Consider the following 72,089-nt stretch of genomic DNA (forward strand, 5'->3'; position numbering starts at 1 on the left):
ATAAGATTAGTAAAAAAATAACATCAAACAAGCTCTTAATAAACTCACTAATGTTCATTTTACAGCTGCTCCTTCAAATAATAAATAATTGAGAAATGGTAAATTCTTTCCAATTAATGTACTAGAGATGAACTAAGAATATTATGTTTCTGCTTATACCAATAAATAAAAACCAAAAGTGTGGAAAAGTATTAAATCTATTTGAAATATCCAAAACCTAAAAGCTGGTCAAAAGAAAAGGGAACTTACTGAAATGTTTTTGTATTCGAATAATTCAGGAAATTGATTATCCGACTGTCCAATTTCATTAGAGCACAAGCACAATATATGTGTAATCCCCAAATGCTGCAGAGTGTAAACAGACCTTGCAGCCAATGCCCCACCAATAAAGAGGTGACTTAAAATTTGTGATGGCTTCTCTGTATTGGCAGCATCAGAGATCAATGGTATCCTCTCAAGAATGTGCTCAAGTCTTACCTATACGTCACAAGAAAAAAGGGGAAGACATTGGAACCAAATAGAAGCACAAATCAAAAGAAGTGCCACAGATGCAAAAGGAAATTACCTTTAATTCATAGGCGTCAACAATGCTGCAATGATCATTACCCTCAAAGAAACCACTATTGAAATTGTTCTCGTGGCATAACTTTATTACTTCATTTCTTAGCAGTTCACTCCACTGTTCTAAATCTTTATTTAGTTCTGAATCAACCTAAGAATTAGGACAGATATCAACATTTTGGTCAGAATAGACCAAACTCATTGGAGAAGTTGACTATATATATATAGCCAACCCAATTAAAAAGGAAAAGCTGAGTTGAGTATCAGATGTTGGATGTTCTGGTATACCATTTTTACATATTGATCATCAGAAAGATCTAATTATTTTTACCAAAAATTGCAATGATCTATAAAATTATTTGTTTCATGATCTAAAAATCCAGAAAAAAATATCTCCGTACCAAATGAATAAAAAAATTACATCATAATTTGGAACATGATCTAGGAATATGAAACAACAAAAAAATAATATAATTTGGATCATGATCTAAAAAAAAATCTTTATACCAACAGACAAAAAAACTTTCAATTTTAAATTTTGACGATTTTTAATGGGTTTTGTGATGATAAAATACAAGTTTCCAAATAGGTGCATTGTGCAGCTAAACTCAGTTCTTGTGCTTCTAACTGGTACGAACTAATAGTGTTAATAAAAAGTCCTAAATAGTGTTCAATATATTGTATTGGCAGGGAATATTGCACAAATATAAATACTTCAAACTTAAATGGAAAAATCCATTAACAAACAAACCTTAGCATATCTGCATATGTCACGAAGTTTGGACGGCAATCGCATGCTATGAAGGGGCTCCCCACTTGCTTTGCTACTCTTGACATGCCAACTATCACGGGAGCTTGTAAATGTAGAGTCCATGTTCTCTTTCAATCCTGATAATGATGACCTAACAGCTGGTTTGTGATCATTCAAATCATAAGGGTTATCACTGTTACTTTGTTCCATAATACATGGAGTTGGTGGAGAAGAGCCAGATGGATCTGCATTTGATGGCAATTCAGAAACCACCAAATCCTCTTTGTCAAAGTCCATTGATGATACCCTGTCTGAGATATTCATAAATGTTCGTAACAAGCTATCCAGCTTTTGATGAAGTGTAAGCAAGAACATATGAAAGCCTTGCATGTCCCTTAAAGCTGCACGGAACCCATTTCGAAATGCATGAACAGCTGAAGCCATGTCCATCCTCTGAGAGTCACTAATTACATCATCATTCAGCGGAGATCCTAATCGTCCTCCTGTTATCTCATGTAACATTCCCGAAGAATAATCAGGACAATTGATCAGAAGTTCCACCAGCTTCGGATAATTTGTTTGGTCACTTGCCCGTTTACTAGCAGGTGGCCTTCTGGGAACGCCCGAGTCTATAGCCACAACATGAAACCCAATAAAGGTTGATTCAATGGAATTTTGACTTCTTACACTTCTGCAGGATCTTGGTGATTCATTAATATCAGAGAGGTCCGATATATTTGAGACTGAATCTGTGTCAGGGAAGCTTAATTTTCTTTCTACCGAAGTAGCTCTTCTCTCCTTATGTAGAGCTCGAATCACCTTTGGCCTGTAACGTTTAATAGCTGAATCAAAGGATTCCTCTAACATGTCAAAATCTGTTGATAACATTTTGTCAGTTAACAATAAATTTGCCGAGTTCCCACGCCACCCTAACTGACGACAAGGAAATCTATCTTCATTCCTGATGACCAAGTCTAACACTAAAATTCTTCCCAGTGCTGCAGCTGTATTCTGCGCTGCTTCCCGTGAATTGAATGCATTTGAACTATCCATAAGAATGGATCCATGTACATAACTGTTGAACAAAATGAAGCTTCCATTGTGAGATGACAACTAATACATGAAACCACACATAGGTAACTTAGAAATGCTGAAAGAAATTTTAATACCTTTACTTTACCATTATCAGAAAAGAAAAAGGAAAAAAGTTGTTACTATGGAACTTTGAATGGAAGGCATCTTAGACAAATGGAAAAAACATCTGAACATATGAGCTGAAAAGATAACAAAATCTAGAAACTAAAGGACCATATCTGTTTCCCAATTGCATTCAATCATAATCTTACAATGCTTGGAAATCCACTTACAGCTGGTTTGAACCAGAATTGTGTTTTGTAATTTGAACAAATTATGTATTGTTTCAATGCTTATCTAGTAAAGAAACTAGACATTCTCAAAATTTAGTTCAATTAGAACCTGTAAACATAATTTCACAATTCACTTAGTCCAGTTGGAAATAAACTTGGAACTCTGAACCAGGAATTGTGTATTCCAATTGTTGGTTAGGAAATCAGACTCTCAATAATGACATAAAAGACACCAACTACTAGCACTCCATAGTTAATGACTCAAAAATAGGATCATACATGTGTAAAGAACGGGTATGGATACTGGTACTCACCCCCTGCATAATTCCAATTCCCAAGTGTTGTTTGAGAAATTATGAGAGAATGGCTTGTTGTTGTTTCGTTTCTTAAAATTTTCTTTTTCTTTACTTAATAGATTTTTTTTCAGTCATATATGTTAAGTTTATTGTGAGGACTCAAAACTAGTGGTAGAGCGCAAAATTCACAAGGTGATGAGTTCGAGTCTTCACACCAGGACCATTTTTAGGTATCTTCTTTTTTTGCTTCGGTGTATTGGTAAATGACCATGTTTTTAATTAGTAAAAAAATTAACTCAAAGACATGGAAGAATTGATGTCAATCCATGTACATACTTCATCAGCAGAAGACATCGGCTCAGCTCTAAAGCTTCAAGAAGTTCTGAGCATGTCAGCTCACCAACTTCATCTCCTTCTAGGAGTGCTTGACTTTTTGTTTTCTCTGCAGCTTCTTTTATATGCTGCCACTCCGAACTAGAATTGTGAATGACTCTGGCCTGACACATATCATCATATTAAATTTGATGGTCAATTATACCTCAAAAGTTTAGGAATAAATGTAAAGCAAGAGTTGGGTTAATAGAGTACAACTTGTGGAGTTCGGATACCCAACCACTTTGCAAATTCATAACCCAAACGTTCTGATTGTGTGGACATCCTTGAAGATGAGAATTTTATAACAGCAGCTGCTTCTTTTGGGGAACCATTGTCATTTGCAGGTTGATTGAATAGAGCAAAAAAGACAACTCCACCAGAATTTACAGTCACCTGTTGTAACTCAAGATGATACCAAGAAGAGGTATGTTAGTATTTGATATTTTAATTACGAAAAGTATGTTAAAATTCATGGAACTTCACAAAATGATAAGATTATTCTCATGCAATAGTTTATTTATTGATGAAATTATGTTTCACTCTTTGAGTATTTTATTTAACCAAATACAAAATATGGTAAAAACATGGTGAGTATGGAGGTTGTTTGACAATTTATTGACTGAATATTAGTTTTTATTATGTATGGCCATATAATGGACACGGCAAGATGAAGAATTTTCCACTTTTGGGTAGAAAGATACTTTTAACCATTGGCCATGTTCTAGGAGGTTATATGATACATTTGGCTTTTCATTCAAGAGTCAAGAATGAGTAAAAAGGGAACTACTTTGATCTACTTCTTATTTTGTCCAGAAATGTTGCTTGTTAGGCTGGAAATATGGTAGAACATATCTTCCTAAAAGTGAACCAACCAAAAATAGAATGTTATATGTTGAAATTGATTACTAGTCCCCAACCTATATGGAGGCTGCTTTAACAAGTTCCTTAGCTAACCAACGACTTGTTTACTGTAGTCAGATCGTCGAACTTGAAGGGAGTATGAACCCTATGACAGCGATTGTTTGTTTCGGGAAGGTCTCCCATTCACCTGAGCTTTAATACAGTTGTGTGTGCCAGCACGAACCGACAGGGCCCATTCTGCGACTTAAAACGGGATGGATACAGTACCTTCCCCAACAATCATTTTTCTTGAATCACGGAAGGATCAAGCTCTTTGTCTCCGACCGAAACAAGCCACCCCAGCAAAACCCCTTTGGAATCATATCCCTTGCGCAAGCATAGTTGCTACTTGTGAACAATGGACGGGGTTAGCTCTAGGTTGAGCTACGGAGGTCTACTAATAGAAGACTATGTGGAGGTAAGAGACCTTTGTGGACTATCACTTGCACACGATCTCCAACACAGACGACATGGAAAGGGTGGCCAGAAGGACTTAGCGTTTTCTACAGCCACAGCGTCTCATTCCAAAAGATAACCCAGCTCCTGAAATGACACAATCCTCATGGGTACTTATCTTGGGGTTACCGGTCCATCTCTGAAAGTCTGAGGCAATCACTAACCCAAAACCCTAAACCAAATCAAACTTGTAATGGGCAAGAATCAAAGGCCCCGGCCAAAAGGTCCCAGCTCGCATCAAGATCGAGACACGGCCCCATCTACGACTTGTCGGAGTCAGAACCGACACTTTCGATTAAGGACAGACAACCGGTGGTGGCAAGCTCCAGCGGGACAACCGGAGAAGAGTACGGTCCAGTAGCCGATCATTCCGGCTTTAGTTCATGTGCATATACTGCAAACCCGTACACCTCCTACTTCCCAATCGACAACCCACATACTCACACCCCTCACTCCATTCACCCACTAGCTTTATTTCAGTCCCCCTCGTTTCTTTCCTTTCCCGCAAGCCCATTACCTCAAACCCACCCCAGCCATCACAATCCTTCCCCCACAAGGGCCACACCAGTACTTACAAGTTCCCATTCACAACCGGTCCCTCTTTTACCCAATCCCTACTCAAACACAACTGGCCGTCCCCATTCTCCCGTCCTCACAAAGATTTGAACTATTGGGCTTATTTAGATAATAAGACATCTTCTTTAGGCACCGGAAAAGACACAACATGACAGTAGCCGGCGATAGAGATGAATATAGATTATCTCAAACGTGAGAGAGAGAGAGAGAGAGAGAGAGAGAGATTGATGACAGACCAATTGTGTGTTTATTATGATTTTGTACATAGGCTGCCTACAAATCAAACCAAATCAAATTATCACAATTCTATATATTAATCACCAATCAATTTCTCTCCAAATTGTTTGTAACAGTAACATACCATTCTCAGATTGACTGATCTTATGGAGGTATATTCTTCCCTTTTTCCATATTATATGTTGGAGGGTACAAGCTAAAACTTGATTTATCAGTGGTGTCAACTGTATACAGAATTGAATATCCTTAAAGAATTGCACAGTAGGATAAACAAATTGGTCAGCAATTCCATCATGTACAACTTCTTGCTAAAAATTCTAACCCTTGAAGATTAAAGAAACGTTTCATGCTTCTAAGTTAATGTATTTCATCTGCAATGAATAAAATGTAACCCAGCCTGAAAACTAGCTTAAGACTGAGGACAATGAGCACAAACTTGGTCACAATTAGTCTGACAAAATGACAGTTTAAGAAGTGACATAATTTGTTTTCAGAAGGAGCTTGTGCGGATCTATCGTACCTCTAACGCTTTAATCATTTCATCTTCTGACTGATCGCTGCTGGTACAATGTGCAATATGGTGAAGGGATGATAGACTGTTCCATGGAAACGAATTTGGCTCAACCACCAACATAGAAGCTTTACCAAGTCTATCCCACAAGCTGATTTCCGTAGCTTGCTTAGAAGGCGGACAATCTCTTATATCATTATTTATGTCTACCACACTACACAACAACAACAAACACTTACAAAATTGAGTTTGGAATCCAAAGTAACACAAAAATGCATCATAATAAAAAGGATAACCGGGTATTAGAATCTAGCATATTCAATCTAGCACAAAATCTGATCAGAATTGAGAATGGGGAAATGGGGGGTAAGAAGAATTAACCTTAATGGCATAGTATCATGGGATGTTTGGGGAAATCCCATGGGATGTTTTCCAGTGCGTTTACGAACTGTTTCTAACCATCGGGTGAACCGATAAGCATGGTTAGCTGCAATATCTCCTAACATGAACAGTGCCTGCATCGATCGATCGATCAATCGATCAATGTCGCAATATATAATCTTAAAATGTGGAAAGTCTCTCTAATTACTCCTTCACTCACTTAAGGGATTTCTGTCAACTTACCCGGGAAGTCAATGCGAGGGGCGATGGCGGCTCAGGTTCCCCTGTTCGTTGATCACGTGGGTCTATTTCTCCTTCCTCCTGCATAAATAACTCGTGATTAAACAAACGAAATGAAGATCAATCATTACAAGGATATCGTAAAGAGGACGATCAGCAAAGCCCTAAAATTGGTAATCCTGATCATCAAATGTAGAAAGATAGATAGAGAATGTGTACATGGAAATGGACGGTTGTTGCAGGGTTAGACATTGATCTTGTTAATTTGAATCCTTTTTCAGTCTCTCCAACATTATTGCCTTGTCCTCTATCTATCTTTTTAAACTTTGGGAAAGCAATTTTCAAACACCTCACAAACTTTCCTTTTTTATATTTTTTTTATTATTAATAATCTAATTAATCGATGAACTTCTGAATATTTCTTCAAAGACATTCGGTGAAATCGTTGATATTTTTTAGAATCTATGAGTTTGTTAACATTAAATTGTATGTTAAGGTTGGTTCGTTGCTGAACATTTTTTGTTTATGTTTTTTTTATTATTGTTCTTACATGATTAATCTTGTCTGTGTTTTGTGTGTTTGATGACTAGATGAATATTCGTATTTTTTTATTTATTTTATTGTCATTTATATCATATTAGATCTTTAAAAAAGATAAATAAAAAAATATATTTTAATATTTTTATTAATAAATTAAATAATTTAACGATAAAAATAATAATAATAATAATGTAATAGATATAAATTTGAAAAAGTAAAAATAACTAAGATCAAACAGCTCTTGAAAGTTTGTATTGATATTTTTAGTATAGAAAATCTAAATTAATATTATATAAAATAAATTATAATAATTAAATTTGAATAGTATCTTAAAAAAGTAATAATTTTAAAATAGACTTGTTCTCATCATGCTAGGCACGTTGTAAAAAAGCATACAAATTAAACATTTCCCGCCTTTTCTGGCACTTGGTGGGGTTACCAACTAGCTCAGGACTTTCAATTTCAATGGACCCAGTTCATATTCATATACAGGGCTATTTTAGTATTTTTCCTAAAACAATTATCTAGTTTTTTTTTAATAGGAAATGTTGTTAAAATTAAATAATAAATATCTCTTAAGAATTCAATCGATTCTTCAATAAGTAGAGGTAGAAAATGGATATATTTTAGGAATTTTCAGCTATAGAAAATGTATTTAAGACGGATGCATTTTATGCGATGATAAATTAAGTTGGATTATTTTCTAACTATGTGTGCAATTCATACTTTATAATTTATTTATAGTTTTATGTTTTTTTTATTGTATTTTGGTTTTGATCCATAAAATGTAGACAAGTGTTTGATAAATTTTGTTTAGTTATATAAATTTTCTTATTAAGGATTAAAATCATAAATTGATTAAAGGGACGTATATTGTATTAGTTTGATGTATAAGAACTACAAAATTTATAAGAATGGAATGCTTGTTTTTTTTTACTGATCAACCCCATAAATCAATTTGAACTGAATTTATCTCCGACATGTTGATAAAAAAAACCTAATGTGGAAATGATTTCTTTTAATTTTAGTGTTTTGCTTATAAACTATTAAACTATCGGTGTTCATTTAACTAAGTAGACAAAAAAGGAAAGAGACACAAACTTTAGCGTGAAAAATCATTCAACAAGAGTAAAAATTACGGGACCCTTAGACCGTTTAAACCATCGACTATAATATCGTTTATAATGGGTAATACATAGTTTTTACAAAACAAGGTTTACAATCTGAAAAATTACCTAAGTCTTTAAGAACTATCTAAAAAGAGAAGTGAAAGTAGTTGATGAAAAATGAGTTTTTCTTTCTAACGTCTGTCTTCGTCTTGCTCAATCTCTGTTTTGTTTTCCTCAAACTTCTGTGTTGTGACTGAAAACCCATGATGTCTATTATATAGTATAAAATACTATCTTATTAGTCCAAGCTCAATGGCCTGACACCCCAACAAACTCCCCCTCCGACTCATATGGTAGACTCAAACATGCCCACTCTTCGTCGACAAGCTTCAAGCTTTTCACTCGACAAAATCTTCGTCAACATGTTTGATCCATTTTTATTGGTGTGCACTTTTGCCAAGTGCAATTGCTTTGTTTCAAATCCAGTGGTATCGCACATCAATATGCTTCAATTTGGAATGAAATGACGAGTTCTTGGAGAGGTGGATAGCGCTCTGGCTATCGCTAAACACAACAAATTTCTCTTGGTTATAACTCAACTCTTCGAGAAATTTCTTCATCCATAAAGTTTCTTTGCAACCCTTAGTGATTGCAACGTACTAAGCTTCTGTGGTGGACAACGCAACACATATTTACAGCTTTGATTACCATGAAAAAGCTCCCCATGCAAACAAGGGTGAATCAAGAATTTTTTTCCTTGTGATGTAAAAATTATATGTATTACACTATTACGGGTAATAAGTGAATATATTAATCGAACCATTTCACGAATATCTTTACTAAAATAAAATAAATATACAAAATCTAAAAAGTAATGAGATCACTCGGATTATAAAGCAAATTTATTAAAAAAAATTAGTTCAAGAAAAATTAGCTTAAGAAAACGTGTGAAGTTAAATTAATTAGGTTTTAAATAAGTGAAGACTAACTATATAAAAAAAATAAAAAAAATATGAAAGTCTAATTTAGTGGATTCCAGTCTAGTTTGGTGAGAATATAGAGGGAAAAAAATAAAAATAAGAATAAAATCACAAAATCGTTGCCAAAAATATATTATCAAATGAGTAGACACTCGAGAAAATGATTATATAATATTAATGTCTATAAATCGTTTTGGAATAATAAATAATATATCAATTTATTTATTTAAATAACCGAACCAAATCAATATAACTGTTTTAACTTGTTTAGAATATTAATTTATATTTTTTATAAAAAAAAATTATAGTTTAAAATTAAGAAATATAAAAGACTATTTTAACCTTATATTTATATAAATTATTATTTTAATCTTTATTTTATAAATAAGTTATATTATTAATAATATTAAAATTAATAAAAAATAGTATATAATTATCATATAAATGTAATTTTAAAATAAATTACACTATTATATAATTCCTTATTCTTTAACTTATATAATTATATAAATAAATTTTATTTATATATAAATTATTATAAATATTTTATATTAAAAAATATTATTTATATAAATAAAATATTAATAATAATTATTTTAATAAAATTATATTTGACATTAGAATCAATAATTATTAATGAGATATAAGTTTAATTTTTAATAATAATATTTATATAATTAATTATTATTACTGTGTATTTTAAAATATAAAAAAAAAAATATTAATTTTTTCTATAAAATTATGTGTAGTACAGGGTAAGGACAAATACTTATTTCTTTAATATATATATTAATTTTAAAACATTTACTCTGGGTACTCCACCCGTTATATAATAGACTTCCTAGAATCAACATCCTTCTCATATCTAAATATATATACCCAACTAGCATAAGATCAATATCGCCAAAACACAAATACACTCTAGAAATACCTCTCAAATATCTTAATATCCATTTCACAGCTTCTGAATGCTCTTTACCAAAATTTAAAAGAAACCGACTAACTACTCTAACAAAATAAACAATATCAGGCCGAGTGCAAATCATAGCGTACATTAAACTACCGACAAGAGACGAATAGGGAACTTTGCTCATTTCTTCTTCCTCCTTATCACTCTTAGGACATTGTTCAGAAGTGAGCTTAAAATGACTTGCAAGTGGAGAACAAACCGTCTTGGCCTTACTCATATTGAATATTTCAACAACTTTCTTGATGTAGTCTTTTTGAGATAACCAAAGTTTCCCATTTTTTCTATCACGAGAAATATTCATGCCGAGTATCTTCTTCGCTGGTCCCAAATCTTTCATCGTAAAATATTCTCAACTCTCTTCAACATATCAATCTTGGTAGTATCATGATCGATGATTAACATGTCGTCAACATATAAAAGAAGAATAATTAAGTCATATTTTGAATATCTTTTGACAAACACGTAGTGATCTGACGATGTCTTATTGTACCCATGACTCATCATAAAAAAGTCAAATTTCTTGTACCATTGCCTTGGAGCTTGTTTGAGACCATACAAGTGTAGGTTAATTAGATGTTCGCGGCGGAATAATTTATAGATCTAATCTAAACATCTAATCATATGATCATGAATAATTGATAGAAACATGATATATATTTTATAGAAATATACCATTGATGCGTGAACCGGATCAGATCTGGTAGTAATGAATAATTGAGAGCCCCACGTGTTGCTCCTCTACTTGGTCCACACGAGCCCGACTAGATCTCTTTACTTTCGACTGCTAGGACGAAAAAGACAAAGGGATAGCAATCGAATTGCTAAATTAAAAGATGATTTCTTCCTCTTAGAGTTCTCACCGTAATATAACAAAAGCCGTTTTAAAAGAGAAACAATTCTCTCTCTCTTCGCATCCGTTTTCTTGCAAATAAGTGAATCCTTTTGTATTAAATAAAATTTCATAATTAACCATTAATTATATATTATTTTATTTCACAAATAAATAATATTTCTTATTATTAATAATATCTAATATGTATTAATTATATATTATTTTATTTCACAATCTTAACTCCATAATTAACCATTAATTATATATTATTTTATTTCACAAATAAATAATATTTCTTATTATTAATAATATCTAATATGTATTAGTTATATATTATTTTATTTCACAAATAAATAATATTTCTTATTATTAATAATATCTAATATGTATTAATTATATATTATTTTATTTCACAAATAAATAATATTTCTTATTATTAATAATATCTAATATGTATTAATAATTAACCATCTTTCTCGTTTATCTAGTCGGTCAACTCTAAGTGTGAGACCTCATAGGACTCGATTATAATAGTTATAGGTTTAACCCCATTAATTGTAGTTGGCTTCTAGCAAAGCACTACGACTCCTAAAATAATCGGATTAAATTATATCTGTTAATTTGTCCTATCCAAGTTTAGTCATTGCACATTAAATTAAAGGACACAATTCCTTCAATCTCCCACTTGTCCTTAAACAAGTGTGCAATATAAGATACATTTGTCTCTTAATGTCTTATTTGATGATATGGTAACATTCATACCTTTCTATCAAATATGTTTCTTAAACTCTGAGTTTGAACTGTCAATTAAACGGATGATTCATATTAATCTATCCGAGCATGGCCATGCATTTTCAGTTCTCGCTCTTCAAGTGGCCGAGACACCATTCCTTTTCAATGTATCACAATATACATGAAGTAGGAGGACTTCTCCATTCTTGTATGACTATGGCTCCCACTCAATTTTTAGCAATCACAACTACTGCCTTTATAACTCCCTTTTACGGAAAGCGTTTAACAGTGTCAAAGAAATACCAATCATCAAGTGAGGCCACAACATACTCATGTCTGAGGAATCTACTAAACATGGTTTAACTTAAAACTCTACAATCTCTTTTGGAGAGTCTTAAGGTGGGTCAATCTTACATGTATCATCCATACACATATATGTAATTGACTAGACATCTCCATATCCTTATAGCCCATGAAACCTGACGCTATCAGTCAGCTTACAATATAGTAACTTATAAAATCATCTATGTCCATTTGATGATTTCAAACTATAGACTTTTAACAATTCAAAACTTCATTTCACTTAATGGGGTTTCATTCACCAGAACACTTAAGGTGATCCCATTTGTTAATAATGAATTATTTGGACATATTATTCAATATCGATAAAAACAATATAAATAAGGATGAAATATCATATATCATAAAATCATCAAGTCAAATATAAAACTGGTGTCTAACACTCATAAATACATAATGTAATACAGAAGCAAACTCAAAGCCATTCTCCAATGTGCTTGAGACCCTTAGCCCTAGTGTGACTCTCATGCTTGGGCCTAGGCATAGGTTTGGTTAATGGATCTGCAATGCTGTCATCAGTATGCACCTTACACATCCTAATATCACCCATAGTGATGATGTGTCGAATAAGGTGATACTTTCTCATAACGTGTCTGGATTTGGAGCTCGAACTCGGTTCCTTTGCCTGAGTTATGGCACCAATGTTGTCACAATAGATGTCGATAGGCATTGAAATGCTAGGAACAACACTGAGTTCATCTAGGAACTTCCTCATCCAAACGGCCTCCTTTGCTGCTTCACTAGCAGCAATGTACTCAGCCTCTGTTGTAGAATCTGCTATAGTACCTTGCTTGGAGCTATTCCAGCTCACAACTCCTCCGTTAAGGATAAAGACATAACCCGATTGAGACTCAAAGCCATCTCGGTCAGTCTGAAAGCTTGCATTAGTATAACCTTGTACGATCAATTTTTCATCTCCCCCATATACTAAGAAATCATCCTTTGTTCTTCTTAAGTACTTCAGGATATTCTTAGCTGCACTTCAGTGTGCTTCTCCAGGACTTGATTGGTATCTGCTACACATGCTCAAAGCATATGCAACATCTGGACGTGTACATACCATGGCATACATGATAGATCCTATAGCAGAAGCATATGGGATCTTGTTCATCTTCTCAAGCTCAGAAGGTGTTTTAGAACACTGCGTCTTGCTGAGATATACACCTTGTTGAATGGGTAAAAATCCCTTCTTTGAATCTTGCATCTTGAATCTATTAAGAATCTTATCAATATAAGTTCCTTGACTTAATCCAAGAAGCCTCTTAGATCTATCTCTATAGATCTTAATTCCAAGTATGTACTCGGCCTTTCCTAAGTCTTTCATTGAGAAACATTTCTTCAGCCATTCTTTTACGGACTCTAGCATCGGAATGTCATTCCCAATAAGTAGTATGTCATCCACATACAAGACTAAGAAGGCTGCCTTACTCCCACTAAACTTCTTGTAAACACAAGGATCCTCTTCGCATTTAATGAATTCAAACTCTTTGATCTTTTCATCAAATCGAAAGTTATAACTCCTGGATGCTTGCTTAAGTCCATAAATGGACTTCTTAAGCTTGCATACCTTCCTAGTATGATTTGGATCTTCAAAACCTTCAGGTTGTGTCATGTACACATCCTCTTCTAAAAAACCATTTAGAAAAGCGGTTTTGACATCCATTTACCATATCTCATAGTCATAATATGCAGCAATAGCTAGGATTATCCTAATGGATCTAATCATGACAACTGGTGAAAATATCTCGTCATAGTCTATACCATGAATTTGTCTAAAACCTTTGGCAACTAGTCTTGCCTTGTAAATAGATGCATTTCCATCCTTGTCATTTTTGAGTTTGAAAATCCATTTGCTTCCTATGGGTTTTACCACATCTGACAAATCTATCAAGTCCCATACTTGATTTTCAAACATCGAATCCATTTCAGACCTCATGGCGTTAAGCCATTTATTGGAGTCTGGACCCGTCACTGCTTGCTTATAGGTTGAAGGCTCACTATGTTCTAGCATAAGAACATCAAGGCTTACATTTAAGATGAAATCATCATAACGTCTTGGTTGTACCCTTGGCATTTCCAATCTACGAGTGGGTTCAACTTGTTCAACAACTAAATCCAGAACATGATCTACAACTGTTTGTAGATCTTATTGTTCTGGTTCTTGGATGTTTTGAGGCCCCGAGCCTTCAAAAGTAATCATCTCTGCATCGACATCATCCATGTCATTTTGTTGTTGAGTTTGTTGCTCTTCATCATCTTGAACTGTTTCAAGATAAATATTTCTCCCACTTGACTTGTTGGAAAGGAACTCTCTTTCCAAAAAGACACTATCACTTGCAACAAACACCTTTTGCTGAGTTGGATTGTAGAAGTAATATCCAAAACTTCCTTTTGGATACCCTATAAAAAAGCATTTATCTGATTTTGGGGCAAGCTTCTCTGTTTGTAAACGCTTTACATAAGTTTCACATCCCCATATTTTCAGAAAAGACAACTTTGGAACCTTTCCAGTCCATATCTCATATGGAGTTTTGTTTACAGTTCTTGACGGAGTCCTATTTAGTGTAAGTACAGCGGTAGTGAGGGCATATCCCTAGAAGGATACCGGAAGATTAACAAAACTCATCATTGATCGAACCATGTTTAACAAAGTCCTGTTTCTCCTTTCAGACACACCATTTAGCTGAGGTGTTCCTGTGGTAGACAACTGTGTGACTATCCCACAGTTTTTCAAATGATGATCAAATTCGTGGCTCAAGTACTCACCACCACGATCAGATTGAAGTGCTTTTATTTTCTCGCCACTTTGAGTCTCTACTTCGTTTTGAAATTCCTTGAAATTTTTAAAGGACTCTGATTTATGCGACATAAGGTAAATATACCCATATCTACTCATGTCATCAGTAAATGTGATGAAGTATCTATTGCCACCTCTAGCTTCAGTGCTCATTGGACCACATACATCAGTATGTATTACGCCCAGTAGTTCAGTAACCCTTTCAAACGTTCCTTTGAAAGGTGACATTGTCATCTTGCCCATCAGACATGATTCACATGTATCAATGGATTCAAAATCCATGTCTTTTAGAAGCTCATCTTTGTGGATCTTCTTCATGCGATTCGCACTAATGTGACCCAATCGACAATGCCATAGGTAGGACTCACTCAAACTATTTAATTTTTGTCTTTTGTTATTTATGTTATACAATTCTGATTTGATATCCAATACAAAGAGTCCATTACTCATTGGAGCAGTCGCATAAAAAATATCATTCTTAAAAACAGAAATATTTCCATTTTTAATGCTAAATTCAAAACCTTCAGAATGTAATACAGGAACCGAAACAAGGTTCTTAGTAATGCAAGGAACATAATAACAATTATTCAGTTCTAATATTAAACCAGAAGGTAAAGATAGACTTAAATCTCCTATGGTAAGTGCAGTAACACTTGCTCCATTTCCAACGCGCAGGTCTATCTCTCCATTCTTCGCTTGTCTTTTATTTCTAAGTCCCTGCACATATGAAATAATGTGAGCACCATATGCAATATCTAATACCCAAGTAGGACCATTATTTAATGTGAGAACATCGGTTGTCATAATCTCAATAACATAAATACCTGAAGTGGAACTCACAGTCCCGTTCTTCTTGTCTTCTAGGTACTTGGGACAATTTCTTTTCCAGTGTCCCTTGGTCTTGCAGTAAAAACAATCATGATTAGCAGCCATCTTTGGCTTCTCACCACCCTTGGGTTTGGCAACTTGCTTGCCTTTCCCTTGGTTATTGTTCTTTTTCTTAGCCACCTTCTTAAACCCCTTCCCATTGTTGACATTTAGAACTTCCTTCTTCTTGTCATCAATAATATTGCCTTCAGTATTTTTAAGCATGTTATGGAGCTCATTCAGATCATGATTTAGACCATTCATATGGTATTGCATTCTAAATGATGCAAAACCATCATGTAAGGATCTAAGAACAATATCAGTGGCCAACTCTTGGTCATATGGGGTCCCCAGATTTTCCATCCTCTTGAAAAGCCCAGTCAGGCTAATCACATGAGGACTCACTGGTTTTCCCTTCACAAGCTTGCTATCAAGTATAGCCTTGTGAGTCTCATATCGCTCTATCCTTGCCTGATCCTGAAACAACGTTTTCAGTTCAGTTATGATAGTATAAGCATCAGAATGCAAAAACCTTTTTTGCAATTCAGGCTCCATTGCAGCTAGCATGAAACAAGTAACAGGTAATGCTTCAGTTTTCACCCGAGTTGATATTGCCTTCTCCTCATCTGATGAGGTTTCGGTCACAGTAGGGATAGGGGTAGTTAGGACGTCCTCACGTCCCTCAGACCTGAGAATAATTCTCAGATTCTTTTCTCAATCAAGGAAGTTCGTTTCATTGAGCTTGTTTTTCTCAACAATTGAGCGTAGAGAGAATGTTCAAATTATCGTTCGACATATTCTATAGAATATAAATGACATACAAATCAGTTTATGTTTTGAAATTTTGCAAATACTTATAATTGAACAATTTAAAATAAGTGAATGCACATTTATTCAAGTTTTTATAGTCCCTTATGAATAAAATGATTCCAAGATCCCATTACAGACAATCCCCAACGTAATTTTGCACTGCCTTAGGTCTTGTGTGTTCCAAGGTAAGTAACAATTACTAATTATAACTTTCTTATAATTCTGGTTGATGATCCACATCCATGTAGGATTCATCCCCATGCCTTAAGATCCAAACTTTGCCTTTGGTCTCTTGTTGGGTACAACCGTATCAAGGTTTATGAATCCCATATAGATTCATCCTCGTGAGCTTATGGTTGAGGAAAGACACCCTCGCTTTTGCGAAACCTATCCAACCAAAACCATAAACTTCATGGGTCATGACACGGAAAGGCATTGCCCCAATTTTCTTTAGGAACTTAAGTTTTGATTGTCTTTTATTTATTAGTGAAAATTATTATAAATAAAAACAATGCAATGAAAATTATGATCCTAGTATGGCCCCTAAGAAAAAAAAATATATAAAGAACTAAACTTCTTTGGTCTCCATGCTTGCACCCTTCATGGATCTCCATCCTTGAACTTCATGGTTCTTATTTGTATTACATAATTATTTATAATAATCTAATTATCAAATAAATTACAAATACATAATGATACGTAGATCGTGTTATAAGAAAACATAACGATGCTCAGATCGTATTTCTGGGCCATACTAGAAAAATATTAATCTTTAATAAGTGAGATTTCCTAACTTTTAGAAACAAATATATCATATTTATTTGATCCAAATATTTATATAATCCAAATTAAAATAAATATTTCTTTTATTTCTTAAAGATAGTTTTACATCTTAATCTATGTAAAATTATATCATCGATATAGATTCGCATCAAAATTAACAGTTAATTTATTGATCATTTCAATATGCAACCTTGCGCTCTGATACCACTGTAGGTTAATTAGATGTTCGCAGCGGAATAATTTATAGATCTAATCGTAAACATCTAATCATATGATCATGCATACTTAATAGAATCTAGTATATATGTTTATAGAAATATACCTTTGATGCTTGAACCGGATCAGATCTGGTAGTAATGAATAATCGAGAGCCCCACGTGTTGCTCCTCTACTTGGTCCACACGAGCCCCGACTAGATCTCTTTACTTTCGACTACTAGGACAAAAAGACAAGGGGAAGCAATCCAATTGCTAGATTAAAAGATGATTTCTTCCTCTTGAGTTTCTCACCGTAATATAGCAAAAGCCGTTTTAAAAGAGGAACAATTTTCTCTCTCTTCGCTTCCTTTTTTGCAAATAAGTGATCCTTTGTATTAAATAAAATTTCATAATTAAACCATTAATTATATATTATGTTATTCACAAATAAATAATATTTTTATTATTAATAATATCTAATATGTATTAATTATATATTATTTTATTTCACAATCTTAAACTCCAAAATTAACCATTAATTATATATTATTTTATTTCACAATAAATAATATTTCTTATTATTAATAATATCTAATATGTATTAATTAATTATTATTTATTTCACAAATAAATAATATTTCTTATTATTAATATATCTAATATGTATTAATAATTAACCATCTTTCTCGTTTATCTAAGTCGGTCAACTCTAAGTGTGAGACCTCATAGGACCCGATTATAAATAGTTATATGTTTTAAACCCATTAATCGTAGTTGGCTTCTAGCCAAAACACTACGACTCCTAAAATAATCGGATTAAATTATATCTGTTTAATTTGTCATATTCAAGTTTAGTTATTGCACATTAAATTAAATGACACAATTCCTTCAACAAGTTTCTTTATTAATTTGCACACAATAGGCTTTTTCCCTTGACTTTGAATCTCCTTACTTCTCCAATATATTTCTTCTTCCAAATCACCATGAAGAATTGCAGTTTTCATATCAAGCTGTTTAATATCGAGTTCAATCATGCTACTATACCAAGAGCAACTCGGATCGAGGAAAATCTTCACCAACCGGAGAGATATCTTTCAAAATCAATACCTTTCTTTTGACCAAACCCTTTAATAACCAACCGAGCCTTGTATCTTGGTTGTGAATTGTTATTTTCGGTCTTAATCCTGTAAATCCATATGTTCTTGAGAGTCTTCTTGCCTTGTGGAAACTTTACCAAGTCATAGTGTGGTTCTCATGAAGTGATTTGCATCTCCTCTTCCATAACTTTCAACCTCGACCTTTTTCTCATCAATAGAAATTGCCTATTGGTAGGTTTCTAGCTCTCCTGCATTTATGAGAATCACATACTCACCTAAAGGGTACCCACGTCGTCGGGAGATACACTCTCTAACAGATCTTCTCAAACACACGTTCAAATTGGTTCATCTGAACTTCTTTATCAATATTTTCAGTTGGATCACTAGTTGGCGAAATTTCATCATTAATGATATCATCACTATCATTTGGCACATCTCCTCCATGATTAGGATGCATTGCATGTGTAGGAACTTGATCTATCTCAATTAAACCATCGTTATTCTTCTCAACTGTTTCTATTTTATCAATATCTGTAATGTTCTAATTTTTGATAAGCACATCATCTCGACTTCTAATGAGCTTTTTCCGAATTGGATCATAAAACCTGAAACCAAACCATTGTCTCGTCTTACATCAAGCTTAGATTGTCCATCTTTTGGAATATGAACAAAAGCCTTGGACCCAAAAACGTGTAGATGATCATAAGAAACTTCCTTTCCCTGCCATATCTTGTCTAACACCTCAAAATCCAAAGGAACGCATGGCGTGAGATTCAAAATATGTATCACTGTATTCAAAGTCTCACCCCCAAAAGGATTTCGAAAGATGTGATTGCGAAAGCAAACATCTCACTCTTTCAACTAGTGTTCGAATCATCCTCTCAACTAAACCATTTAACTGAGGTTTTCGGAGGTGTTTTTTTTATGTCGAATTTATTGCTTCCTTGAATACTCATCAAAAGGACCACAATACTCACCACCATTATTCGTTCAAACACACTTAAGTTTTGTCTCAGTCTGCTTTTCCACAAGAGCATGAAATTATTTTAAAACATCTAACACTTGATCTTTGTACTTTAAAGTATACACTCAATTCTTTCTTGAATGGTCGTCAATAAAAGTCACAAAATATAAGGCACCACCAAGTGTCTTTGTTTTCATAGAACCACACACATCAGAATATACTAAATCAAGTATACCAAGTTTTCACGAGTGAGGAACATTTTTGAAGGCAACTCTAGTCTGCTTCCCTATTAAACAATGAGTACACTTCTTCAAGGAACCATTCTTCACTCTAGAGAGAAGGTTTTTCTTAGCCAATATCATCAAACCTTTTTCACTCATATGACTAAGTCTGTTGTGTTAAAGCTCAACGTTTTCTTCATCATCAACTGCATTGACTAAAGAATCTACAATCGTTGCCCGCATCATATACAATGAGGAGCACTTTTCTCCCTTTTCCAATACCAACGAGCCTTTAGTAAGCTTCCATTTTCCATCATGAAAATTATTACAAAAGCCTTCATTATCGAGATTCCTAGTGGAGATCAAATTAATACGGATGTCGGGGATGTGCTTCACATTCTTTAAAACCAACGTATTGTCATTTTCAAGCTTTAGGCACACATTTCCAAAACTAATAACTCTGGTAATGCCATCATTACCCATTTTAACGCTTCCACAATCACTAGAAGTGTAGGATGTGAAGAAATCCCTCCGCGATGTGTCATGTATTTAAGCGTCGTTATCAATCACCTAGCTAGTCTCCTAACAAGTGAGATTAACATCAGCGTCATACAAAGTAAAGAAATCACCGGTGGTACAATTGACTTTCTCATGTTTTTCACCGTCATCAAATTTTCTTTCTTTATCATTTGTATTTTTGTTCTCTCTTAAGAACGTTATATTCGAATTATAAAGAAACTAATATAATAATATAATATCTTACACATATATTATCTTATATTATAACAATAATTTAAAGTGTTTTATGAAAATTAAACTCATGACCTAAACTATTAAGAATCACAAAATCACTCTGAGCACTTTAGCTACCGGTTACCCATTCTTAAATCATTTATAAGCTTCATTATGTCTTTTTTAAACTACACTTTCATTTTATATATAAGGTAAATGAAATAAAGGATAAAAGTAAGGCCATAACCACCAATTATTAGTTCATTTATAAACTAAATGAAATAAATTATAAGTTCATTTGCTTCCTAAACTTGCATAAAAACCCAGTTTTGATGTTTGTTTCATCAACCTGCCTGAACCTTTCAAAATAGTTGTCCCCCCATCTCTACACAATTTTTGCATCCCTAATTGACAATATTTTATGTTTTCTTTCCAAAGTGCATATCATAACATTAATGAAGTTAAAATAACAAATGACCGATGGTAAGTAATCTGAATCATTTTTTATAGTTCCTACTCATAAGTATGCCACAACAAATTGAAGAAGAAAAACGAAATTTTGATGCAAACACACAAAATGCTTTCCTAAAATAAGTGTAAGCAAACAACTCATTTAGTATGAGTAAGGATCAGTTGAAAGTCAATATCCATGAATGTCTAATCCAAGACTGAAAAACAAATATGTAAAGCAAAATTTCCTATATAATAGATTTGATTTCAAAATTTAAAGAATAAAAATACCAAGACATATGAGTCTGGAGCTCAAAATGCTCCAAACAATGAAATTTGACCAATATCAATATATACTAAATATCACATTGTGATCAAATCAAATGAATATTCATCATTTTGTTTGTTGATCAAACTATACAGGTTCAGAAAAATACAAAAAATGGAAATATTCCTCCAAGTCATCAAAGCAATTTGGGGTTCGTTCCATATCTCCTCCATCATTTTAACTTTCTTGGCAAGATTATCTTCTTCCAGCTGTCCCTATATACAAAGATCACGTCCTCCAGTAATGCACATTCTTTAATAATCGAAAAATCATGTGTAACTTATCAACAGTCCGAGTTTTAAGGCCTAATGTATGACTGGGCCTATACATTATTCTTCCCAGTTGATCATAACCTGCAAGTTACTCCAGCCCCAGCAAACACCCGCAAGCATATTAGCAGTAACTCCACGAAATAAGGACCTAAATCCCTCTAGACGAACTATTTCTCGGAATGCATGTAAAGAATTTATGTACTTAATTGGTTGTCCTGAAGTTAGCATCATCCTTCTGCGAATTGTATCAAATGGATAAGCACAGAGGCCAGAGAATGTTGTCACGCTCCACCCCAACAAGAAACTAGCAAAGAAATTATCCTGTCACATTTAGCAGATAGATATGATGGAGCGCCAAGAGTTTTAGTAGATAAATCGAAATGACATTCTCCCTACTTCAACTAAGGTTATTAGTGATAATTGAACATGATACTTTAGTCTCTTAGTTCAAGACTTTTAATATCAACAATCTACTTATCAATCTCGCCACATTATTCAAATCGTCACTATGTCTGTATTGAAAAAACAATCATTTAATATGTATACCCCCTAATGTCTTTTTACTCAAATAACCTTATTTTTCATAATCTACATCAAACGGAGTAATTTGAAAATAACTACCTAGTTATTCAAATCATTAAACATGGCCTTATTAAGTTGTATATTGGTTAGATGATAATATGCCAAACCACTACTAATAGACACAATAGTTTTTTTTAGCTTGAGAACCCAAATATTGAAGAGTGACTTTATATAATTTTGAGGCATATTAGGAGTTAGGACTTGATAGATGCAGTTATATTGAACAAGTCACCATTTACAGCATTTATGTTGAAGAACTCAATGTTAATGCATAATGGTAAACAATCTCACCTGCAAATTCCCCACAAGAACAATAGGCTTCATGGTGTCATATATCCAAAGTAAGACCCCTGTAAAGAGTAATCCCAATGATGGATGCACTGGAATCCACGATAAAGACCTAAAACACCATCACTTCCAATGTGTTGCTATATACGTCTTTAAGTCCTTTAAACTGACTGTACCATTAATTGGGCACATCCTTTGCATCAGTTGCAAGACGTGTGCGAACATAATCCAGAGGATAAGAAATAAGGAAGATAGTTGCACCAGCAGCACTTCCTGCTGCTACTTTCCTGTAAACCACCTGAAATAACCATCTCTCTCTTTCGAGCAACCAAATACGGCTCTTGAAGTAACCTTTAATGCAAAGTTGAAAGCCTGTTAGAAAACAAAAGTTGGCATCGCTTCATCAAACTAATTGCGCATCTACAAGTATAGTCACATCCAGATCCATTCCATTTGAAAGGTTTCCAATAGTTTCATGTTAAACCAAAGCCAAAACACAGATGAAATCACAATCCCACTTCCAAATAGTCTTCTTGTAAGTATATGAAATCTAGTTTAGAATTTAGATAGAGTTTTGTTCTCTTTATAAGAAAGAAACCAATATTGACATCGTACAATGTGAATCTGTAAAGTGAAGAGTATGAGCTCATATACATAACCCAAGGAACACAGCAAGAAGAACAAGTGCAACCTTGGATACAAAATTCAACTTGATGAAGTATCACACCATTAAAACTAAATTAAAATCATTGAGCTATGTAATTAAAGGTCGTTTCTTTACCTATATAAAGCTAATTTTAGCACAAACATTATAGAATCAGATGAAATTCGATGTACTAGAGAAGATTATAAAAAAATTTATGAATAATCAATCATCTGGGTAGGAAATAACTGTAAAAGGAATTAACCTGAGTTGGAAAGTATCGAATAACATTAGCCTGATTGCCTCTCCATAAAGCCAAAACGCTTTCTTCTCTCAAGACCCTTTTAAAGCAATCGCCCACGCCGGTATAGGGTTTCTTGAGGAACCCTCTCTTCAACAATTCACCCTGATTCTGCAACAAAAGCTTAACTCTTTCTATCGGCGCCGCTGCGCTCTTTGATACCACTGCAGCCGCTCCTCCCATTACCCAATCTGCCGAGAATCGCTCTGAACGAGTCGTTATCTTCATCTCTTTGCCTCTCACCCTCGTTTGTTTGCAGAAGAAATCACAAACAAAAGAGAGAGAAGGAAAGAAAGTGAGCGATCAAATTCTTTAAACCATAAATAAAGATAAGTTAAGGTATTTAGCTTGTTCGCTCGGTAAATAATATCTATATGATTAAAAATAATTAGATAATTCTCTTATATAATAGTATCCATCCATTTATTTATTAAAATATTTTTATTCTTTATAAAAAATTATTTTATAATTAAATATTTTTATAAAAAAATCTTTTTTTCAAAATTAATACCGATTATTAAATAATCTAAAATTTATTCAAATAAATTTCAACCACAAAAGCCTTATATAAACTAGTTATAAAAATTTCCGTATAATGCACACAGATAAAAATATAAACAAAATAAATTATAATATATGTATTCAATATTTAAAAATTTTTAATAAATCATAATAATATATTAAAATTAAAAATAGACATCTCACATTTTATTCACTTCTATAAAAACAACTTATTTTCTCTCATATCTCATCACATATTTTTTTCCAATGAACCTCTCATCTCGTGATCTTATACTTTCATTTTGCTTTATCAAATATCTTATTCATATTTTTTAATATTTAGTATCATGAGTCAATAAAATATTTGATTTATATTTTTTAACCAATTTCAATTGTTATCGGTCTATTATTCATCAGCAAATCACATCACAATCACACTTGGTTAAAGAGTTGTATTTGTTTTGTTAAGTTGCAAGTTAGAAATATACATATAACATTTTTTATTTTATTTTTAACCGTTTTAAGTTTATGAACGGGTCAACCCACAATCCGATCAAAGTATTCATTTACTCTCACATATATATCCAAATTAACCACAACTATCAACCCGGTAATCCGGACACTTTAAAAATTAAGCATCATTATATATATATAGATTAGTTAGTTAAAAGTTGAACTTATATTGTTAAGAATGTCCCGCGTTCATTAAATTTGGTGTTGAATTTTAAATATAAAGTCTTATTAGCCTAGTTGGTTAAAGAGTTGTACTTGTTTTGTTAGGTTGTAAGTTTGAAACATACATATAACATTTTTAATTTTATTGTTTTGTTAGGTTGTAAGTTCGAAACATACATATATTATTTTTAATTTTATTTTTAACCATTTTAAATTTATGGGCGGGTTAACCCACAATCCAACTCAATTATCAATTTACTCTCACATATATATCTAAATTAACCACAACTCTCGACCCGACAATCCGGACACATTGAAAATTAAGCATAATTATATATATATATATATATATATGAGAACGGATAAAGATAACAAAGTTATAACGAAAACAAAGTCACGAATCTGACGTGGCCGACCAGATTTGTAGAAAAGAAAATAATAATAATAATAATTTATGTCTAAAAAAATGTCTAAATTCAACTATCGCGCTCATTGTTCTGAAATTATTTTTCTCTCTCTCAACTCTCTCCGATGAAAATCTTCTAAAAACCTTAGATTTATTCATTCCATTTATACAAACATATTTTTTTTCGCCGAAATGATATGTTTTTCAGTTTCGATTATACAAAACATTTATTTTTATTTTTATTTTGTATAGATAACCAAGTTCTTCAGTTCAGGTTTAACGAACCCTAAATCATTTTTATGTTCAGAAACCCAACAAAGACAACGTCGCAGAAAGAAACTCAGAAGATGAACAAATCGTCTGTTGAACTCAAAAGGTATTATTACTTCTGCATTCAACATGAAAAAGTCTACATACATGGCCATGTTCGGGGACCAATATGTCCTGAACATGGCCATGTTCGAGACATATTGATAGTTCAAATAATACCTTTATAATGTCTACATTTAAAAATAACTTTTATAATGATATTTTCAGACTAATTTTCGCAGTCAAATTTTCAATGTTGAAATGACATTTTCTTCCGAAGAAAAAGTTCATGAATTCTATAAATCACATGCCCAATCAACTAAATTTGACATTTGCAAAGTATGGACCAAAAATGGTGTAGATAGTAAGTAGAAATTCTTCATTGTTGCTTGTTCCAAGAGTGTTATGAAAGTATCAAAGTTCAAAAATCTTTTAAACCTAGACCTACAATTAAGACAAACTGTAAAATTAAGATTAATTTAGTTATTCGGAATGAAAGAAATTGTGATAACACAAGTGTATGTCTGAGCACAACCATACATCGAGCCCTGAGAAGATATGACATATTAGATCTTACAAAATAATAGACAGAAATGCAAAGAGTAGATTGAAATTAAACGATCAAGTCGGAATAACTAGTGAAACTAGAGGGTATGATAACCTATTTTTTTTTTATGAAAAAACATGTATAGATTACATTACAAAAGCTCGAAGGTTGAGGTTAGAAGTGGGAATGCTGAAGCCACTAGTAGAAAAAAGGGTATTAGTAAGGGCTAAAACCGTTACTGAAAGCATCGAACGCCGTTACTGAAACTTATTTGTAACGGCACATAAAACTGTTACCAATCGTTACAAAAAATTACGTTACAGAAACTTCACAGGTATCAGTAACGGCGTTCGAAAACCGTTACTGATAGTCATTGAATAACAGTAACGGTTCTAGCCGTGTAAAAACCGTCACAGAAACAACACGAGTATCTGTAACGGTTTTATAAAACCGTTACAGATAGTAATGGAACAACAGTAACGGTTTTAGCCGGCTAAAAACCGTTACTAAAAGACTGATTTTATCTGTAACGGTTTTCGAAAACTGTTACAGATTCTCGTGTTGTTTCTGTGACGGTTTTTTATTTCTTAAAACCGTTACATTTAGATTTTATTAACGGTTTTTGTAATTATTTAACCGTTACTCTAAACCCTAATAGTTTTTTTTTTTTTTACAAATTTTTACCTATTTAAAACCTCAATCATTAATAACCAATAACCAAAAACCAAAAACTACAAATCATCAATACTAAAACCCAAAAATACAATCATTAATTCAAAACAATAATCATCCACAAACCTACAATCCATCCAAAAACTATAATCCATCCAAAAACTACAATCATATCACAAATTCACAAAAACCATTAATTAACGTATTTCAAATTACATTTCACTGACCAGAATTGAAGTGGGAAAGCGACGATCACGAGGAAGGGGATCATCTCTAAGTAGGAGGGGCATCATCTCGAGTGGGAGGGGCAAGGTGGAAGTTGATCACGGGGAATCCTGGATAATAAGAAGTTCATTGTCGCTCTCATCTCAAGCATCTCATCCCGCATTCTCTCACGCTCTCTTCGAGCTTCTTCACGTTCATCTTCACGCTGCATCAATAACTCTTCGCGCTCCATTTCACGCTGCCTTTGTGTTTCCTCACGCTCCATTTGACGCTCGACTAAGGCTTCTTCGCGCTCTCTCCGTGACTGAGCTTCTCAGCTTCACGCTCCTCTTCGCATCCTCTGTATCTCCTCAAGTAAAAGTGCTTTTGCGTGTCACCGCGCTGTGGGCTAGTACCACCACGAGCATCAGGTCTAAAAGATCTAGGTGTGACAACCGGAGCCAAAACCCACAACTCGCCCATGTCCCTGAGACCCGAATGCGCACTCACCAACTGCAATTCATTTCGTTCGTGTCTCTTCTATAGCAGTTCGCAAGGCAGTCTACAAAACACAAATTACATTCATTACTACATACATAAAATAAATAACAAGGAAATATAACTAATAAACACGACTTACCACTTTTGTCTTGAAATATATGGGGGAACCTCCGGATTTGATCTTGTAGAGTCGGTTTCTTTGTATGAGTGGTGCAGAAATATTCTGCAAATTAGCGACGTACCGGTAGTCTTCTCCTGTATAAAATTTAATTATTAATAAAACGTAATAACAGTATACACTTTGTTATTCAATGATAAAACGAACCATTGCTTCTCCCACTTGCGAAAATGAGATGCTGCCCGCATGATTCTTGTACACAACATTGCGACCTATTTTGCGCATTCACAGCACTTGTTTTCTGCAAATAAGAAAATATTTGTGTTTAATGAATGATTAATGTAAGAGCTATTTATAAACACATTAATTTACCTTGAATTCCGGCGTGAGAAAGCGACGATCAAGTAGATAATTCCAATCACTAATTTCGATCTCGGGAGGGGGATTTGCCCTAATCGCTTGCTCGTCACCTTCACGGGATTTAATGTATATGGTGTTCCAATGACATCTCCATCTATCCCATAATTTGTTGGCTTGAAATAAACTTTGTCTTCGATAGTTGTTGATGTCATCCCCCACAGCCACGAAAGGATCCTAAATAGTTAACATTAAAATACGATTATAGATTGTGTTGAATACATAATGGACTTAATAATATAAAAAGTTATATACCGTGATAGCCATCCATATGTGATCTAGATGTGTGGAGCTCAGGTCCGACCAACGCAAAGTCCTATGAGGTAGTGCATTGGAGTCTCGAATGACACTCCCAATATGCCTCGACCAAGCTGTCCTATTCTCGCACATTGGTTTACCATCAACAGGGTTAAATTGAAGAGTCATCTTTTGCCCCGCTTGCAATCTACCAACAACTTTATTCTTGTTCTTGCCCCGTCTCCTTCTCGAAATAGATCCTAAAATTAAACAAAAAATTATATAGGATCACAACAACTAACTTAAGCAAAACACAAGTACCTCCATCTTGCTCCTCAGAGGGGGGTTGTGTCTCATCATCATCATCATCACCGGGGATAGTGTTTGGTACACTATCAACATTCATGACATCATCAAGGTCCAAATCAATTTCCCCGATAGAGGTACACAATTGCACGGGATCTTCTGAATGCTCCTCGGTCCTTTGTATAAGGTCGTGTAGCGCGCTGTTTAAACTCTTACCTTGCATTCTTTTAGGTGCCATGATAGCTGCAAATATTGAATGTAATGTTTATAAGACAAATTTACAAGTAACCCTTCATAGAAAATAATTCAACCTTAATTAGAATAACGGGGATTTATTGGTGTCACAATTTTCCATTCAAGCCTTGATGCCATATCTGTAGAGTAAAAGACTTGTTGTGCTTGGCTTGCCATTATGAATGGTTCATTTAATTGAGTCTGTAGAATCCTGTTGATATTTATACTAACATAACCATACTTATCAACTTTAATGCCCCGATCTTTGTGATAAACATCAAACCATTTGCATTTGAAGAGAATCACTCATCTTCCACAAAAGAATATCACTTCTATGATTTCATTGATCACTCCATAGTAGTTAATAGTCTCGGTCCCATTATTACCAACAACCAAAACCCCGCTATTTTGGGTAGTCAAGCTTTCGTCATGTTTTTCAGTGTTAAAATTGTACCCATTTATTTTGCACGAGTTATATTTCTTTGCATACAATGTAGGCCCACGTCCTAAAATCTTAAGATTCGTTGTCCTATCGGATTGATCGGTTAGTTGCTCCACCTATATATTCATTAGAAATTATTGTTAAACTAATTGTCATATACTAAAAAAGAAAATTGTTGAGACGATTACTTACTCTTTCTTGGAAATATCTAACGTATTGTTTATCCCGAGCCTCATTGGAAATATTATGAGGGCATGATTGAACGAAATCGCTGCGCAAATGACAGATTAAATTATTACTTTCTTAAATCATACCTCATATGAAATTAATGGACTTACTTATAATATTCTTCAGCTTCGCGACAATTTTTTAAAATGTACCAATGAGCACGCTCACGATCACCCGGTTCATATGTGTAGGATGTGCCATTAGATAAGTCTTTCATAGTGATGAAAATGGAGAATGTTGTACTTGTATTTATGGATTCATCATTTGACTCTTGATCGTCCAAATATCGGGCACACATGCTCATACTCTCATTCAAAATGTAACTCTCGATGATTGAACCTTCTGGAAAGTTCCTGTTCCTAAGGTATTTCTTGAGTGTGCTCATATATTGTTCAACTGGATACATCCATCGATACTGAACGGGCCCTCCAAGACAAGCTTCAAAAGCTAAATGAACTGGAAAATGCACCATTATATCAAAGAAAGAAGGTGGAAAGATCTTCTCCAATTTGCAAAGTGTCAAGACAATGTCGTCATGTAATGTTTCCAATTGCCCGCGTTGTAAACTTTTTGGCAAAGCAACCGAAAGAACCTTGCTAAATTCACCACCGGCATCGTACACATCATCGGGAAGTAGGCCACGTGTAGCTAGTGGAAGGAGATATTGTAATAGAATGTGACAATCGTGACTCTTCATCCTGATATTTTTTCTCCTCCATGTTTACACACGCCCCTATATTTGAACAAAAACCGTCGGGCATTTTAACATCTTTCAAAAACTGACATAAACGTTTCTTATGTTCTGAGGACAATGCATAGGGGGGCGGCGGACACCGAAGAACACCATCAACTTCAACCGGATGTAAGGAATGTTTTATGTTCATTATGACCAAATTTTTCCTTGCTTTAATTCCATCCTTGGTCTTTTCTTTGAAATTCATTAAAGTTCCCAACAAACTATCACATATATTCTTCTCAATATGCATTACATCCAAATTATGTCTCAACATCAAAGATTTCAAGTAAGGCAATTGAAAGAATATACTGAATTTGTTCCAATTATCACCTCGGGATTCATGTATAACTTTCGTTTTCTTAGGCAGGTACTTTGTCAAACAAATTTCCTTTAGATCTCGCGCTTGCATTTGAATTTCGGAACCCGATAATAGTACAGGAGGATCTCTATGCTCCGTATGCCCGTCAAACGTATCGGTCTCTTTGCGCCATCGATGATTAGACGGGAGGAATCGTCGATGATTCATGTAACACTCCTTCTGGCAATTTGTTAACCTCAAAGACGCGGTGTTCTGATTACAAGACGGACATGCCAATTTACCCTTTGTACTCCATCCAGACAAATTTGCATAAGCCGGGAAATCATTAATAGTCCACATAAGAGCTGCCCGTAAATTAAAATATTGTTTTCTGCTTGCATCGTATGTCTTCACACCGGTATTCCACAATTCCGTCAACTCTTCAATAAGTGGCTCTAGAAATACGTCAATACAATCACCGGGACTTTTTGGACCTGGAATGAGCATTGAAAGAAGAAAATTGTTTTTATCCATACATGTGGTAGGAGAGACGTTGTAAGGGATGAGAATAACTGGCCAAATGCTGTACGATGTTTTTCCGCTAGCAAAAGGTTGAAAACCATCACTAGCCAAACCAAGTCGCACATTTCGAGGTTCTGTTGAGAAATTTGGGTACAAGCTATCAAAGGTCTTCCATGTCATTGAATTAGCAGGATGCCTCAACACATCATCTTCGGGATTGTTATCTTTATGCCAAGTCATGTGTGGAGCAGTTTTGGAACACATGTATAATCTTTGCAACCTCGGTTTTAATGGAAAATAGCGCAGAGACTTGTTGGGTATATATTTACCATTCACCTTCGTTCGAATTGCACCATTAGATTTATTGACATTCCACCTAGAAAGCCCACAAACTTTACATTGCTGCAAATCCTTATCCTCTTTACGAAAAAGCATGCAATCATTCTTACACGCGTCAATTGTTTCGTACGATAGGCCCATGTCTTTAATGAATTTCTTGCACTCATAATACGAATTAGGTAGTTGATTATGACTTGGCAGTATTTCCTCCTTCAATAAACTCAACAATAAATCAAATGACGTGTTTGTCCACTGACCTACATTTTTGATGTGAAGAAGTTTAAGAAGAGTTGAGGCTTTGGAAATGCGAGAACCTTCATACAAAGGTAGTTTCGAATCGTCCAACAATTTGTAAAACGTATTAGCATCATCAACGGGAGGCTCATTTTCACTCGGCCGTTCATTATCAATGTTGACATTAGGGTACAAATCAGCAATAATATCTTCCATTAGATGATCCTCAGCAATAATATCTTCCATTAGATGATCCTCACAAACTTCAACATGTTCGTCTTCCATGATATTAGTCTCGTTAGTCGGTGGTTCATTGATCGGTTCGTCTTCAATTTCATCATCTGATTCATCTTCCTCCACATTCTCGGTAACAGCATTTACAAGTTGACGTCCAATTGATCTCTTTTCACCGTGAAAATACCAAAAACCATAATTTTGTCTTATGCCGTATACAATTAGATGGGATCTAACCACACTCTTATTCTCATATACTCGATTTGCACACCTTACACAAGGACATGCAATCGATGATCTACCCGTAGACTTTTCAGCAAATTCTATGAATTTGTCAACCCCCTCACTATATTTAGGATCAGTACGAAGTATAGTCATCCATGTTTTGTCTGAGATTTCCATTTAACCTAACATACAAATTAATAATCCAACAACCTAACATCAATAATAAAACATACAAATCATTTATTAATATACCAATCCAATAATCTAACATTCAAATAATTTACCTAACATACAAATTATCCACTAACCTAACATACAAATTATCCACTAACCTAACATACAAATTATCCACTAACCTTATAACATACAAATTATCCACTAACCTAACATACAAATTATCCACTAACCTAACATACATTATATCCACTAACCTAACATACAAATTATTCACTAACCTAACATACAAATTATCCACTAACCTAACATACATTATATCCACTAACCTAACATACAAATTATCCACTAACCTAACATACAAATTATCCACTAACCTAACATACAAATTATCCACTAACCTAACATTCAACATTGATTGTAAATAAGAACTAACCTGGATTTTGAAGTGTAAACTACAATACGCGGCAGCAAAGACAATGGCAATTTCAAACAGCAAGAATTGAAATTTATATGCAACCTGATTCAACAATTCAAACGCAAAGAAGTCATCCATCTATCTAAAACAATACACCAAAACTATAATTAAGATTGTTGCAGCGAAATACCTTAATCGATAGAGTGCGGCGGCAAATGGGACGGACGATCAACTAGCAGAGCTCTCGAGAATGGGAGGCGCTGATCTAGAAGAACAAATACACATAAAAATTTAATCTCCAATCTCGATGAATAATCAGCACAGCATAGTAGGAGAAACAAAAATTGTGTATAATCATGATCATCATCTGACTCCAGTCATGATAAAAAGGTTATGCATAAATGTTGATTTAAACGAATCATTAAATTAATGAATGAAGAAACCTCGCCTACTGGAATATATTAATCAATGCAATACTAATAAGGAAATTTGCATAATAAGGAAATTTGCCTTTGATCTAAAGTGCAATTAAAACTGTCTACTTCTGAAGAACTAATAAGGAAGTTTTCTAACTACTATAGCTCTGCAGTCTATAAAGAAGACAAATTACAATCAATAAGTACACCTAAAGAACAAAAATAAACAAGATTAACACTGAAATCATGAATAGACAAGGTCAAAATCACAAGTACAATATTGTGCAGGAAACCAGTTTAACTGCATACTAATATACTCTCCAAGTAAACAGTATTGTCACAGCAAGGCCTGCTACTGCCCCAACAGAGTGTGAATCATACCATAGAACACAATTTGCAAATCACACTCCTAGAACATGGAGGGCATACATATAACTGCTCAAATAAACAATCTCTAGCATTTGTACAGTACTTATGAGACAAGTCTAGAGTAGTTAACATCAGCAGCAAGCAATAAATTTGCCAATAAAGTTAACTTAACTTGAAAGAAGAACAAAATGGATTTAATTTTTTTCAGACACCATAGCTAATCACATCAGAGAAGATAATAAACCACATATCAGCCATATATAACAGAGAAGATAATAAATCATGAATGATAGACAAATTAAACCAAAAAACAGAGAAGATAATAAACCAGTAAACAAATTAAGCAAACAGATAACAGATAGAAGAAGAAATATTACCTGAGTGAAAGGAAATGTATGCGGCGGCGCGGCGGCAAAGGGTGTCGACCGGAGAAATCAATCAACCGGCAAGAATGGGAGGAAGAACAGATAGAAGAGAAACTTACCTGTTAGCGCTGCGGATGATCGGCGGGCGTCTTCTACAAGCAGCGGCGGATGATCGGCGGGCGTCTTCTACTAGCGGCGGCGGATTACGGTGGATTACGGCAGGGAGGAGAAGAACGGGAGCGCGGAAGAAGAAAGAAGAAAGAAAGAAAGAAAGGAAAGAAAGAAAGAAGGAACGCGCGCGGGAGTTATTAGACTTATCTGTAACGGTTAAGTAAAACCGTTACAGATATACAAAGTTCATCTGTAACGGTTATTAACAAAACCGTTACAGAAGCTAGCAGAGAATAAGAAAAGACGGCTCAATATCAGTAACGGTTTTGTTAATAACCGTTACAGATAGAAATTGGTAACGGCATTCAAAAATACCGTTACTGATATCTCTTACCAAATGCTTAATTTGAGTCAATATCTGTAACGGTTTAAGACATAACCGTTACAGATACTTATAGCAAATAAAGAAAAGACGTTAACTATCTGTAACGGTTTCAATATAACCATTACAGATATATTATCAGTAACGGTTTAGGCAAAAACCGTTACAGATAACAGTAACCAAACACTGTAACTGACACCTTATCTGTAACGGTTATTTCAATCGTTACTGATAATATATTGTTTGTAACGGTTTTAATTAACCGTTACTGAAAAAAATTAATAGTAAGGGCATTCGAGCGCCGTTACTAGCAGTCGTTACAAATGACCTTTTTCCTACTAGTGAGCACTTAGTATTATTTTCTTAATAATGCAAATAATGAACTCTAACTTATTCTACTTGATTGATTTAGACGAGAAATCCTGAATTATAAACGTGTTTTGGGCAAATAGAAGGTGTATGGCTTCCTATGAGTATTTCTCTGATGTTATCAATTTTGATACAACATATTTGATTAATCGCTACATTCCATTTGCTCTATTTGTCGGAGTCAATTATCATGGTCAATCTACTTTGATGTGACTTATTGTCAAGTGGAGATTTATTGTCTTTCACTTGGTTGTTAGCTTGGTTGACATTATGATTGACCGAGCTCCAAATGCCATAATCATATACCAATGTCGATCCATGACAATTGCAATTGAGAATGTATTTACTAAAGCTCATCATCGTTTTTATTTGTGGCATATTATGAATAAACTTCATACAAAATTTTGAAGTCATGATGAATACAAACTAATAAAGAAAAGATTGAAAAGCATTGTATACAACTCCATTACTATTCAACAATGCGAAGACAATTGAATGAGATTATTAGATGATTATCAGCTGAACGATAATGTCAGGTTGAATTCTTTATTTTTGGAAAGATCTAAATGGATACATGTTTATGTGAAAAATACCACTTTTGGGCAAAGATGTCCACATCTCAATGGAGTGAAAGTTTGAACGATTTTTTTGACGACTTTTTGCACTTCAAAACATCTCTCAAACAATTAGTGGAGCAATATGATAAGGCTTTATTGAAGAATATTGAGAAAGAAAAGAAACTAGATTTTCATTCGTTTCATTATCTCATACCAATTGTGAGTGGTTATATTTTTGAAAGGCAATTCCAAAACTTCTACACTCAAAAGATATTTAAGTTGTTCCAACAAGAAGTTAGAGAGTTGATGTTATGCAATATCTCCGTATTGAAAAAGGAAATGACAACTATTATATTTGAAGTTAAGTAGATCATTTTGGGGATTAACAGAGAAAATTTAAGATATATTTCTTATAAAGTGCACTATACCAAACTAGACCGCAATGTTAAATGTTCATAGGTATTTTGTGTAGGCATATAATGATTATGTTGAGAAAATGAGGGTAAATGAAGTACCAATGTGTTTTATCATTGACTAGTGTCGTAAAGATATTAATCGTGTGTATCAAACTATCAACAATATTTACGATTCAGATATGTCTGTGGAAGAAAAAATGTTACAATAGTCTAACCCTATTATTGCAAGAGGTTCAACACATTGGAGCAAAATATGAAAAAATTGTCTTGTATTGCTCAACGGATTAAAAGTCTTCAAGGAACAATTTATGTTTATGAAACATAATCATGGAAGGGCAGACAAAGACACAAAAAGTATATTCAAACAAAGGCATATAAAGTATCTTCATCAACATGAATTTTGATACACTCTCACGTGAAAGTAAAAGCTCGAGGTCGACCACAAACTAAAAGAAAACAATCTTTCATTGGGAAAATTGTGAGAAAGCCGACCATCAACTCGAGATCCAGAAAATAAGGTTTAACTATATTATTTTTATCTTAATTATTTACCATTTTATGTTTAATAAAATTTTTGTACATGTTTTTTGTTTCATCTTACAACTTCAATTTCAACATCAACTCCGCGACCAAACATGAATGCCTACTACCCCATTGACATGTCTGACACTTCATTGACGTTTCTCCTGTCATCGCAACTTTCACATATATCGTCGATAACGGATGCACAATCAGACGTGAATTTCTACTACCCAATTGACAACAAAGAAGAATAAAGATGTTAATTTTGTAAACATGTTGTAACTCAAATTTTCATAAGATAGTGAATTATTAAAAAAAAAAATTATGATCGTATTGATTTAATATGTTCTGAACTTTTTTTAGGTTCATGTTGATTTAAAAAAAATAGCAAATATGATTTCATTAAAAGAAATTTATTTTTTCATAAAGGAATTATATAAATGTCCTGAACATGACAATAACTTATATTTGTACATTTTACTCTTATATTTAATTTGTTTAGAATTAGAAGATGGCATTATCACTATTTCATTTAATAAACATTTTTTAGTACCCAATGATTCATGGTCGTCCTGACATTCCCGTCCATTCAAATAATTTGATAAAAAATCAAACAATATGAGACATCTCAAAGTGATCATAAACAAATTAAGTTAGACAGAAGAAAAAATAATTGTTATTATTTTTATTTCAGTAGTTATAAATAAATATAATATGTTTTGTATTGTTTTTGTAAAAGTTAATTTAGTTTGATTGGTTAAATGTTATAAGAGTTGGCTCTCGGTCCAACTAACCGATCTTGTTGGACACTTAGAACTTATGAGTTAAGTCTAGTTTTCCATTTTAGTAATAATATTTTACTAAGAAAAATGGCATGTGATGATATTATAATTTATAATTTACCTTGTAGATTTGGGACTCCTTTTCTCTTATAGGACTTTCAAGTTTCAACCAAATTAAGAAGGGGAAGAAGTGATCTAGCATGAAAGATAAGAGACAGTTTGTAAGCTAAGGATGTTTGCCCAAATGCCATGAGAGTGGTTCTTTCTCTAGATCGATCAGAGTGTGCCATTGCAATTAATGGAGTTAGGCAAGTCATCCTTGGCTACCAAACAATATTTAATTAAGACTCTTCATCTTCATACAAGACCTCTCTTCCATATTCATCCAAATGTGATCAATCTCCCTCGATCGGTGGTATGTCAATTGCTGCAACATGCATGCATTATATATATATAGAGAGATTGATTTTATTCTACAAGAGACGGGTTAATTAAGTTGACTCTTAGATTCTCTATAGAAGTCATGTCATGAAATCCATATAGATAATAATGGAATATATGCTAAATTGATTTCCATCTCTTCACTTCAACCATTTAAAATTTATGTGGTTTTCTCTCTTCTTCTTCTTTTTAGAAAATCAATTATACATTTAATATATATATAAAAAAATCATCATTTTTATATTGAGGTTGAACATCAAGTGTTACATCTAAGTTGTTCATTATAATATATAAATAGGGATACTAACAAAAAAGGATTTTAAGAGAAATAACTAAGTAGCATTTTGTTTAATTTTAATGTAGAAAACTAACATGACACTCTACATCGATCATGATTTTCATTTCCATTTAAAACGTTCTAGGTGAATATCAAATCTGTGACATTTGATTTCTTTGCAAGCACTTTTGTTACTCGAGCTACCTTACTAGGGTTTCTACATATCATTTAGACATTACAAATATAAATTAATAAATATTTTATATTTTTTATTAACTAAAATAATTTTATGTATATCCATCTAGATATTAGAGTTGGGTTGAATTTGAAAAAAAAATATGATAGCTTAAAATAAATAAAAAGAAAATTATGAATAAAATAAATGAATTAATATGTATTTTTTTAGAATTAAAAATATAAATAGTGAATTAAATAAATAAGAAATTAAGAATAATATTAAATTTCTACCATATTTTTTTTCTTTCAAGATGAGGTTTAACCTCAACTTTAATTTAAATCTGCCTAATTGTAAATCATGTACTAAAACAATGTTCAAAGTATGATTATTCCTCTATACACTAAATAATGAATTAATTTTTTTTTTAAAAGTTAAAAAATTAGAGGATCATATTAAATTTGTACCTAACCTAACCTTAACCAAATTAGAGGATCATATTAAATTTGTACCTAACCTAACCTTAACCACGTAAATCCGCCCCTAATTGTACACCATATATTAAAACAATGTTCAAGTATATATATGGGTTATTCATCTTTTTATATATATATATATATATATAATGCTTAATTTTTAAAGTGTCCGGATTGTCGGGTCGAGAGTTATAGTTAATTTGCACTAGTATAAATATGAGTAATAGCGACAAAAATTAGCAACTATCTACCTTCTCTGTGGCTATTGATATGCAGAATAAATTAAATAATAAAATATATGTATCAACAGCTACTGTTTTTTAATCCCGTTGCCAAACAAAATTTTTAATTTTTAAATAAATACAGAATCAAACTAAACACTTCACTTATACCTAAACAAGAAAATAGAATCTAAACCTAGGCTATTTTGTTTGAAGAGACATTACTTGCGACTAGAGCTTGGAGGAGGTACTGCTTGCGATTTCAGCTTCGAAGAGGCGTTGTGCGATTTGGAAAGGTTAGAGAATGTGCGACTTGAGTTTGGAGGAGATGCTGATGCGCAGACACTGATGCGCGATTTGGAGACGCTGATGCGCGATTAATACTATCTTTATTAACCATCTTCATGTTCGTGATGATAATACACGATCTATCCCAATTCCTAATCCGTTTTCAGGTTATGCTGCTAACAGGTATCAACTACAAATTATTATTGTATAGATCTTTCTAGACATGATTTAACGATTATGCCTCAAACTTTGATTTAACGATTATGCCTCAAACTTTGTTGTAGCATTCTTTACAATCGAACTGTTTATCCTGAAGAAAGTTTTGATATAGTAAAGAAATATGAACTTTCAATGTTGATAACTCAAGATGGGTGTTAAAATCTTCGTTTTCAATTTAACTATTCAACTCTCTAGCTAGTAAGATTTTAATTTAAGATTCTTTTTTTTGGTGGAGTAGTTACTGGTGGAATAGTTAGAGTTTTCTTTTATTGATCAAATTTTGTTTTCATTTGATCCATAATGAAAATAAATGGCTTGAATCTGGGAAGTTACAAATGATAGTTCTTTTCATAATGAGTAAGGCTACAAATGAGGTGTTGGAGCTATGGAACTTCAGCATTGAAAAATATGTGCCTTTTTCCCATCTGTTACATGAATGATGTTTTGCTTGAACATTATTACTTGATAATAGAGTCTTAATATGAAGCTTTCTCTAACTTCATAAGTTGAAGTAACATTAACATTGAAATGAAGGTTCTTACCATTAGTCAAAACCTATAATGTGGTTTGTGTACAATAATACACATCCTTAATACCCAATAGAAGTGACCATTAATGGCTATTTGTCTGGATAATGCTTCTTTATTAATATAAAGACGTATCAGCTTAACTATTGTATAGACATAATCATATTCAAACACTAACTTGCTTACCTAGTTTGACCTAGACCATCAGCTTCTTTAACTATAACTCGGGTGGTCCTTACTTAACTGAGATTATAAATTGAGAACTAACTGACAGAGAAAGACAAACTTAGTGAGTTTCAGTTGGATGGAGTTGAAATAGGTTATTTTTGGCCTCTTCTCTTCTCTTTTTTTTTTTTGATAATTTGATGTAACAACTTGATCTATTGTGTTTTTCCATCAATGAAGTTTGTTCCGTCTATACATATTGTTTATTCAATTATCTACCCCAGGTTAACTATTGTATAGAAATAGATTTAGAATATAGACAGTTCTATTTGGTGGATTAATTCAACTAATAAAATTATTGCCTTAATTATGTTCCTAAATACTTGTTCTCTTTCCACACTGTAATTTGTCACTGTATATTAAACTCTCCAAGTTGGTTAGTTCTTATTTACTTTGAACTTAACATTTTTTACTAACATCTATCTATTATTTATAGTAACATGTTTTTCATAATACTGCAAATTAATTGACTATCTTTTAATTTGTGTATTCCTTTCTTAGGGTGTAGAAATCATGACTATCTCTTAAATGTTTACAGTTGAAGCAAATTTTATATCACCATATGTTGAAGATATGTTTAATAAGTATTTTTGGAGAAAATGCAGAGGTGAGGGATGTATTAGAAGAAATTAACATAATGTTTATTGTGTTTTTCTGTTATTTGTTTATACACTTGACTTGTTGATTTTTATTGTTAGGTTGTTTGAGCAGTTTGACCCTGGTTAGCTACTATATCAACCTCTTTTATTATTTGTCTGATTCAATAGTTGAATTGCATCTCAAAGAGTTTCAGTTAGTGTCTTTTATTTATATATGTTCTGAAATGTTGTTTTCAATTTCTCTTTTCATTTTGGTAGGATAGTGGCTCATGTTATTGAACTCTTGAGCCCTGGGAACACTCCAACAAAGGTTCTTCTTAAGGAATAATATGACCATCTTGATGGAATCAACATCAAGTAACTCCACTTGGTTGTATATAACATAATTTTGTCTTCACATTTTTAACTTGACAGGTTAGTGAATAATCTATTTACAATTTTATCTAAGAATTATATATAATTTTATAATTCTGTCTTCATTCCTTTCCTATTGATTTTTTTTCAGGATTGCAATTATTTCTTCATACATAAAGTATGAATTGTAAATCAATTTCAATCTTTATAAAATTGACAATATAGTTCTAATTCTAATTATACATAGATGCATTTTTTTATTTTTTGCATCTAGATTCCAGTTAGCTAGGACATTAGAGATTGTGAACAAGTTGTGAACAAATTAGATCCCAAAGCTTGTGAGAAGACAATGAGTTTGAACTTTCTACAACCATCAATCATATAAAAATGGGTTACGTACTGCATTTATCTTATTTAATGGGAATTTATTGGAGGAAAAGTTAAGTTACCTCATCTACCAGGTTTGAGAAAACCAAAGACTGCTAAGTTATTGTTGTCTTTATTTATTTTCAGTGTCACAGTTTCCCATTGGTTAACTTTTAAAAAAATAAAACGGGGTGGTTTGTATATGGCTTGTATTATTGTTATGCTTTACAAGATATTTTCTTTCTTTTTTTCAACTTGGGAATGATAATTTATGTCAAATTGTCAATGCATATGTATGAGCCTAAGTGGGTTAAGAGAGATATGTGTTATTTAGTGTTTTACATTTTTTAAAAAGGATTAATGATACTTTGTTTGCATTGTTTAAAATATGTTATTCAAACTTTTTATGCAACACTGTCAATGCTTTAACATTATATATATATATATATATAATGTTTGAGTAGTTCATCACTCTTGTTGAGTTATGACCATGTTCCCTGAATGTGTGTGTGGTAGGAGGAGATTCTGGGAAAATGGACACCATATGGGTGACTATATCCCGCAAGAAGAGTTTGAAAAATTTATGACTTTGTGCAATGATGCAACTCCACATAAAGCAATCAGGGATGCTGTGGAGAAGGCAAATATTTAGTCAGATAATATTGGCCATAAACTCCTATCCAAGATGGGTTGAAAAGACGGTAACTTAAACTATTTACTTAACTTTCTGAGTAATTCTGAATGGCTGGAGTATGCAGGAGAGGACTAAATACTTAGTCTAGGGAGCTCTAGGACTGAGCTTGCAAATCCAATAGTAGCAGGTGATGTTAAACTGAACAATTTGGGTGTTAGAGTTAGCCAACCTGGAAAAGTTGTGTATGATGATGATATATATGAACAACATAAAAATAGGAAGATGCTTGGTTATAGACACATGCCCAACCCCTGGTATGTAATTTAACTTACATTACATTAATTATTCATATAGAGCAATGAAGTCATTCTCCAGATTTTGTTGACTAGTTATTTGATTATGATCTAATCTAACCTCTTTAAATGTAGGCATAATTGAATCAATATACACATGCATTTCAATATTAATATTTGATTAAGATTTTTAATACTTATTAAGTTATTTATCTTTTATGGGAACAAAAAAGAATATAGTTTATTACTTTATGAAATTATTGAATCCTTAATTCTTGTTACTGAACACTGGTATTACGGTTCTCAATTAGTGATAAATTTATTTAATGCGTTTTAGTTGACAACCTAAAGTAAAGTGGGCTCAAATGAAAGATAAAGTTTATATTCACCTGTCAAATTCAAAAAATGCTAAAACTAATATTGATCCTAAAAGAGTTTTTACATTCTATGGTACTACATGAGCTGAGAGCCTTCATATTGAATTAAGATTAAATCTTTTCGACGAGGTTAATGTCAACATATAACAGTTAGCTGATTCTAGCTCTTTATATATAACTTTTTGTGCTAATTTTATTATTGAAACAAATTAATCTATTTTAAATGGTTATATTATGAAGATCTTAGGGATGATAAGTAATTCTTCATCAACCATCATGTTGTCCCTCAGCACAATTCAGGTTTAAGAAAAGATCACAATACGATTGGGTTAATAGGCCTGTTGGTTACTTTATTTGTATGATCTTTTATAATGAATAAAATGTGTTGGGTATATATGAGTTAAATAAATTATTTGTTCTGTCCAGTTTTCCTGATTATATGAATTTTGCAATGTCTTTTACATAATTTCTTATGAAGCTCTATGCTATTTTTTGCTTGCCTTCTTTTCCTTACGTTTGACACAATACATTTGTCTTCATTTATAATTCAAGTCTTTTGTTACAAACAACTTCTCTGGTCCATTGACATTTGAAATTAGTAACTTACTAAAATTAGAACAATTGTAAGTGCCTTCCATCTTTTGTATTTCTTTGTTAGATAGTCATCTTTTGTTAGAATGTTTCTAATTCTTATTGGAAGTAGATGCACTTAATGAATTCTAGTTGGGGAAAGATGACAATTATTAATTGTTATTGTACTGTGATATCGTTTGCATTAAATAATAATGCAATATTAAAAGTTAATGTATATTTTTGAATGTATATTTGAAACTAGATTCAAATATTTGTTAAAATTATATTAACGAAAATAAAGACTAAACACTAAATTTAACCTTCTTTCTCTTACTGTTCATTCTCATATCTTCTAGATTACATAATAATAGTATATACAAGTACATATGGATAAGAACTCAAGTTATGTTTGTGAATGTTTTGAACTCTTTTGAGGTCATCAATTGACTACTATCTTACTATTTATGCTTAGATTTCTTTTGTTTTACATTGCATCATTTTTTAGGTCAAGAGGATTATAACAGATTGAGGACTTTGAGCTATCAAGGGGCAGACGTATTTGTCTCTACATTCTCGTTGGTTAGCCGAGCAAGCAATGAGAACATACTGAAAAAGGTCTGTTTATTGTTGGAATTCCTACAATTTAATTATAGAAATGATCTGTTTTAAAGAAATATACTATAATTTTCATGACAGTGGCTTCCTGAACTTCAGCATTTTGCACCTCGAGTGCCAATTAGACTAGTTTGAATCAAATTGGGTAAGTCGTATTCAATTATTTGTTATTGGTAAATCACATTTTCAGGTGGGGGTCACCATTTCATCCATACATATTCACATACTAACTTCAACTGTACCTATTTTTCATGGTTTCCAATTTTTTGTCATTTCTATCCATAATTTCAACATTTAAGTGATCATTTTCTTTTGTTTCTGCTGGTTGTGATATATAATCATCACCTTTATATTCACTGTTAGTTTTCAACTGTTTGCATACAGTGGGAGGATAAATGTTACTTGGCTGACCATCCTGGCTTGGTGCTGGTTTCCACTACACAGGTGTGTCAATTTTAATATCTAAGTGGTGTAAAAAACTTTGTTATGATTGTTTTGGTTTTTGTGTTATTCATTTCATTAAATTCTACATGTTTTATATATATTTGTTTTTTAATCTTTCCAATAATACTGGTATTATTATTAATCTCGGGAGAAATGAAATGTGAGTTTATTTGTATCAAGTTATTCAACTGTTTTGGTATTAAAATATGATCTAAGGAATAATAATTTAATTGAACTTGATTTCATGTTATGCTAGTTCAATTGGGAAATAATGTGTTGATTTTGGCCAAGAATAAAAAAAAGAACGTGTTGATTTCAGGTTCTTCTATTTCAATTGAATTTTACTTTTTTTTTTGTTATATAGTTGTTAATTTGATAATTTTACTATCATCACATTCATTGTTGGATCATTGGATGAGATTTCTAACCAAATTGTAGATCGATTGGATTGACATTATTGGATGAGATTACTAACCATTGCTTATCTTTCTTTCCCGTATGTCTTATTTTGTTTTTCCCTGGTTTGAAGCAATAATGCAGTTGTAATGGCTCCTCTATTCATGCTTTACCAAGACAATATTGAACTACAATTTTTCACCAATCATTTAGGTTTGTGTCCAACTTGTATTGATTGTAGTTTGTGATTTTGGTTTATTTAAATCCACATCTGAATGAGAAATCTGCTAGATAATTTCAGAATGAATCTTATTTTTTTTGTTTAGGTCATTTCCTATTGACAAATGAGGTGTTAGAGATCATGAAGAAGAAAGTTCGTGATAGCCAAATAGAAAGAAGGATTGTTAATGTCTCCTTTGAAGGTCATATGTTAATGTACAAGAATGGATTCCATTTTGATAATCTCTAAATGACACAGATCGGAGAACATTGATGCATTGGAGACAATAAAAGGATTGTTGGATGCCCTGGTTGTGAAGATGGTGAGTTTTCGTTGTTTTGTTATCAAAACTGGGCTGTAGGAAAATAAACTTGGTTTAGTGATGATAACATTTTTGCTGTAAACAGAAGATGATCATAATGTTGTTTAGTTTTGTCTAGTGAAACGAAAGCCACACGAATTCCCTGTCTGCTCAGTACTTTGAGGTGAGTCTTTTATTATTCTTCAAATCATTATTTATTATAGAAAGTAGTGACCATGGTGATGAATATGATGGGGTGATCTTTTTCCAACTTGTATGTCTAAAAGTCATTTACATTCTTGGTATGTAATTAATGTTAAAACAAAATTAGATTTAAAATGTAGTAGACTTAAAACTCTTTTAACTACATTTTATTTGTGTTTTAAATTAGATTGAATTGAATTTGAATTTGACTTAATTGTGATTCAAATGATTGAACATGATTATGACTATATTGAGTAAAGTATAGTATTCTTTTGATGATAGGGTACTGATGATGAGAGATTATGACTATATTGAGTAAATTATAATATTCTTTTGATGATAGGGTACTGATGATGGTATCTTCTCATTCATTGTTTGATAATTACAGGTTTTTGGCAAGTGTTTGGGAAGTCAACTAATTGGATGACTATGCAGTGAGATTTTTCAGAAATAAATGGAGAGTAAATGCTCAAACTTATATTTGATGTATTTTATTTTTATTTTATAAAATTGAGAAATAATGTTTGTATTTTATAGAAATATTATGTAGGTTTGTTTTAGTAATATGAATGATTTAGTTTTATTAATAACAAATCTATCTTGTTTCAATGTTTCAAGATATTTGAAACTTTTTCATTCATGTTAAATTTAGTAAATTATAAAATAATTTAGTAATTGTTTTAAATTAATGTAACTACTCTTTAGCGACAGTAAATAATTCCTTTAGCCGCTTGTTTAGCAACATGATTCTTTTACTGTAGCCAGCCAATAGCGACAGTACATGCTCTGTAGCCTCTTTTTTAGCTACGGAAGCAATAGCGTCGGTTAGCGACAGGTATCATCACTGTGGCTATTAACCTTCAGCGATAGTATATTGAGTAATAGCGACAGTATTTCCTGTCGCTATTGCTATGATTTTTACTAGTGTTGGATATATATGTGAGAGTAAATGAATACTTGGGTCGGATTGTGAGTTGACCCGCCCATAAACTTAAAACGGTTAAAAATAAAATTAAAAATGTTATAGGTATGTTTTGAACTTACAACCTAATAAAAATAAGTACAACCCTTTAACCAACTAGGCTAATAACACTTTATATTTTAAATCCAACACCAAATTAGATGAACGACACTTTATATTTTAAATTCAACACCAAATTAGATTAACGCGGGACATCTTAACAATATAAGTTCAACTTTTTAACTAACTAATCTATATATATATATATAATGATGCTTAATTTTTAAAGTGTTCGGATTGCTGAGTCGAGAGTTGTAGTTAATTTGAATATATATGTGAGAGTAAATGGATATTTGGGTCGGATTGTGGGTTGACCCGCCCATAAACTTAAAACGGTTAAAAATAAAGATTAAAATGCTATAGGTATGTTTCGAACTTACAACTTAACAAAATAAGTAAAACTCTTTAACCAACTAAGCTAATAACACTTTATATTTTAAATTCAACTCCAAATTAGATGAACGCTGGACATTTTAACAATATAAGTTTAACTTTTTAACTAACTAATCTATATATATATAATGATGCTTAATTTTTAAAGTGTCTAGATTGACGGGTCGTGAGTTGTGGTTAATTTGGATATATATGTGAGAGTAAATAAATATTTTGGTCGGATTATGGGTTGACCCGCCCATAAACTTAAAACGGTTAAAAATAAAATTAAAAATATATAGGTATGTTTCGAACCTGCAACTTAATAAAACAAGTACAACCCTTTAACAAACTAGGCTAATAACACTTTATATTTTAAATTTAACACCAAATTAGATGAACGTGGGACATCTTAACAATATAAGTTCAATTTTTTAACTAACTAATATATATATATATATATATATATATATATATAAAATGATGCTTAATTTTTAAAGTGTCTGGATTGTCGGGTCAAAAGATGTGGTTAATTTGAATATGTATGTGAGAGTAAATAAATATTTTGGTCGGATTGTGGGTTGACCCGCCCATAAATTTAAAACGATTAAAAATAAAATTTAAAATGCTATAGGTATGTTTCGAACTTGCAACTTAACAAAAACAAGTACAACCCTTTAACTAAGTGTGATTTGGATGTGGTTTGTCGATGGATAATAGACTGATATCAATTGAAAGTGGTTAAAAAAATATGAATCAAATATTTGATTGACCAAAGTGTGAGGTCACGATGTTAAATATTAAAAAATATAAATCAAATATTTGATTTATCCAAAGTGAAAGTGTAAGGTCACGAGATGAGAGGTTCATTCGAAAAAAATATGTGAGAAGATAAATTGTTTTATCGAAGTGAATAAAATATGGAATGAGAACGTTCTATTTTTTATTATAATATATATTATTCGTGATTATTAAGAATTTTAAACATTGAATACATATTATTATTATTATTTTATTTAAATTGTTATCCGTCTGCATCGCACATGAATCTTTATAAATAGAAACACTACCGGATTGAGTCATTATCATTATAGTATATATACAAATATTTTATTTTCAAAACTTTGATTAATTTATATTGGTTTTATTCTATTAATTTCATACTTATAATCAATCAAGATACCGATTAAAGTAAAATAGAAAATATGTGATTTAAAAAAAACAACTAAAAATATAATATTATTATTTAAGCCACTTTGACAAACCGAATCTCTAGTAGATAAACTCATTAACATTATTTGAAGCTTTGAAATTGAGAACACCTCAACATCAAGCTTAAAGATAGGACCCTTACAAAACAAGGGGGCAATATTCGAATTTGTTTGTCAACCCATTGGCATATGGCCATCCGAAAAGCCAATGGTCCTTATAATATTCTTCTTCATCATCTAATTCATGACATTGAGGTTCTAATTGACTAAACATAATTCAGCTGTCTTTCTTTGCACATGTTGCCCATTTTCATTAGATTCCAAGCTTCTTCAACAAAAAAAAAAAAGAATTCTAATTAAACACATGCATCAACCTAAACCTTATCGAACCGTTGTCTTCTCGTGATATGCATGAGTCATATGACTCATATAGTTCAATGTCGACATTGGATTTAATGGTTATAACTAAGTCCTTATATTCAGCAATGATAAACTAGTTTAAACTTCATCAAAACTCTTATTTTTGTTCTAGTAACTAGGTTGGGTTAGGAGGATTGTGTGGTCGAATTTGTTCCCTTATAATTACAATTATATTGAGTCACCCTTAATATACCTCACAAATTTTCTGTAGTTTTTATTTTGCTTGTCTTCGGTTCTATAGGCGCCCCTAAGAAGCCAATTAATCTCTCCGTTGTGTTGTGTGGATTTAAAATCTAACTGGGTTAAAAAAAATTAAAATTACTCGGGCTACAACAATAATAATTATATCAAATATATGTATATATAAAAGAAATTGGGCACCCAACTGCAACTCAGGTGCGTTGGATTTTGGATTTAAATATATGTGTAGAACATATTATTAAATTAAAGTCATGAGCTTAATGATTATAAAATGAATAATTATAGATACCAGTTTAGTATTTATTTATTTGGTGACGTGACTAAACAAATATTAATAATATGGTGGGTGTTCTTATATTGTGGGCTTTAACAATATATGGCTTCAAGTAGGGTTAGGTTCCTGAGACAAGTATTATTTAAGAAACAGGAGAGAGATTCAAATAAGAACCCTCACGCATTCTTTCTCTCAACTCTCCTCCGTTTTATTGTCCTTTGATTTCTCCCGTCAATATCAGAGGAGAACGGATAATACTTAGTCTTGGAAGACCTAGCCGTTCCTTTCAAGAACAGATCAATCCGGATCTATAATGAGATCATCTTCAAGTACGCTTCCGCTGCGTTATAATTATAGTCTATATTCATGATTAGGATAATGATAAACATTCTATCAAGGTGGCCTTATGAGTAGATCCGACATTGATTGTAAGTAACCGACAATAACTTAAGTGTATTGCCTCTTAGTGATCGTTACAATATATATATATATATATATATATATATATATATATGTGGTTTCTAATAACTTGAAACCTTGAAGGGAGAACTTTGTACCTAAATGCAAAACCAAACCCTTCGAAATTTCTAGTGAAATCGGGATCTCTAGCTGCCTTCCTTCTAAATGACAAAGAATGGACGATAAAATCCAGATCTATTCATTCAGATCTTGATGTCTAATTAACTTATAATTTGATCCATTTAGGTTTTTCATGGAGAATTTGATGATAACTAAATATTCACAGGAAAACTTATATTAGGCTTACCCATTAGTTTATGACAGCTTGTTTGGTTGGATTTATTAAAAAAATTAATCATAATCAAATATCATTTCATGCACTATCATCAATCAAGTCATTACTTTTTTTTTTTTTTTAATTTTACAAAAATAAATAATCATTTCTTCAAAATCAACCCTAATGAACATTAATTATTTCTTTTATTTTTAATAATCAATGAATTTCTCAATTTAACGGGAACTTCAAAAACAGGTCCACCTTTCATTTTTTGAATACATTCTTTTGCATAAGAGAAAATACTTTACACCCTTGTAAAGAAGAACAGAAAAATATAGCAAAATTCTTAAAACAAACAAGCTTAAGAAAAATAAATTATGTACATGAGCAAGAAAATAATTCAATAAGACTCTCAAATACTTTAATTGCATATATAACGTCTCCCAAATTCTTTTATTTATCCTCCATTCTATCTGTTACACTATTACCCGAATATAATTACCAAAAAAATATACGAGTATAACTCATATTGAGAAATGCAACCAATATGGTATTGATATTCATATTTTTTAACAGTTTTTAGTATATATAAAATACTTATTTTTTGTAACGTCTATAATGCTATATAAAAACCTTACTAAGGTAGTTCCAATGACAAGAATAATTCTTAGGAAACCAAATTTCACAAGTTCGATATCCTACTTTGAACGTTTTAAATGGAAATGAAAGTAATGATCGACTTAAAGTGTCACACTAGTTTTTTAGCTTCAAAATAAACACAGTGCTATGTAGGAATTTCTCTTAACACCCTTTTGCTAGTATCCCTATTTGTATATTATATCATAATACTTGATGTTCAACCTCAATATAAAAATGATGATTTTTTTTATTATTATTAAATTAAAATGTATAATTGATTTTCTTTAAAAAAAAAGAAAGAAGAAGAGAGAAAACCACATATATTTTAAATGGTTGAAGTGAAGAGATGGAAATCAATTTAGCATATATTCCATTATTATCTATATGGATTTCCTGACAAGACTTCTATAGAGAATCTAAGAGTCAACTTAATTACCCCGTCTCTTGTAGAATAAAATCAATCTCTCTATATATATAATGCATGCATGTTGCTGCAATTGACATACCACCGATCGAGGGAGATTGATCACATTTGGATGAATATGGAAGAGAGGTCTTGTATGAAGATGAAGAGTCTTAATTAAATATTGTTTGGTAGCCAAGGATGACTTGCCTAACTCCATTAATTGCAATGGCACACTCTGATCGATCTAGAGAAAGAACCACTCTCATGGCATTTGGGCAAACATCCTTAGCTTACAAACTGTCTCTTATCTTTCATGCTAGATCACTTCTTCCCCCTTCTTAATTTGGTTGAAACTTGAAAGTCCTATAAGAGAAAGGAGTCCCAAATCTACAAGGTAAATTATAATATCATCATATGCCACTTTTCTTAGTAAAATATTATTACTAAAATGGAAAACTAGCTAGACTTAACTCATAAGTTCTTGAGTTCTAAGTGTCCAACGAGATCGTTAGTTGGACCAGGGCCCACTCTTATAACATTTAACCAATTAAACTAAATTAACTTTAAAAAAAAAAAAAAACAATACAAACATTTTATATTTATTTATAACTACTGAAATAAAAATAATAACAATTATTTTTTCTTCTGTTTAACTTAATTTGTTTATGATCACTTTGAGATGTCTCATATTGTTTGATTTTTTATCAAATTATTTGAATGGACGGGAATGTCAGGACGACCATGAATCATTGGGGTACTAAAAAATGTTTATTAAATGAAATAGTGATAATGCCCTCTTCTAATTCCAAACAAATTAAATATAAGATAATAAAATGCACGAATATTAAGCACAAATCAGTTATAATACAATTAAAGTGAAAATATAATGCAAAATTAATTACACTCAATTAAACAATTGAAATATAAAAAGAACAACAAATGAATCTAGTTTTTTTTGGGGTTAAAAGATCAACTCTTTTTTTACTAATCTAATAGTTTCATGGGGATTCCCAATAAAAATAATCCGAGTTAAGTGAGGATTATATTAGTCAGCCACCCCGAGACTATACTCGCGCCATAAAAAGAAAAAATAAATTAGCAAAAGCTTCTCCAACAATTTGATTCATCAATAGACAATTTAGCAATTTAACAAAGAAAAGTTGGTCATGAGCATCAAGAACAATAATTGTCATGTAGACACATTGTTGCCAAATATGAAGATGAAGGAAGGTCCTTTGAGATGAAGAAATGTATCCAAATCCATTTGTTTTCCGCAACAATAGTCTATTCAAAATATTGTTGTAAAAAATCATGATGTATCTAGAGCCATGCAATAATGAATTCACGCAACCACCTCACCATTACCTAGTAACCATAATAAAAATATTTGATTACATAACTTACAATGAATTCATGGTCGTCCTGACATTCCCGTCCATTCAAATAATTTGATAACCATAAAACTCATAAGATATTTGATCACATAACTTACAATGAATTCTAAGTGAATTATATAATAAGAAATGCTAAATTTAATATTTTAAAGTCATGCAATTATTTCAATTAGTTTTTTTTTTGTCTAAAAAAAAATTACTTGTAAATATGATGTCACAAATAAATAATCATACAATATAATGAAACAAAATCACTTAAAAAAATGTTATTGGATTGTTATTGACTCTTCAATACCAATTAGTTTTGTATGGATTCCTTGAAATATCAACCATAACTAAAATGGAGTAGATATATACCTGATTTGATCCAATAATATATATTAACAAACTAATATTACAGTTAGTTCAATAATAATTAATTTTTTATTACAATATATTATATTTATAATTTGATATATTATTTAATTTATAAATCGGTTGGTATTATTGGATCAATTCCAGCCAATTGGTCTATATTTTCTTAACAAATTTTGGATTACAATTAATTAAATAATAAGTAAAATTATATTTTTATCACAATATATTATTTTTAATTTAAAAAAGTTTTGTATAATTTTTATAATTTGATGTTATTTAATTAAATTAACATATGTAATATAATTTATAATTGACTCAATAAATTAACTTTGTTAAATTATTTATTTTTTTAAGGACTAGTAACTAGAGATGACTATATGACCGAACATGATCGAGAAGTACTGTTCCCTTTTCGTTTGGTTTTCGGAAATTCCCGTTAGACACCGTCATACTATATTCTATAATAAAATTATATAAATATATTTTTTAATATTATATATAATATAATATATTAAAAAATTGTATTATTATAAGAAATAAATTTAAAATTCTTATAAAATATTAAAAATAAATGAATATATTAATAATATTATATATTTAATTGTGTTCATTCCTATTTAGAGTAAGATTGATGTAAAATCGAGTCAACTACATGTTAATCCTTAGGCCTTGTTCTCTTTGGATTATTTTAAAAACCCACACAAAATCAATTTTTCAATCAATTCTTACCAATCACATCACTCATTTCATTAATCAAAATACTAAAATACCTTATATTTTAAATTATTATTATTATTATTATTTTATTTATATTTATTAATACCCTTTAATTTTTTAATCAAAAATAATCATTACCTCTTTAAAATCATCACCCATCATTCAATTTCTCTCTCTTAATTTTTAAAAAAACTCACAACCGAACAAATTATAATTCCAACCCTTTAGCTTTGCCCAATTGAGTGAAACACCCAACAATTAATATGACAATATGTTATGACCATATAATTTCAATTTCAGGTATTTTTTTATGCAAATCAAATTTGCGACTTTTGTTTTCTTATACACTAACTCTTAAAGCTATCGTAATAGTTAATTTTTTAATATTTTGAATAAAAATCAATACAATCTAATTTTAAGGCAGTCAATAGTTTTAAGGTCTTTTTCAGACTCATAATTATGTGTTTTTGCTTTGTCTCCATTTCTGTGTGACATGACATGATTTTGCATAAACATGAGTTTTTTTTGAAAAATAAATGAAATTCAAATTTTTGGTACAAAACATGCCAACAAGAACATTGCAATGAATAGGCCCACAGTTGACGTCACCAGAACGTGAAATTTCCTAATTCCGACAGAGGAACATGCAATTTTTAGCCGGATTGATATTCTTTTTTTTATATTTTTCAAACCGGAAAAAAAAGAAAAATTGAATCGAAATGAGTGTAGACCAGTCAAGCAGACCCTCCAATCCTCGTCCCTTCTTCCCGCCTCCTTCCCTTGTTCTCTCACATCGGATCTTTCTCCGGCTGTCATTCTTATTCTGAACCCACCGCAGCCGTCGGATCCGCCTTAGCGGCACCCATTCATTCCCCCATCACAAAGATCTTTCCTTTTGCCTTTTCAAAATGATTACAATTCCCTACTTGACCGCCCTCTCAACCTATTTCAGCTATGCACTCCTCTTTGCCTTTGGCCAGTTCCGGGATTTCTTTAGAAAGATCGCAGATTGGTGGGGGAAGGATAATAGTCTTCAGGTCTGCACATTTCTTCACTTGCTTTGCTGTTATATCCTACATTTTTTTTTTAAAGTTTTAAGTTTGGAATATCTATTATTGACTAGGGCTATGCACCGATCTGCTTAGGATTTGAAGATTTCTATATTCGGCGGTTGTATATGCGGATTCAGGTACCAGTGTGTTTTGGGTTTTAGCTTCTCTCTTTGTAGACATCATTTTGTGTTAATAGGGTTTCTTGCTGTCATTACTAGTTATTTGTTGGTTAGGATGAAAATTGAAAGTGCTTTGATAATTATTAGTTGGCTTTTTGGAGTTGGGAATTGCTTAGAGTTAGGATTGTTTATCCCATTTAATATTTTAACCAGCTTTTTTTGAAGAAATATTCTTATTCACACTTTGGTTTGGCATCCGGTTGGATCCATTCTGATGCTGGCATTCTGAAAATGGCCATGAACAAGAATAGAAAAACAAGAAGCCCTTTATGGATGAGGCATAAATCACCTATTTTCTAACATTGAAAATTAACAAAACTATCCATACTTTTGTTTTTGGTGTGTTCTTCGAGTTGTTTTCTCATCTACTCGTTACAGAAATGAGTAGTCAAATATTTATTATGAGTCCATATGCAGGACTGTTTTGGACGACCGATAGCTAGTGCCCCTGATGCTTGGTTTGATGTAGTTGAACGCGTTTCAAATGACTATAACAAGACATTGAAGTGAGTATTGGATCTTTTCGCCTTTGTTTTTGTAAATTCATCTGCTTTTTATGCCATTTTATCCTTATTTATACCACCTGTTTTATGCCTCAATATTTGTATTTACTATTTACAGGCATCTTATTCTAAATGTGTTCATGTTTTTGAAATGTCGATTTTTCATAGAAATTTCTAGATGTTTGACTTAACTACAACGGTGGTTTTGCTTTGCAGACGAACGGAAAACATAAACAGGTGTCTCAATTTGGGATCATACAACTATCTTGGGTTTGCTGCAGCAGATGAGTATTGTACTCCTCGGGCCATTGAAACATTGAAAAAGTTCTCTCCAAGCACTTGTAGTGCCCGTGTTGATGGAGGTTGGATTTGATTGCGCTAATATGTTGACAAGAAATAATAATATATACTCTGCTAATCCATGTGTGAAAATAGGAACTACAACTATGCATAACGATCTGGAGGAATGTGTGGCAAATTTTGTTGGCAAGCCGGCATCTATAGTGTTCGGCATGGGTTATGTTACAAATTCTGCAATCCTTCCAGTCTTGATTGGGAAGGTAAGGTATCATTGTCACATATGGACTGAGTGTACCTTGTTGGAGGATTGAAGATACCCCATTTTGAAATAATTTTGTTTTTGTATCTGGATATGTTTTCATATAAAAAAACATTTGAAACTAAATTTAGTCAGTCAAATTCAAAAATTATTTTTGTTTCTGCATCCCAATCCGTTGGAAACAATTTTTGGCTCTGAATCCGGATCTAGACAAGGAACCGTCAATCAATTTCTTTGGAAACAATTTTTTTTCTTTTCTGTTAGGTATCTTATTGGATGTGGATCCAGATAAGATAACGTTTAGAAACAGAAATTAGTGAGACATGTATAAATTTATCAACGATTTCTCTTATGGATATGGATTCAGATCCATAAAATGTTTTCAAATGGAGCCTATAGCCCGACTCTAATTTGTTTTTTGTTTCTTTATGGTTGTCTATAGGGAGGACTAATAATCAGCGATTCCTTGAACCACAACTCAATTGTCAATGGTGCTCGTGGATCAGGGGCTACAGTAAGGGTCTTTCAGCATAATAGTATGTCTGCATGAGATTATTAGATTCCATCCATTTTCTAGGTAACACCTTTAATATTGACTTGATGCAATTGCTTAACTGCTACCTTCAGCGCCATCCCACTTGGAGAAAGTCTTGAGGGAACAGATTGCAGATGGACAACCTAGAACACATAGGCCATGGAAGAAGATAATTGTTGTTGTGGAGGGGATATACAGCATGGAAGGTGAACTATGCGAACTCCCAGAGATAGTTTCCATATGCAAGAAATATAAGGTATACCTGCACTTTGAAAGACCTCTAATTATGAGCCTATTGGGAACTAGTCTTGTCTAGATCTTCATCAAATTAGTTTTTAGGTCATGATCCAGATTAAAATGTGATTTTTGTTGCTTCATTTGGTATAAAGATTTTTTTCTTGATCTCATCATTTTTTTGGTAAACATAACTGGTATTTTGCTGGATGTGTGCTGCGGATGATGATTTCTCTCTTTTTCCCTTGTAGTTAATTACTTCTGTTCAATTATGAAATAAATCAATTTATAACTTCCACTAGTAAAAATATTTTGACTTCATGAATCAGCCACCCTTCCTTTTCTTTTTCCATAAGTCAAGCTGGCTTCCCAAAGCTTATCATGGACACAATTTTGTATAAAATAAGATATGTGATTGCAAACATGACAGATTGATCTTCTTTTATCAAACATTATTTGATTTTTGCTTGTATTAAGTGAGATTCAGACTTATTTAACATCCCTAATGAGAATGTTCACTTAATCGGGACTATCAGACAGCAAGTTAGTTAGCAACCAAAACTCGATTATTACAATTTAGAAATAAAAATGAGAAAATGTGTTGCTTAACATTTGGGAATCTTCAAAATTTGGAAGGTGGACAGCAGCAGTTTTTTTTTTTTTTTTTGTCAATTTAGCTTCATTTCGTGGAACTTGCCTCATGCCTTTTCCTAAGCATACAGATTTCATCTCTCCTAACATGTCTTCAAGTATCTGTCTTTCCCTAGCGGCCTAGCCTATTCATGTTTGCTTGTTTCTTATCATTTCTGTAGGGGAGTAAACCTTCCAATATGTTTATGAATATCCGAATTTTCGAGATAACTTTATGATTGTAACAAATGGATATTAGAAATGTAGACAATTAAGATGAAGCCATATCATGTTGTAGGTGGAGATATACTAATGTCTCTTCATTTTATGAGTTCTAAATCTCAACATTAAGATGAGGTAATTTCAAGTTGGTGGAGATATACTCTCTTTGTCTTTTGTATTCTAAATCTGAAAAAATCTCTTTTTCATTGTGTTCAAGTAATTTTCCCTTGAAGATGAAAATGTCACTCAGTATAAATAACGGGGAAGTTATACTGTGTATAATTATAATATTTTAATAAAATATATTTCTGCCATAGGCTTATGTGTACTTGGATGAGGCACACAGCATTGGAGCAGTTGGTAAGACAGGAAAAGGTGTTTGTGAACTTCTAGGCGTGGATACAGCCGATGTCGATGTCATGATGGGAACATTCACGAAGTCTTTTGGATCTTCTGGCGGCTACATTGCTGGATCAAAGGTCGGTACTTTCTACACCTCTCCAAAAGCATTAATGAATTTGGGCAACTTTCTTGGAATGTTCTAGAACATCATTCATATCTCTCCTAGCTTCACAATATATTTTTTTAAGAAAAAACTAGCTGTACAACACTATTTTGGCTACAAATTGCATTTTAAAGGTGTAGTGTCTGGTACCTCGTTTTTCAACAAGTGTGCGTCTCATTAATTTTTTCATTTCTTGCTGCTGATAATGTTTTTCTTTGTAAGGTTGAACTGCAATGATCAACATGAAAAATAAAAATAGAGATTTGATTACTACAAGTTCCATTTTAAGGGGGAAAACTGCATTTTGAAACTGGAAGTTATCAATGTGTTGACATTAGAAATTCGAGAATATTTCTTATTTCCATTCGGTCTAAATGAGAGTACTATCCAAGGTGTAAAATTTCTACTTGTACGCCTCTCTTGGCTAGGAAACACATTGTAAAGTCAATCTTTTTCATACTTCTAGTTTTCCCTATAAAAATAGGGGATTCAGATGAGAAACTGTCTATAACTTTCTGAATCTATGTCTGACTAAGTACTGTTTCCAAACGTGATCTTATCTGGATCAACATCCAGATGAGAAATCTAACTAAAAAATACCTTCTCAATTCATCCTATTTCATCACATCCTTTATGTGATCTGGTTATGAAAGATTAACCGAATATGTTTCAAACCCCTCGTGAGAAATAGATGGGGTGATTCAAGTGAGATCTAATGTAGATTCAACTTTCGATTCACTCGTGGAATCCGGGAGGGCCAAAATCAATGTTGATTTATTGGCTCCCAATTCATGCGAGGATTGGGCCGTGGTGGCTTCTAGAAATCTCGTATGTAAAAAGGGAATAAATAAATCATCAAATTGTGGGAAGCTTCATGAAGTGCTTCTTTAGGAGTTAAACTTCAGTTTTTCCATATCTCGAGAAAAAGTAAAGTCACTAAAGTGTTTCCAAATGGGGGCATAACACCCACAAGAAAAAATCAGTACTCAAAACACATTAAATTATTTGTGAGAATAACATTATTCATAAGTGTGTTTATTCTTGATGTTTGTTTTTGGTTTATTATCGTTGTGATTTAAATAGCAAACATGTTTTGCAAGAAAATGAGGTATAACTAGTCTTTTCTTTCACAATCTACCCGTTTAATAAAAATTGAGTTGTTTTCGTTGATTAGACATTCTATATCAGGAAACCATTCTCTAGCTCAAATCATATAATATCTTCTATCATATGTACTCAAATGATCTTAAAATAACAATGCTTTACCATATGTTGGTGGCATACATTTTTTTAGCATATGTTCCATAGCATGTTTGCTGCAGCAACTCATTTAGGCTTTAGCCATGCATATGATCAATCCACTATTTTGTCAGAATATAATTGATTTTTTTTCTTGGAACCACTTTCCAGGAGCTGATTCGGTACTTGAAACACAACTGTCCTGCTCATCTATATGCTACATCTATCTCACCTCCAGCTGCACAACAGATTATTTCGTCCATAAAGGTTATTCTGGGGGAGGATGGTACTAGTAGAGGTAGCTTTATGTGCATTGCTAATTTCCAGCATTTATTATACCTGAGATGTAATATGCAATGTATCCCTTCTTATTGAAGTATGATAAATGGAAATTTATCTCTCTTGATGTGACAGGGGCCCAAAAGCTTGCTCGCATACGAGAAAACAGCAACTTTTTCAGGTCAGAACTGCAGAAAATGGGCTTCGAGGTTCTTGGAGATAACGACTCACCTGTAATGCCTATAATGCTGTATAATCCAGCAAAGATTCCTGCTTTTTCACGGGAGTGCCTTAAACAGAATGTAAGATGTGCTCCAATTTTACATTTCATCTTTGCAAATTCTATAATTTGTTTGAGACATAATTGAAATTCAACCTGACACATTTTCTTCCATCCCAATTCCATTCTTCACTTATTTGATCTCTCCAAACAGGATTTGAATTATATTAAATTCCATTTCTAAATAAATGGAGTTGGAATTTCAATTTCGAGTAACCAAGCATAGCCTAATTAATGTTGGAACTTATATTTTTGTCTAGTCAGTCATGAGTCTCTTTTCATTCAACCAACACTTTTTGACTTAGCTGAATTCCTTTTGATTAGCTTAATAGACAATGGAATCACTAATATACTATATTGGTTTATGAAGAATTACCTAATATTTAGGCCATTTTTCAAAAGAAAGAGATTCAGTTAGTTGCCAGGTTTAATGTTATTTCCCGAGTTTATGGAATTTCTAATTCATCCCTTATCTTTGAGAATACCAGTTTGGAACAGTTAGATGGAGGGAGAATTTTTAGAATAAGTCCCTATCTCTTCTTTGCGAGCTATCCCTAATTCTTCTCCTAGAAAAAAAGAGTAAAATGGCGACCTATAAGGGATATTTGTAGACAGACCTTGGTATTCATACACATTGGCTTAGCCTTGATAGGCTAATACACTCTCTTGATCCAATGCTCTATCTTTTTCTCAAATTGCCGCAAATTCTTCATATTTCCAACAAATCTTGTGGCAGTGGCAATGAAAGACTGCATCTTTTTAGCTTTAAAGAATGACAATTGGAACCAAGAAGTTTCAACTGATACACACCTATGGTCGTGCATTTGTTCCCCAAGGAACAACAATGAAGACTACCCTGGCGTGATCTTTGTCGCAAACCTCATTATTGTAAGGAGTCTTGTGATATACATTGAACTAGAATTAGGTATAAGTCTTGCAATTACATTAATAAGAGAACTAGAATTTGAGAACGAAGAGAAGATAAGAGCTCTTAGTTGAATTAATGGGGAAGATAGAACCCTAACTACTATGGTGAATAAAATGGGATGAGAGAGAAACTCTAACAAAAACTTTCAACTAATTTATTTCATAACTACTCTTAACAACTAATGTTCTATTTATACTCTATACTAATAACCACCACTTATCATAACCGGTAGACTTTCCAACTTATAACTTCATGTAGAATATTGAGCTCTTCTGAGTGAAAAGTGATAATGTTATTCATATATCAACTTGTGATTTACATGAGAAATGTGATATATAAAAGACATTGAGTGTAATAAAAGTAAAGAGATGACAACTAATAATGTGTAGAGTATAAACAAAGCAACATGTTGAGTGCAAATAAATTGCACCAATTCCAAGGAAGAGATAATTTTACACTTCCACCATAGTCGAAGGTTCAGGAACTCCAAATACCCTTTCCACTGGTATCATTATCCTCTCCTTCAATTCGTTCGTCCGCTAACAACAATAGTTGAAGGTTTAGTTGAAACTCCAAAACATCTGGTGGCTCTTCGAACAATATGAAATGCAAGAATTGCTTCCTTAGGTTATTGGGTGGTTCCTCAAACCATAGGAAGTACCTGCAACTCATCAACGACTTATGACCAAAACTTCTTTGAAGATAACTTTTATCACTAGGTGGTTCTTCAAACTACAAAATTATCCCACTTTTTGCCTTGAATCAAGCATGATTGAAACATAGGGTTGTTGGCTAAAATTTGGTCTTCGAGACTCTCCAATGCATCATTTGTCAAAGTGAATTGAGTTATGCCTCGGTCAACTTGATCACGATCGTATGTCAATTGCACTTCCTGTTTGTTAATCACCGTAAGTGGCATCTCGTTTCCCAAGACTAATTTTGGGATTGCAAGGAAATCACCGACAATTTTGCATTACCACATATCTCTTTTCCAAACCCAAAATCGTCGCATTTTGTCTCGTATTCCTCTTGAGTTTCCTCTTTTTCTTCATGACTTGTTTGTTGGGCCACTTGAGGAACCAGACTTTAGTTCTTCCATCCGTCAAAATAGTTATGGTGTTTTTCTCTAAAACATCCATGGATTGTTTAAGAGCTCCGCTCTTAATATTTTTCTCTAATTACGTAATAACTTTCTGTATAGCGATCATAATTTTTTCCATTCAATCAAAGTCTTTTTATCATTTTGATCCAATCTTTTATCACTTTCTTGAAGCTTCAACTAATCTCTTTTAGCTCATTTTTTGTTTCAAGTTTCACCACAAATGAAGCCTAAGCTAGCTATCAGCTGCTCTCACTCATTTAACCTCAGCTAGCCACGCCAATAATCTCCAAAGCTTCAACAATTTAGTAGCAGTCAAACATGAAACTGAAGCCTAACAGTACACCAAACTCACACCTGTTTGTTAGTTCCAAGACTCCAATCAGTAAAACAATGAACTACAACTTAATTAAGAGAAACACAAATTCTCTCTCCTCTTTCAGTAGGATTATAGTATTCCTACCTCAAATGAATGGACTATCTGACCTTGAAAATCGACTTATGAATGTCTATCCCACCGAAATTAAATCACAAGTAAACGAAACCCAATTTCGGTTCTCTCAGATGAACCAGATTTGACAAACTAGGTAGCTTCAGGCAGTTGTCGATCTCCTATTCGTCCCTTCCTCACGCAAATCCGACTCCAACTCAGATTTCTTCTGCTTTTCTGTATCTATATCACTCAGACACGTGCCATCAATGTTCACCAGCCGTGATCTTTTCCCCTGAAATCATTGGAACCTTATCGGAATAAAAGAAACTTCATCCGCTAGGTCAAAAGCAGACAAAAATGGCAATTGATTGATTGATCTCGATCGTGCGTTTGCGATATTGCCACCTCAACTCCGCGATCTCGCTAATTATTACCAAGGCTGCAATGATCTTCTTCCACTGCTTCTTCTTCTTTCACTTCTTCAAATTCACTGATAGATTCTTACAGCATTTTTTCATTCATTTCGCTGCTGGTCGATTCTGCCGTTTTCAATAATCGGAATACAAATTATGCTTCATAGTTCTCATTGAAGTATGCACAACATCCTGATTCTCTCTCGCCGTTGTGGAGATGATGACCTGGAGCTGTGATTTCTTTTTCAGTTTTGGATTTTTGTTCTCAGCTTCAAAACTGATATTAGTTCTGATTTGCGGAAGAACTGAGACTGTTGAATTGTAATTTGATCGAAAATGACTTATTCCTCCATAAACGATCTGTTAGTTATTGTGCTCTGCCTCTTCTAGAACTTCACTATACACATTATTTTGCCAAGAACGAGCTCTGTACCTTCTATTAGAGTTATGTATAAATCTTGAATTTGTTTTTGAAAAAGGTAATTTTTATGAAAAGAGCGCTAAATGCATTCAAACGCTACAAAAGGGGAGGGAAAAAGCAAAGTAGAAAATAAAAAACATCCCTCCTTTTCCGGATTGAAGCGAATGCGTGTTACATGAATCCTTTGAGACGATCGTACCAATAACTTTTTCCTTCGAAGACTCTTTTATTTCTTTTTTTCATATCGTCCACCACATGATGAGGGGAATTCGTCCGCAATGTTTTTTTTTAGAAAAGGTTAACTTTTATTAAAAAGAGTGCAGGATGCGTTCAAACGTTACAAAAAAGAAGGAAAAAAACTAAACAATAAATAAGAAATAACGTAAGAATTTTAAATGCTAATAAGATTAAAAAAAATTCATCCTGTACAAGCCCCCTTTTTTGGATTGAAGTAAACGCGTGTAACATGAATCTTTTGAGACACTCGTATCCATAACTTTTCTCTTCGAAAACACTTCTATTTCCTTCTTTCCAAATTGTTCACCGCACGATGAGAGGAATTGGTTTCCAGTCATCCGCGATATTGTTGCTAGAACTCTATTCAATCCATTTGACCCAGAAGTTGGCGACTTTTGTTGGTGTATCCCATTGAAAATGAAGTAGGTTTTGCAAAAGAGCCCACTTGCTCTTATCAAGATCACAATGAAAAAGAATATGATCAATGGATTCTTCACTCTTCAAAGTTCAAACAAATGTTGCATCTATTAGCGAGATGAAATCTTTTCTTTTTCAGTTTCAGTTTGTTAGATGTCAAAACTCCTCCATTGATAGCTCCCCAACCAAAAAATGAGATTTTAGATGGAACTTTTGATTTTCACCTCTCTTTCCAATGAAACCGGGATGAAGTCCTTTAGAGAGACGCATGATAAATGTAGCTAGTTTTAAAATCGGGATAGCCAGTTAGAGAAAATTTGTCGTCAGTCTCTTAGGTCAATTGAAACATGGGTAAGCATCTATGAGGAGATTCCGTCTCTCCTCTTTTTCGATGGAAAGTCGTTTATTTAAAGGAATTCTCCAAACAATAATATGTGAAACGAAAACAATCTGCCACTTTAGCTTCCTTTTACTAGAGATCTCAAAAAGATTCCGATAAGAGTACGACAATTTTCTGATGGGGTGCAATGTAGCTCTTAGCAAGCTAAAGAACAATTGAGTTAATAGGGAAAGTTAAAACCGTAATTTCTAGGGTGAATACAATGGGGATGAGAGAGAGAAACTCTAACAAGAGTTTTTAACTAATTTTTATTTCTTGACTACTCTTAACAACTAATGTTCTATTAATACTACTATACTAATAACCGTCATTTATCATAACCGGTAGACTTTCTAACGGTTAACTTACACCATAGTGCATTAGTCTTAATACCCTTTATCAACTTGTTGGAAGATCCATTAAAAACTTGTCAACTGGAAGCCAAACAAATAATGTCGATTGGAAGACCAATTGTGACAAAGAAAGCCGTGCAAATGCTGCCTCATTAGTGTAAGAGAAAATGGATTCAACAAATGAACAAATAGATATTCTACAGAAGAAATTGATCAGTTATAACCTTCTGCAAACCTCAAGGAACAAGCATGATGATTCAACAAGGTAGCTTTCCTGTTGCACTGAAAACCAATAGGGACCATAATGAATCTTGGATTGTTGATTGTGAAGCATCAAATCATATGACTGGGAATGCAATACTTCTACACAAATTTGAAAATAGATCATTTTCATTGATCCATTGTCAACGTGAAGGTTGCTTGACAGTGGGAAAACAACTGTACCAAAGTCAATTATAAGTATGACATGAGTTGTTTTGAGTTAATCAGGTGGAAAAACTGAAAAAACAAATCAAATAGAAAATAGCTCATGACTGCAAGTCAAGATTCTCAAAACAAGGTCAATATGATTATTCTGCTCATGATTCCACTTTGAAGTTTCCACAACTCTCTATGAAGTTTTACCCACATTCTCAGCTGGTATTAAGATGAATAACCAGAACAAAGGTTTCTTAATAGTCAATGTAACTAAGTAAATCCTTTAGCAACTAGGCTCAGTTTTCTTCCTTTCATCTTCTTTGTGTTTGGCAATAAGATCCAATTGCAACTTACTTATCTGCTAATCATTTGTCATAAATTAATCAAATAAACATTAAAAAAGTGTAACATAAAAAAAGGAAAATCCCCGGAAAAGTAACTCAAAGCTCTAAATCAAAGGAATGGAGGTCAACCTAGAGCTAAACTCAGGTTTTTACGAGTTAACTCCTTATTTTGTGTAATGGGTCTTGTCTAATTTCAGTTTGATTCATAACATTATTATATAAAAGTTGTATCTTCTCTAAAAAAGCTCTATAGTTTAGTACTAACTTAAGATGCATATGCAGGTTGCTGTAGTTACTGTAGCATTTCCAGCCACACCTTTGTTATTGGCTCGTGCTCGAATATGTATTTCTGCCTCACATACACGGGAAGATCTGACGAAAGGCCTTGAGGTGATTCTTCCTAGAATTAAAAACACACTTTTCTTTTTCTACCATCCTCTAAATGTTACTGAAAAGTTATTTGTATTCAATCAATTATTTCAGGTGATAAGCAATGTTGCAGATTTAGTGGGCATAAAATATTTCCCAGCCGAGCCCAAGAAAGAATTAGAGAATGGCCGGACCAAATTGGAGTGAAGTCGTCAGAAAGAAAGATCACTTTTGTATCTTGATGCTTATATTTCATGTTCTTTACAATCTGTGATACATCTCTAGGTGAAATGTCTCATCTATATATATAAATGCACAGCCGCCTGTTGTTTAGTAAACATATATGGCTCGAGAAAGTTGGGTTGTTAGTTATTCTTTTTCTTGTTGGCTAGATGTTGTTATTGAACAATGAATGCTAACAGGACAAACTATGCTTGTCTAACTTGTGACTACTACATGATATGATTTGACTCATACTAAACAAATCTTTATATTAGTTGAATGGTGTGTTTCTCTCAAACTGGCTTGCATTTCTATCGACGATATTTCTTTTTTCATTGTTCGACAAACCATCATAGGAAGATGATGAACATTTTTCGGGTCTTTCATGGGTATGTGCAGTTGTTCTATAGATGTGGTTGGAGGGAGATAAGGTACATGATAAACCTTTTACATATATAGTTCTTTATTCTGTTAAGTTTTATGTTATTAATAATATTAAAGTATTTTTATCTTATTTTTGGTTATCAAGTAGTCTTTATTAATAATATTTAAATTAATTAAAAAATACAATATTTAATTATCTTTAGATTTATTCATTCATATTTTCTTAAAATGTATAAATATAATTGACTCATTTAACTACTTGCTTTCTTTTGTATGTTAAAATGTTAATTTATGCACATATTTTTACCATGAATTTATCTGATAATTAATTTTTTTTATCAGTTACAAATAATTAAATCACATAAACAAATAGATAGCATAAGTAAAAAAAAATTAAAATTTGTTATTTTGTTGTCACAATTGCATTTTTTATTTAATATGAAAAATTTCAATCCTAATTTAAATTATAGTGTAATTTTTATTTTATTTATAGAGAATTTTTTGAACAATAATAATCTAGAATATTTCAAAATTAATAAAATTATTATAAACATGACAAATATTGATTTTTTTAATCACAACTAAAAAATAAAAATGCATACCCAAATAACGAATCAATCTCTTTTTTATTATTTAATTTTTTGGATTTAGAAGGCTTGCAAAATTCTGTACTGATTTCAAAATAATCAACCTGTGATCTTTGATGTTTTAGACACAATTTTTGTCCTCACTTAGTTATCCAAATACGTTTCATATATAATCTCCAATAATTAGTAAGGCATTGTGTTGGCACTCAAAAAATGACCTTTGTTGGCTCTTTTGACTTGGTGAGAATGAAACTTAGTAACTTGGAGTTGCAAATACCTTAAGCATAATGGGATATCCTTCGGGAATCGAGTACCTGACGAATCGGAAATGATGATAGAAATAGAGATACCCGTGGGGTTGAGTATTGAAATGAAAATCGGAAAAGGGTATTTCACTATCAGGCGAATAGGTACCCGTTGCCAACACAAGTAAAAAATCAAGTAAATGAGAAACGGGTTTTCTTTTCTTATTAAGATTGAAATCTATACAGGGAAGAAAGTGGGTTGTTACTTATACTCCACTTGTTAGAAAGCAAACGATGAGCAAGACTAAGAAAAAAGTTCAATGTAGATATTATGTACAAACAATAGACCCGAGGTAAAAGAGAGAGTAACACAACCTTTGATCAGTTACTGATGTCGAAGTACTTTGGATCAGATGGTAAATGATATTCCACTTTCATCTGCACAAACAAATTGCCATCTGTTTTAGTTAAATTGGGTGAAGAAATCTAACCAAATTAGTATGACTGCACACTCAATTGCATTATGATCTAATGAAGAACTTTATAAACCAGTGGAAAATTTCACCTTCCCTCCATCAACATCTGAATGGCGTTGAGGAAATGCCACCCTAATATCATTGTACAAGTAGAATCGTCGCTCGGCTTCATTTCTCACATTACCCTTATACGATTCAGAATCTGATTTGGATTTAAGAGTTGACCTTGAACATTTCTTTGATTTAAGGCATAAGAACCAGAGGTGAAGAGCATAACGAAGAACCCCCGAGCCAATGACAGCATTAATACCATTATTCGATGTGGAGGCTAGAGTCGTCTTTTGGCGTAGAAATGTCTGTAAAAAATGTCATTAAGATTCTAAAGTATTGCTGAATCCAGATCCAAATGAAAAACCGCCAATAATTTGTTTAATATGACTAAATTCTGTTTCCAAATGTATATTTACAGGGGAAAAAAGGTGTTTCGAGATGGGGTCCATTAGCTTTTGAGTATTTATTAACATACATACCTTAGTGCCAGCAGGCATGTCGCTTAAGTCATATTTACAAAAGAAAGTATGTATTGGTGTCTTCTCGGGATTGCTGAGAACCTTCAATAAGGAAGCCAACTGATTAGTCAAAAATACCAAATGGGTAGTATCATTTAAATACAAAATGTACAATGGATTTCTTAGGATCACTTTGATTCCTATAATCATGGGATATATATCAATTATTATTTCAAGAAGATGTATTATGAAAAAAGTTTGGAAACAATTTGGATAAATACATGCAACTGAGATAGAAGTTGAAAGGCATTGTGAAGGTTGTTTCTTAGGTAGATGATTCTTGATTGTAAGGATATAGAGACCTCAGACGTTAATTTAACACTGAAATTCTTCTTCCCCGTTCTCATCTTCTGAAATTCACACGTAGATGAGGTGAATTTAGCAACACAATTAAAGGCACTGCACAACTTTCTGTTAAGACATTAGATGACAGGCCAACTTTTGTAGAAGAGTAGATCCTAGGTTATATTGTCAATCCTTGTCCCAAGACAAGAGACAATGTTTCATCAACAATTCTGACGAATATCTTTTCTTTCTTAGTACAATAATCATAGATTAGCCGGACATAGTGTGGGGAATGGGGACTGAGTCAACCACCCAATTAGGCCTAATTAAAGGAATACTTATCAATCTAATTAATTTGAATTTCTCAACATTACTTAAAGATGTTGGTCAAAATTGAAAGAAATTCCATTTTTCATGGCATCACATGTTATAATGAAATATGTATGCATGTTTAATTCAAAATACGCAAATAACTAATAATGTGTATATAGAGACAGATTTATACCGATCGTATTTGTATTGGATTCCATTTAAATTTTATGTTAAGCAAAATTACCAGAGGAAGAGACAATAAATACCAGTTGGATGCACCCTTTCACAGGTATTTTCAAATGGGCCTTTTTAACTTGGGGTTCATCAAAGCTGAGACTCCATTTCATCTTTGGACCTCTACGTTTCTCCAAATGCAAATTCTTCGCAAGATCTATTGATGAATAGTACAGTAAGCAGTTATCATTGTCCACAGTGTTCACAGCAAATGGAAGCTTTTGAGAGTGAGGCGAAAAATTTCCTCCGGTAATGTTGAGTAGTGCAAGGAAACCATCAATTTTCTGCACCCAATTATCACATTGTAAGAGAAAAATATGTTACAATCAATAATGATGACCAAATTAGAATCCTAACCTGATTAGCTACACCAGAGGCTAAACGACCAGATAATAACGACTCCTCAAACGAGCCAATCAAGGATCTTCTAACTGATAAACTTCTGACAAAGTTGGCACATGATGGAGTGGAAGTTGTATCACTGCACCAATTCTTAGATATGGTACTTTCAGGGTAAAAATGATAAATATCTTCTAATGATTTGCTCACTTCTCTAGAATCATCTTCTTTCTGACAATGCGAAATGTTGGAGACTATTCCAACGAGAGACTCTTCTACATCTCTTAAAGTTAAGAAATTGTCAGCATGGCCATCTGAGATCTTCCTTTGCCTACCGGAATTTGGACCCAGAGGAGAGGATGGAAGAGAAGAGGACACCTTTTCTCTCCATGGGATGGCTTTCATTTCAGTTTGAGACCTTGATGATATACTAGAGTCATCTGAAGAATTCCTTTTCAAGGAACCAAAACTATTTAAAACACTAGTCTCAGCTTTTAGAATCTTATTCGAACCACTCTTTTGAATGGTACCGCCAATGTTTATAGACTCGACATTGAATTGATCTTGCTGGAGCATAACATTCAAAGGAGACAATAATCGTGTTTTGACCAGCATACAATTTGTCTCAATTCCATTCTCAAATGGATTGCTAGATTGGTTTGTTTCTCTTGGTTTGAATCCAAGGATTCTTGACGTTGGGATATGCTCAGGCCTTTGAATGTTGGTAGTCTCATCTTGGTGTAAGATGCTTAAATCACAGCCACTCAAATTCAGATATCGAGATGGAGTCTGAACAAATGTGCTCAATGGCATGACAACTTCATCAGCAATTTTGCTAGATGAAACTTGAGGAAATCCCATTTTAAAAAAATTTATTCTTCTGACTACTTCCTAACAGTGTTACCGTTCAATTCAATGAGATAAACTAAATCCAAATTATTGGTTCGACAGTCACGCCCATGTACTGCTATGTATCTGATAAACGTATTACTGTATCACCATCTACAACACCATAGATACTCATGCCACTCACTGTGTCTGCATTCTCCAACTTTCTAATGTGAACTTTACACAAACTTGAATAGTTGATGAGAGACTGCTGGTCCATGGTTTATTTGTCTAAGGAGTTACCTGAAACAGCACACATGAAATCAGATAACAGGATAAAATGTGAAAGAGCAACAAACATTCAGTATACAAATCATCAAAGCATTAAAATTTTCAGACATACAGCCAAACATATGAACAAGACTTGTTTGTCTTAGATAAAGAACACATATTCTTGCTAATCCTAGATAAAAAATAAACTGAAATTTATAAAGTGATTGTTGGGGAAGTGTTGTTGAATTGAATGCAATCTGTAAATAACACTAAAATCACAGGCAGGCAAACTAAACTATGAGACAGAAAAAAGAATCAAGACCAGGAAGAAAAACATGAACAAGAACGATTGTTGATGATATGGAAGCTGATAGAGGTAGAGAGATGAAGTGAAGGAACCGGTGCAGGGGGCGATCGTACATAGAAGTAAATTCATACAAATTTAGGTGAAATCGAAAATCAATACAATCTAATGCAGAGATTGAAGGTATAATAAGTATGAATAAAGTTCAGGAGGGAAGGAGAACCCAGTATCCTAATTTCTCTTCAGCAGCTCCCCCTTTAAGCTGCTCCTCCAATTTCGCAGCTTCTGCATTTGATTATCGCCTTCTCTCTTTCTAACTAATATTGAATTTAGGCTGACCTTTTCTTCTTCTTCTTCCTCCTCAGGTTTTAACATTTCTTAGTCTTATTAACACCAGGATATAAGCAAATTAAATCAAAACTAAGTTTAATGTATCCGGTAATAAAAAAACCATGATTTGACCCACATATATTTGAAAATTTAATAAATCTATGCTTAAATATCCGGATTGTCGGGTCAGAGTTATGGTTAATTTGAATATATATGTGAAAGTAAATGGATACTTGGATCGGATTTTGGGTTGACCCGCCCATAAATTTAAAACTCTTTAACCAACTAGGCTAATAACACTTTTTTTAATTCAACGCCAAATTTGATGAACGCGAGACGTTGTAACAATATATTTTTATCCGTGTGTATCGCACGGGGATCTTCCTAGTTTAACTAAATGTCCTCTACCATGCTTTAAAAAATGAACTTTTTGAAATTTACTGCAGAAAGGTAGCTTGATAATGTTTGTAAAAATGACTTCGCGTAATGTTGTCGCGTAATGCGAGAGGGTTTTGTAACGTGGCAGGATATTTTCGTTCAAAATGATCATTTTTACAAACTTTATTAGACATGAGTTATTTTCTAAAAAAATTGTCATTTCGTCAAATTACCCAACACAAGTTATAATTCGTCTTGCGGTTTTCGATTCGAATTATCCGTTAGCGTAGTGATTTTTCTCTGGTTTAACCGGTTAGGAATGAGAAAGAGATGATATTAGTGTTTTTTGTCCGGATCCGCTTTGAATACTAATAAACAAAATTAAATATTTAACATCGTTAATATATTTATTTATTTTTTATATTTTTTATAATAAATTTAAGTTTATTTCTTTCTAATAATATACATTTACATAGATTATAATATATAATATTTAAAAAATCGTTTATAAAATTTTATAAAGTCTTCGTGCATATATATATATATATACATTATCAAAAGATTTATTTAAATCATTCATCTTATTGTCATCCCTTACATTTTATTTGACACCAACCATTTGAATTAATATAAAGTTATAAGTTAGTGTTTATTTGACTTTTAAAACTTGGATCAACTCTTCTTTTATTTCTTTCATTTTAAATCACATTTGACCAACATTTTAATTTTTAAAATCATATTTTATTATGGAACAAGCTATGTTTTATGTCTTAAATAAGACTTCTTCCAAATGAAATAACTTTTTCTTTAAAAATACTATAGATATTTATATATTAAAAAAAATCTGTAATAATGTTAATACAAATTTTAAGATGTCAAAAAATAAAATTAATATTTAGATTAGGTGTGTTTGCTGTGATTTCTTTTATAATATTATTTATTTAAAAAAAAAATAAATTACTCAATTTATTAATAAAAATGTCAAATTATTCATATTGTTTTTATAAGATTTTAAAATTATACAAAATTTTAACTTATAATTATTATTTAAAAGGCTGGTTATTAATAAATTTTACTAATTTAATTATTAAAATATTTTTAGTTTTATTAAATTTTAAATATAAAAATATTTAATAATTCATACTAAAAATTTTTCTTTTAAAATTTTATAAAAATACCAAAATACTCAAATCAAACAAGCTCTTAGCGGTGAAAATAAATAAATAAATGAAAAAACTACACGCTGTTTGGGGTGTTACCACTTGTACGGTGTACCTACTTTGCGTCTGCCGCTGGTCTCTTTATTTATTTCAATAAAATCTTTATTTTAATTTAAGATTTTATAATAAAAATTGAATGTGATTTTAGTTTTTTTTTTTTTTTTTTTAATTATCAACTCTTTATTACTTTAATTTGTATTTAATTATAATTATTTTATTTTAAAAAACTAAAAAGATCTTATATAGGGGTGAGAGTTTCTCCTTGGCCCCTTTCTCAACATTTAAAATTTGAATTATTCATTATTTAATAACTTAAATGAATTAATTGACA

The 72,089-nt window shown here is 32.5% G+C and overlaps 3 protein-coding genes, 1 long non-coding RNA gene and 1 pseudogene across 8 annotated transcripts in view; 2 read left to right on the forward strand and 3 right to left on the reverse strand.

The window, feature by feature from the left end:
* The window catches only part of LOC124944530 (dual specificity protein phosphatase PHS1-like), a 9,383-nt gene extending 2,425 nt beyond the window's left edge, over nt 1–6,958 (reverse strand). The window contains exons 1-9 of the mRNA XM_047484809.1: nt 6,871–6,958; nt 6,655–6,732; nt 6,412–6,545; nt 6,040–6,244; nt 3,567–3,743; nt 3,312–3,472; nt 1,313–2,387; nt 566–712; nt 250–477 (exon numbers count right to left, since the gene is read on the reverse strand). Coding sequence (XP_047340765.1) covers nt 250–477; nt 566–712; nt 1,313–2,387; nt 3,312–3,472; nt 3,567–3,743; nt 6,040–6,244; nt 6,412–6,545; nt 6,655–6,732; nt 6,871–6,903 — 2,238 coding nt within the window. The 5' untranslated portion in view covers nt 6,904–6,958. The remainder of the gene's footprint in view (nt 1–249; nt 478–565; nt 713–1,312; nt 2,388–3,311; nt 3,473–3,566; nt 3,744–6,039; nt 6,245–6,411; nt 6,546–6,654; nt 6,733–6,870) is intronic.
* Nucleotides 6,959–21,404: 14,446 nt separating this feature from the next.
* LOC124920928 lies at nt 21,405–23,819 on the reverse strand (annotated as a pseudogene).
* A 14,758-nt stretch (nt 23,820–38,577) lies between these two features.
* Nucleotides 38,578–45,572, forward strand: LOC124921689. Of its 5 annotated transcripts, none has more exons than XR_007097696.1 (7): nt 38,578–38,833; nt 40,479–40,634; nt 41,457–43,432; nt 43,514–43,577; nt 44,629–44,814; nt 44,900–44,977; nt 45,386–45,572. It is a non-coding gene; the product is annotated as an uncharacterized LOC124921689 (long non-coding RNA). The 5 variants fall into 5 exon arrangements; XR_007097698.1 differs by lacking the exon at nt 40,479–40,634 and having other exon boundaries at nt 41,457–41,888; nt 43,323–43,432; XR_007097697.1 differs by lacking the exon at nt 40,479–40,634 and having other exon boundaries at nt 41,457–41,641; nt 41,699–43,432.
* A 7,876-nt stretch (nt 45,573–53,448) lies between these two features.
* Nucleotides 53,449–65,274, forward strand: LOC124944800 (long chain base biosynthesis protein 2a-like). The gene is made up of 12 exons (XM_047485146.1): nt 53,449–53,782; nt 53,869–53,934; nt 54,394–54,482; nt 54,696–54,841; nt 54,915–55,039; nt 55,481–55,574; nt 55,666–55,829; nt 56,977–57,138; nt 58,575–58,701; nt 58,818–58,984; nt 64,686–64,793; nt 64,887–65,274. Exons 1-12 carry the CDS (start codon nt 53,654–53,656, stop codon nt 64,977–64,979), a joined length of 1,470 nt encoding a protein of 489 aa, XP_047341102.1. The 5' UTR covers nt 53,449–53,653; the 3' UTR covers nt 64,980–65,274.
* A 1,137-nt stretch (nt 65,275–66,411) lies between these two features.
* Nucleotides 66,412–70,191, reverse strand: LOC124944820. The gene is made up of 6 exons (XM_047485170.1): nt 70,054–70,191; nt 68,444–69,556; nt 68,119–68,370; nt 67,217–67,297; nt 66,776–67,042; nt 66,412–66,648 (listed from the first exon to the last, which is right to left on the reverse strand). The coding sequence occupies exons 2-6, from the start codon at nt 69,284–69,286 to the stop codon at nt 66,592–66,594; spliced, it is 1,500 nt and encodes a 499-aa protein (XP_047341126.1). The 5' UTR covers nt 69,287–69,556; nt 70,054–70,191; the 3' UTR covers nt 66,412–66,591.
* Between the last annotated feature and the right edge of the window lie 1,898 nt (nt 70,192–72,089).

The sequence above is a fragment of the Impatiens glandulifera genome, chromosome 1 (assembly GCF_907164915.1).
Source record: "Impatiens glandulifera chromosome 1, dImpGla2.1, whole genome shotgun sequence".
NCBI lineage: Eukaryota > Viridiplantae > Streptophyta > Magnoliopsida > Ericales > Balsaminaceae > Impatiens > Impatiens glandulifera.

Bases quoted from the DNA above. Each gene is read 5' to 3' on its own strand.
- LOC124944800 (XM_047485146.1), top strand. From the start codon at position 53,654: ATGATTACAATTCCCTACTTGACCGCCCTCTCAACCTATTTCAGCTAT. The intron at 53,783-53,868 runs GTCTGCACATTT...ATTATTGACTAG, and splicing joins GGAAGGATAATAGTCTTCAG to GGCTATGCACCGATCTGCTT. The intron at 53,935-54,393 runs GTACCAGTGTGT...GTCCATATGCAG, and splicing joins GGTTGTATATGCGGATTCAG to GACTGTTTTGGACGACCGAT.
- LOC124944820 (XM_047485170.1), bottom strand. From the start codon at position 69,286: ATGGGATTTCCTCAAGTTTCATCTAGCAAAATTGCTGATGAAGTTGTC. The intron at 68,371-68,443 runs GTTAGGATTCTA...AATTGGGTGCAG, and splicing joins CCTCTGGTGTAGCTAATCAG to AAAATTGATGGTTTCCTTGC. The intron at 67,043-67,216 runs GTATGTATGTTA...CATTTTTTACAG, and splicing joins ACATGCCTGCTGGCACTAAG to ACATTTCTACGCCAAAAGAC.